Here is a 72,089-nt window from a genome sequence, read left to right as displayed (position 1 = left end):
TACTGAAGTTGACCGACAAAGTCTTTATGACTATTATTGGATTCTAAACTTTGAACATTGAGATATTAAAGACATGATAGATCAGACACAAAGTATATAAAGGAGTGAGATTTGTAGAAAGACAGAGTGGCTGTGGAATGTGCTGGGTGGACGGGAGGAGATCGAAGGATTGCTTTAGGGGAAATGGATGGACATCTGTGGATTAGGCGAAGAAGGCGTTGAGGTCAGGAGGTCAGGTCAGATCCCCTGAAGGGAGTAATAAGGGTTTAGTAGCCTGTTACCCTCTTCCTGTCGAACCAGAAGATGTAAGGATTGGAGAGGAGGATTGTTCAAAGTGGGGTATTTATACTTGTGATGGTGAGAACATGTTTTTGTCTGAATTACAGCTGTAACGGCCCTTTGGGAATTTTTAAACCTGGTTTAGCTTCTCTAGTGTCCGTGAGTTATTTACTCTGAAAAATTTGAACCTAACACTATAATTAGTGTTCCCTGAAGGAGGGAAACGAAGTACAACACCTGTTTGGCCCTACCCCTTCCTGGGTCGGTGAAGAGTCGTACTAATTTTAAGGAATAAATCCGAGCCTCACGCTCAGCACCTGTAGAAGGAGGGGCTTCCAGCGAGGTGTGAATTTAATAGTATGTTGTACATTGTTGTGTTGTACAATAACAGTAGTTATAGTCATAACGTTATGCTTGTCATGTGATGAACTTCAACTTAAATACGGGAGCTTGCTGTCGGACAGTTTTTTGTATTCTGAAATGCACTCGAACTGTGTATAATTTAGTGGCTCCTTATGTTACACTGGGAAAACATTTTTCGTGGGAACAGAAATGCTAAATAATTTTAGAGTTTGCTAAATCCAATGGTTTTTAACTGAGTGTCATCTTGTAATCCAAGATGGCGTAGCAGTAAGTCGTGTTTGTTGTAAATGTTATGTTTTTTTCATCTTTGTATAAATTGCAATATATTTCCATCTCTTTTTCCATTTTGAAATTAAATATACCGGCAACCCGCCTCACCCCTTATGATGCGGATCTGCTATTGTTTAGACCTTATATTTAGAACCTCCATCAGCAGCTAGCCATCAGAAGCTAACCAGCTAATTAGCTACTAGCTATATAGTCGTTGTTAGCCACTGCTAGCGGCCTTTACCTTTTTAGCTCAGACACCAGCCGCTTTTAGCCTGGATAATACCTGCCAGTCTACACAGCGCGATATCAACCCTGAGCATATCGGACTGTTTTTCTCCACTACATCACCGTATTCCTGCAGTAAGCTCTGGGCCATTACAGCAGATAATCACAGCTAGCTTGCTGCCACCGAGTGGCCCAGCCCCTAAGCCAGCCTTGACCCAGGCCCATCTCCCGGCCTGCTCAGTGGCTCCTATGATCACTCGGCTACACAGCTGATGCCTCCCAGATTCTTCACTAACATGACTAGAAGCCACTACATCACCGGATTCCTGCTGTAAGTTCTGGACCTTTGCACCGGACACACCCTTAGTGGCTATGATGGCTAATGCCCTTGTCCCGAAGCTAGTACCAGTTAGTCTCGAGGCAGGTGCATCTCCCGGCTAGTAAACAAAATTACTACAGCTACGATACATGTTTTGCCAATTGGCCTGGACCCTTTGTCAACACGGAGCCCCGCCGATCCATCACAACTGGTCTGCCGACGCAATTCCGATGTGCCCTCAACCGGCCTTTGCCAGATATCGGTGACGCCCTTGTCCCGAAGCTAGCACCAGTTAGCCTCGAGCCAGGCGCATCTCCCGGCTAGCGTAGTTAAGACTACCTTATCGGTTTCCCTGGTTCATATATTGTTGTTCACTGGACCGTATGATCACTTGGCTACATAGCTGATGCCTGCTGGACTGTTCATTAATAACGGTACTCCATTTTGTTTATCTGTCGGCCCCAGCCCCGAACTCAGGCCCTGTGTGTAGTTAACTGACCCTCTCTGCCCATTCATCGCCATTTTACCTGTTGTTTTCTTAGCTGATTAACTGTTGTCTTACCCGTTGTTGTCTTAGCTAGCTCTCCCAATCAACACCTGTGATTGCTTTATGCCTCGCTTTATGTCTCTCTAATGTCAATATGCCTTGTATACTGTTGTTTAGGGTAGTTATCATTGTTTTATTATACTGTAGAGCCCCTAGTCCCACTCAACATGCCTCAGAGAACTCTTTTGTCCCACCTCCCACACATGCAGTGACCTCACCTAGCATAACTGGTGCCTCCAGAGATGCAACCTCTCTTATCGTCACTCAATGCCTAGGTTTACCTCCACTGTAGCCACACCCTACCAAACCCTGTTTGTACATTTTGCCTTGAATCTATACTACCACGCCCAGAAATCTGCTCCTTTTATTCTCTGTTCACAACGCACTAGGCGACCAGTTCTGATAGCCTTTAGCCGTACCCTCACCCTACTCCTCTGTTCCTCGGGTGATGTAGAGGTTAATCCTGGCCCTGTGTGCTCTCAATTGTTGACTTCTATAACTGTAAAAGCCTTGGTTTCATGCATGTTAACATCAGAAGCCTCCTCCCTAAATTTGTTTTACTCACTGCTTTAGCACACTTCGCCAACCTTGATATCCTTGCCGTGTCTGAATCCTGGCTCTGAAAGGCCACCAAAAATTCTGAAATTTCCATCACCATTTACAACATTTTCCATCAAGATAGAACTGTCAAAGGGGGAGGAGTTGCAATCTACTGTAGAGATGGCCTGCAAAGTTCTACCATACTTTCCAGGTCCATGCCAAACAGTTCAACCTTCTAATTTAAAAAATGAATCTCTCCAGAAATAAGTCTCTCACTGTTGCCACCTGTTACAGAACCCCCTCAGCTCCCAGCTGTGCCCTCGACACCATATGTGAATTGATTGCCCCTCATCTATCTTCAGAGTTCATTTTGTTAGGGGACCTTAGCTGGGATATGCTTAACACCCCAGCAGTCCTACAATCCAAGCTAGATGCCCTCAATCTCACACAAATTATCAAGGAACCCACCAGGTATAAGCCTAAATCTGTGGGCACCCTCATAGATATTATCCTGTCAGCCCTCCAAATGTTTTATTTTTTTTTATTTTACCTTTATTTAACTCGTCAAGTCAGTTAAGAACAAATTCTTATTTTCAATGACGGCCTAGGAACAGTGGGTTAACAACTTTGTTCAAATACACCTCTGCTGTTTCAATTAGGATCTCAGCGATCACTGCCTCATTGCCTGCATCCGTTATGGGTCCGCGGTCAAACGACCACCCCTCATCACTGTCAAACGCTCCCTAAAACACTTCTGCAAGCAGGCCTTTCTAATCAACATGGCCCAGTTATCCTGGAAGGATATTGACCTCATCCCGTCTTTAGGGGATGCCTGGTTATTCTTTAATTGTAATTTCCTAACCACCTTAAATAAGCATGCCCCTTTCAAAAAAGGTGTAACTAAGAACAGATATAGCCCTTGGTTCACTCCAGACCTGACTGCCCTTGACCTGCACAGACACATCCTGTGGCGTACTGCACCAGCATCGAATAGTCTCCGTGATATGCAACTTTTCAGAGAAGTCAGGAACCAATACACACAGTCAGTTAGGAAAGCAAAGGCTAGCTTTTTCAAACAGAAATTTGAATCCTGTAGCTCTAACTCCAAAAAGTTTTGGGACATTGTAAAGTCCATGGAGAATAAGATCACCTCATCACAGCTGCCCACTGCACTGAGGCTAGGAAACACTGTCACCACTGATAACTCCACGATAATCGAGAATTTCAATAAGCATTTCTCTACGGCTGGCCGTGCTTTCCTCCTGGCTACCCCAACCCTGGCCAACGGCTCCCCACCCCCCTCAGCTACTTCCCCAAGCCTCCCCAGCTTCTCCTTCACCCAAATCCAGATAGCTGATGTTCTGAAAGACTTGCAAAAACCTGGACCCGTACAAATCAGCTGGGCTAGACCCTCTGGACCCTCTCTTTGTAAAATTATCCTATGCCATTGTGGCAACCCTTATTACTAGTCTGTTCAACCTCTCTTTAGTATCGTCCAAGATTGGAACGCTTCTGCGGTCTTCCCCCTCTCCAAATGGTTTGACACTGACCTATATCCATCCTGCCCTGCCTTTCTAAAGTCTTTGACAGCCAAGTTAACAAACAGATCACCGACTCGCCTGGTTCACCAACTACTTCTCAGACAGAGTTCAGTGTGTCAAATCGGAGGGCCTGTTGTCCGGACCTTTGGCAGTCTCTATGGGGGCACTAAAGGGTTCAATTCTCGGACTGACTAATTTCTCTGTATATACCAATGATGTTGCTCTTGCTGCGGGTGATTCCTTGATCCACATCTACGCAGACCACACCATTCTGTATACATCTGGCCCTTCTTTGGACACTGTGTTAACTTCAGGTATAGGGGGCAGCATTTTCACTTTTGGATAAATAGCGTGCCCAATTTCAACTTCCTGCTACTCATGCCAGGAATATAATATATGCATATCATTAGTAGATTTGGATAGAAAACCCTCTGAAGTTTCTAAAAGTGTTTGAATCATGTCTGTGAGTATAACAGAACTTATGTAGCAGGCAAAACCCCCGAGGACTAACAGTTCAGAAATGTTTTCTTTTTCGGTCTCTGTCTGTTCACTGAGTTGTCATTGGCATGTGATATTTCTTAGGAACCTGTTTTCAGTTCCTACCGCTTCCACTGGATGTCACCAGTCTTTGGAATGTGGTTAAGGTTATTCATTTGTGCAATGAAGAAGTAGGTCATCTAGGAACTACGTAACACTGTTGAGAGTTGCGCAAGACGTGAAAAGGAGCATGGTTTGTTTTCTTCCTATATTGAACACAGCCCTGTCTACAATTTGATCGATTGTTAGCGTTTAAAAATACCTAAAGTAGTTTGAAATATTTTGGCAAAGTTTATAGGCAAATTTTGAAATATTTTGTAGTGACGTTGCGTTTCCTGCATGAGTAGCAGGAAGTTGAAATTAGGAAAGCTATTTATCCAAAAGTGAAGAAATTAGGATTTTGAAAATTCCTTTTGATTTGTATTAACAGCTTAAAGAAAATAACATTTGCATGAATTACCCTCCGTGAACAAAAAGCACAACATTACAAATATTTTCAAAGATGTGAGATAATTAACTTGTTTTCTGTAATATCGTGTAGCTTTGCAATTGCCTATTTTCTTTGAAAGTACATATGTTTCTCAACTCATACCCTGACTTTAAAAAGGGGTTTCGTGAGAATTAGCCTAGGAACTGCGTGTCACAGCATGACAATGTGAACGCGGTTGGTCGACAGTCTCTTGGACGGGTTATATACGCTTTGACATTTTCTGGAATAGTTTTCATTTGAAAACGTTTTTGTTTGCTTGCCTGCCTATTGAATTTTGAATATACTGTACTGTTCATCTCTGAAACTCACCGAGATAATTCCTTTGATACAGCAGTAGCAATACAGGGATATCACATCTACAGAAAAGACAGGAATGCTTGTGGTGCTGTATACAGTGCATTTGGAAAGTATTCAGACCCCTTGACTTTTTCCACATAAAGCCTTATTTTAAAATTGATTGAATTCTTCCCTCCCCCCTTTCATTTAGCTAATTTATTTGGCACACCTGCATTTGGGGAGTTTCTCCCATCCTTCTCTCCAGATACTCTCTAGCTCTGTCAGGTTGGATGGGGAACATTACTGCACAGCTATTTTCAGGTCTCTCCAGAGATGTTAGATCGGGCTCAAGTCCGGGCTCTGGCTGGGTCACTCAAAGACATTCAGAGACTTCTACCGAAGCCATTCCTGCGTTGCCTCAAAATCATGTTCTTGTGTCCCCACCTAAAGTACATCTTGGTCAACCAAGAGTCGTCTGTTCTTTCTACCAAATTATTGGTTGAAATGTTATAACGTGTAATTTTCCATATATAGACACACCCCATGTGTTTTAATAAAATAAACTATATGTACTGAACTGGTCTGATGCTTTAAGCACGCTGTTTGATCAAATAATGAAGACACAAAAATGACTCTAGGGAGCCAGAGACCAAGATAACCTAACCAGAAGGAGAAAAATTCTGCCGTTAAGCTCCTGAAGTTTCCGGTAATAGGCTACACCAGCGGTCGGCAACCCTCTACATTTGGAGTGCCAAGTTATGTTACCATTTCTAGCAATCTGCCTGCCAGTTATGATTTTCATATGTACATTTTTGTGGAACAGTTTCATTTAATTTATAGTAGTATCTCAAAATCATTGTCTGTGGTTAATCTACATTTAATCTAAATAAAAATTATACAAATATAAAAGTAACTTTTATTGCCATTGCCAACTATGTAAAAATAGCCTACATAAAGCCAACAAATAAAAACAATGCAGCCTGCAGGTAGAAAATATCCTATAAATCACATTTGCTGCACATGGCCTGTCTACAACGAACTTGAAACAACCCAAAACGTGTGACAGCAAGCTTTGAACATTGTATAAAATATTCTGGGCCCTCAGTTTCCCGCGCCAGTGAGTTTGGGACAGACACAGCACTTGTAATCAGGTATTTTATGACATTTCCCCTGGATCAGAGCATTACATTTTTCCCTTTTATGCCGAGTGGTTTCGAAAGGGCGAGAGCTGGAAATCTTTTATAAAATACTTTGAGGAACTATTGTCATTCGCAATTGATTTTGATTAGACTTTGTTTACTTGCTGTTTGGGGTGAAGAAAAAATATATTTGAGAAGCTCCACAACTCATTAGTGGTGGTGCGTTAAGACAATCAGAAATACTATCAGACATCCCCAAATGGGCACATTTATAGGCCTATATGCGTAATCAGGTGTGCATCCTTACTCAACATTGACAGGGGTGTTTCAAACAAAAGACAATGAATAAATTGACAAAACTGACGCATCTTGTAGGTCTGGGTGGTCTACCAAGTGCGGTTTCATGTAGTATCCGTTTGGTCGGCTGGGGAATGATTGTATTTCCCCATAGTTTGTGGTACCGAAGTTGACCGACTGAAAGGGAGTGTAAATTTATGACTATATTTACTGTTCCCTGAAGGAGGGAAACGAGGTACAACACCTGTTTGTCCCCGCCCCTTCCTGGGTCGGTGAAGAGCGGTATTACATTGAATATGACCTAAGGCTCGTATTTCTGTGTTTATTATATTATAATTAAGTCTATGATTTGATATTTGATAGAGCAGTCTGACTGAGCGGTGGTATGGAGCAGCAGGCTCGTAAGCATTCATTCAAACAGCACTCTTCGCAATTCTTGAAGCACAGCTCTGTTTATGACTTCAAGCCTATCAAGTCCCAAGATTAGGCTGGCAATACTAATGTGCCTATAAGAACATTCTGGGCGGCAGGGTAGCCTGGTTAGAGCGTTGGACTAGTTACCGAAAGGTTGCAAGTTCAAATCCCCGAGCTGTCAAGGTACAAATCTGTCGTTCTACCTCTGAACAGGTAGTTAACCCACTGTTCCTAGGCTGTCATTGAAGATACGAATTTGTTCTTAACTGACTTCCCTAGGAAAATAAAGGTAAAAAAATATATTAGATAAATACAAATGTATATGAAATACAAATGGTATAGAGAGAAATAGTTGTTAAAAGCTTTTTTACATGGCTCATATTGCACTTTTACACTGCATTTTTTAAACCAAATGTTTCATTATTTATTTGAGACTAAATTGATTTTATTTATGTATTATATTAAGTTAAAATAAAAGTGTTCATTCAGTATTGTTGTAATTGTCATTATTACAAATATGTATGTATATATATATATATATATATATATATATATATATATATATATATAAAATCGGCAGATTTAATCGGTATCGCCTTTTTTTGGTCCTCCAATAATCGGTATCGGCGTTGAAAAATCATAATCGGTCGACCTCTACTATGTTATTGTTTGGTGAAGTTATGGGCCAATTTGTTACACTTAGTGTACAAACACTCATTGTCAGGCTGATGGCAAAGCTAGCCGAAGAGCATTTTACTGGTTTAAGTGTTTTTTAAAAGTATAAAGCAGTTGATTTGCGACAAAAACACCAACATATTAAGCAGGTGATTCAAAATGAGTCTTACAATTATAATCCAAAAGTAGTGTGAAATGCACTCATAAGCAACCTATAAATGTCTATTTTTGCTGTCAGCCTATGAGAACTCCCTTGCTTTTTCCCCCACGGTGGTGAATTCGTGAATAGACACAGAGCTTAATGTGAGTTTCCTTGAGTAGCACTCCTGATCTTGCGCTGTAATATTCAGAAAACATTGTGAAAAACTAACATCTTTGCTCACCATTTTTGCTCCAGGCAGATATACTACATCCTCATTAGCAGGGAGAAGTTTCTGCAATAAAATTGTGTGCATTGACCTTGGGACGCAATTTTATCAAACACCGAAAGGGGCCTATATTGGAAACCAAAAGTCATATGGCACAGTGCTTAGGATTTCAACAACTTGAATAATTTATTTCTAGTCACTACTAATGTGAAAACAAGACAAAAATATGGCTATTGTTGCTAACTTGACTATGGTCAAATTTAACAGACGTCAATTGTTGTACAACGTCATGGGTATGGGTATGCTCTGGGCATCACCTTTTACCTCAAATAAACAGTGGATTTCTGCTGTTGTGGACCTTTAACCATCTGTCTGACTTTGTCGTTCACACAGGTGAGAGACAGGACAATCGATGATCCTCTGTGGAGCCTCAACAACCTCATGATGCTGACGAGGCAGAGAAGAGTCTCTCCAGATCAAAACCCCTCACGGAACACCTGCAGAGACCCACAGGGAAGAAATCTCACTGATGCTCTGACTGTGGGAAAATATTCTTCAGTAAAACTTAAAATACACCAGAGAACACACAAAGGAGAGAAATCTTATAGCTGTAATCAATGTGGGAAGAGTTTTACTTCATCTGGCTCTCTGACTTTACACCAGAGAAGACACACAGGAGAGAATCCTAATAGTTGTGATCAATGTGGGAAGAGTTTTGTTACATCTAACCAGCTGACTTCACACCAGAGAATACACACAGAAGAGAAACCCTATAGCTGTGATGATGTGGGAAGAGTTTTACTACATCTGGCTCTCTGACTGTACACCAGAGAACACACACAGGAGAGAAACCTTTTAGCTTTGATCAATGTGGGAAGAGATACTCTAGTAAAATATCTCTGATCAAACATCAGAAAATACATACATGAAGGAGTTGTTTCATGATATCAATGAAATAATGTCACAATGTAGAATGTTTTAACATTGAAGAAGGGGTATTTTAATGAATGTCAATGTAGAACCCTAATGGTTCCCCATGTTCATTTGATATTATCCTCAGGGGAAAAAACTCCTGGCTCTGAATTGAAAGAGTTACTATTTATGTTATGTGACTGAACAAAAAAATGACTAACAAAAAAGAGTTACATGTTACATTTCAAAATGTAGCTAGCTGTTTACCACATTGGTGACCCACTGGAATCACAATGAAACACTCCCAAATGTTTAGGTTTTCAATATATCCCAAGCTGTTTCTGCATATTGGTTATTGATTTGGACAAGTTACAACGGTGTTTTGACATTTCACTATTCCCATACAGCAAAATAAAATTTAAAAGACGTTGAAAATAAGACTATAATCAACGTCCAATATATGTTTGGTTGTAGTTGAAAGTGAAAGTTGAAAATATTTATTTTCGGGTAGTTTTTTCAATGACTTGAAAATAGTTTAATTTCAACGTACTTGCAGCCTATACACCTATAATCAATTTTATTAACAATCTTACATCACCCCAGAATTTCTTGACAACATTCAAGTGCTAATTGTCTTTATTCCACTACTGAAGAAGCATGACTCAAATAACCTCATATTTCAAACATCCAGCCTGACAAAAGATACATGTTCAATTATTCCATTCCTCACCATTAAGTTAATTATTGCCAATATATATTAACAAAGGGGTGTGTACATTTGGTTTTGATATTTCATATTTACAATTATGTAACATTTAGTAATCATAGTTATTCATGCAACCAACTTAACATTTTTTGGTACAATTGTATTGACATTGTTACCCTGCTTTTATATCCAACAACATGCCTATCTAGTGAACCCTGAAAAGAGAGAGAAGCTCCGCAGTGAGGTGGAAAGTTACTACAGATATCGCAGGTGTTTCCTCTTGAAATCAGACGTGTGTGGTAAGGACAACTTGGTTGCTGATTATCTCAAGGATTGGCAGTCAAAAAGATTTGTTTTGCATTTAGCCAGTGTGTTACCATGGATCACAATTTATTTTGACACGTTTTTCCGTGTTGGAGATGAGTTTTATCTCTTATTCTTTTCTGTATTTTTAAAAAACTGCACTGTTGGTTAGGGGCTCGTAAGTAAGCAGTCCAGTGTTGTATCCGGCGCATGTGACTAATACAATTTGATTTGAGATTTGTTTGGGCTAGAAGCTAGTGAGTTTTAGGAAGACACGAGTTCTAGAAGCTAGTCAGTTTTAGGATTCTATGGAAAGAAAAAGCATAAAAAAATTATAGATTGTATATTATTATTCAGAAATACGTGTTTTTAATTGTTGACATGTATTGTAAAAATGTAACCAATTACAGAATTAAATGTATGTGAAGTGTCATTGGAATTTCATAATTCCTATAATTAAATTCACTCAGTCTATTTTATAAGAATTTGTAAGATTCCTATTTGCATAAAGTAGACAGAGACCAGTCTTATCAAAATGAGATAATAGTATTTATTCTCGGAGCTCGCTATCATGGAACCACAAACAACAGTTTATATACAAAATATGACGTCATAGGTTATAAAATATCCTTCCTCCTATCGACCAAGACAAAACAGGTTCAAAAGTTTATTCCAACCCCCTTGCGCACACATTATTATCAAGATTAACTTCTGAAGTCTCACCTTCATCCAATCACTATTTAGAAGACAGTTCCAGATAATGGAAAACCCAGGAAAACACTCGCTGCCTTATCTAAACATTCCAGAGCTAAGTTGAGTCGGTTCAACCATAGGTTAACGATCCTTTCTTTCTACTTAAAACCCACAATCCGTTCCTCCCCAACCTAGCTGAAATTGTATTTATTATGTTTAATTACCCCCTGTTTCATGCTACACAATCCCTTCCTTATGAATTAACATTATTAATCAGATATAATAAAACAGAGTAGAAGTTTTAATTAGTTATAGTTCTATTTAAAATGTAGATATTGTTTAGTCATTATTTATAAAATTCCTAACAGAAGACACCATGTTTATATTGTAGATGATTATGTGAAATGGAAGTTGTAGAGATACTCTGAATGATTGGCTATGAAAAGCCAACTGACATTTACTCCTGAGGTGCTGACCTGTCACACCCTTGACAACCACTGTGATTATTATTATTTGACCCTGCTGGTCATCTATGAACATCTTGGCCATGTTCTGTTATAATCTCCACCCAGCACAGCCAGAAGAGGACTGGCCACCCCTCATAGCCTGGTTCCTCTCTAGGTTTCTTCCTAGGTTTTGGCCTTTCTAGGGAGTTTTTCCCAGCCACTGTGCTTCTACACCTGCATTGCTTGCTGTTTGGGGTTTTAGGCTGGGTTTCTGTACAGCACTCTGTGGCATCAGCGGATGTAAGAAGGGCTTTATAAATACATTTGATTGATTGATTGATTGTACAACTAAAATGTGTCTTGGGTGCACATATTGGTGTCAGTATGCGTTACACCTGGGCTGGCTTGTCCATCTCGTTAGTTGAAAGGTGTTTCACCTGAGCTGGTCCAGGGACTATTTAAGAGTGTCTGGCCCAGTGCTCCAGTTGTCTTGATAGATGTGGAGAGTCAACACCTTTAGTTGCTCCACCTTTTTGGTTTAAGATGTTTTCATTTCAGGTTGAAGCTTCTTTCTGAAGAGAGCTTTTTTTTGAAGAAGAAAAATGAATAAAAACAAGCAAACCTGGTCGGTTCCGGGGATTGGTATAGCAAATACCGTAAGATTTTCATGGACTGAAAAGGAGATGGAACCTTGGGGCAGGGAAACTTTTGGAAGGACCATATTGATGGGATGCCTCAGGATAGAGGTGAAGGAAGTACTCTGCCTTCAAGGCAACCCAAATGAAAAGGGTTTTGATGTGACGTTTCACAAGCAAGAGAAACATGATGATGTATTGAAGATGGCAAAGGAAGCGGAAAGAAAAGGACCCCTGTGCCATTATGCGGTGACCAGCCTGGCAAAGAACAACTTCAGGGTGGTCACCGTAAACATGTACAATCCGCACGTGAAGGATGAAGAAGTGAGGGCCTTTCTGGGGAGATACATGGACAATGTCTCCTCAGCGAGGTATCTCAGGGACTCCCTGGGTTTCTGGAACGGGAGGAGAGGGTTCCAGGCGTTACTCAGGGAGTCCCCGAAGAGTGTGGATGGCTACCTCCATCCTCCGGCGATGTTCTCCCTGGGGGCTGACAGGGGAACACTCTACTATGCACATCAGCCCCCGTTCTGCAGGCGTTGTATGGCCTACGGCCATATCCTGGCCTCGTGCAGATTTTGTGGGTCGGAAGAGCACGAGGCCAAGGAATGTGACGAGCCCAAGGCTTGCCACGGGTGTGGCTCAAGAGCACACTTGTGGCGTGATTGCCCGGCTCGTCACAGGTCATACGCGTCTGCAGCTGGGGGGGGAGCGGGGGATAGGGGGAGGAAAGAGAGGACGCATGCGGATTGTACGAATGGCACAGGGGAAAGGACGGAGAAGGACGAAGAAGGGAAGAAGGAAGAGGCGAAAAGAAAGAGGAGAGAAGATGGAAAGAAGGAAAAAGAAGGAGAGATTAAAAAGAAGGTGGAAGAACGTGGAGGAGCAGAGAAGAGGGAGAAGGGGACAGTGGTACGAGAAGGAGTGGAAGAGGGAAGGGGGACAGTGACGGAGAAGGAGGGAGGAGTGGATGTGGGAGGGGAGGGGGTGGGAGGGGGGGGGAGATGGGGGGAAGGAGTGGGGGGACAGCCTGCCAGGCTTCCTCGAGGTCGAAATGAGGGATTTGGTGGAGGGGTTAGCGGGGATGGGACGTTGTGTCTCCCCGCTACCTCCTTCACCAAAGAAGAAAGGGATAAAGAGGGGGAGCTTGGCAGGAAGTGAGAGGGAGGGGGGTGTGGAGGGGGAGGGGGGGTTAAGAGAGTGGCAGGGGGGGGAGGGGAGGGTAATTTGTCCTCCCGGTTTGCCTCAGCCCCTTGCATTTTAGTGGATGATTCCAGTGAGGGGTCGGTGGGTTGTTTGCTAGAGGTGATCCCAGCTCCTGTTTGGGGAGATGGGGTCCCCTATATGCAGCCCCGAGGCAAACAGGGAGGGGGGATGGTGGGTGGGTGGGGAGGGAGGACCCAACACACTGCCTGGATCATGGGTTGGGATGGAGGACGGGGGGGCGTCAGGAGAGGAGAGGACGTCCCCGCCGGTGGAGATGGACCAGGGGAGCATCGGGTGAGTCTCCTGGTTTTTCTTTGGGTTTTGGGTTTTTTATTTGTTGTAAATAATTAAATGAATAGTTCTGTTTCTTTTTTTAGTCTAAATGTTAGGGGGTTAAGGGATAATGTTAAAAGGAGGGCGGTTTTTTGTTATTTAGAGGGTGTGGGGTTTGATTTCTGTTTTTTACAGGAGGCTCACCTGAGGGATGGTGAGGATGTGTGTAGATTTAAGAGGGAGTGGGATAAGGGGGAATCTTTTTGGGGCATAGGAGGGGTGCACTCAACAGGAGTAGGGATTTTGTGTGGGCATAGAGAGGTTAAAATAGAGAACACTTTTGTAATAATGCAGGGTAGAGTTTTGGGGATAGATGTTAAGTTTAGAGAAGCTAGATATAGGTTAATTGGGGTGTATGGGCCACAGGTGGCGGCAGACAGGAGGGAGATGGTGGACTGTCTGGCGCCCCTGTGTGTTACAAACAGGCACTTGGTGATAGGAGGAGACTTTAATATAGATTTAGGGTTAGGCGGTGATAGCAGTGCAGGTGCCATCTCTGGGCTAATGGCTTGCCATGGTCTGGTTGATGGTGGCCTGCACACTACTCCGGCAATGGTCGAGCCTTAGACCGTCGTGAGACAGGTTAGTTTTACCCTACTGATGATGTGTTGTTGCAATAGTAATCCTGCGGAGGCTCGACTACATTTTTGTATCCAGGTCTTTGGGTCAGTTGTCTGGGCGGCTGTTGCCTGTTTTCTTCACGGATCACGACGGGGTGTTCCTGCAGGTGGGGTCGCCAGTCTGCCTCTTCGGTAGGGGGTACTGGAAGTTAGATCGGGATATACTGGAGGAGCAGGCTTTCGTTGATGCATTTTTTTGTTTCTTTCGGAGGCTTGACGGCCTCCGGTCCATGTGCGAGGGGGTGTTAGAGTGGTGGGATTTAGTCAAGGGGAGGATAAGGGCTTTTATAATAGGATATTGTAGAAGGAAAAAAAGGGAGGAAAGGAGGGAGGTGGATCATATCCAAAGGTTAATTGAACTCGAGTACGAGGCAGGCAACCTCGGCGGGTCGATTGACTGGGAGAGATTCGCAGCCCTAAAGGCGCAGCTCAGGGAGCTGCAGGTGCAGAAGGCTCGAGCTTTCCTCTAGCGTGCGCATAGTGGCTTTCTAGAACATAATGAGACTTGTTCCGCTATGTTCTTTAAGTCGGTTAGGGCCAGACAGAGTAGGAAGGTAATGAAGGGAGTTAGGGAAGAAAATGGTAGTATAGTAAGTAAACCAGAGGAAATGGTCAGGGTGACAACTGATCATTTCCAAGGTTTATTTAAGGAAAGGGAAATAGATGTAGAGCAGGGAAACGTGTTTTTAGAACACTTGTCCCGGCGGTTGCCAGAGGACATTAGAGACGTGATGGAGGCACAGATCTCACTAGAAGAGGTTGAGAGCGCTCTTAGGAGGATGGGAAAAGGGAAGGTGCCTGGGATGGATGGGCTGCCGGCTGAGTTTTACCTCAAGTTTTGGGGTATACTTGGACCAGTGGTTCTCGAAGTCTTGAAGGCCATCCTTGAGACGGGGGTCCCGGGGGGATCAATGGCTGTTGGTGTGCTATCACTTCTTTATAAGAAGGGGGAAGCAACTGACCTTGGCAACTTGCGGCCATTGACCATGCTGTGCGTAGATTACAAGATTCTTGCAAAGGTTTTAGCAGACCGGTTGCGCACAGCCCTTCCCTACGTCGTCCACGAGGATCAGACGTGCGGGGTAGAGGGCCGCTCTATAAGATGGAACCTACAGTTGATCAGGGATTCCATCGCTTGGGTTGAAGATAGAGGGCTGCCTTTAATGGTAGCAGCGCTAGATCAGGCGAAAGCTTTTGATCGCGTGAATAGATATTTTCTATTCAGGGTGTTAGGTAGATTAGGATTTGGGGAGAAGTTTATAGGATGGATCCGTACTTTATATGTCGGAGCGGGGTGTCGAGTTAGTGTAAATAGTCACTTAGGTGACGTTTTTGACCTCTCGTCTGGGGTCAGGCAGGGATGCCCACTCTCGGCTCTCCTCTTCGTTCTGTACATGGAGCCTCTGGGGGCTGCCATTAGGGCAGACACAGGGGTGGAAGGCTTGTTGATCCCTGGAAGAGGTGGGCTGCGTGTTAAGATGACGCAGTACGCCGACGACACTTCCTTGCTGTTGTGCAAGGACTCGTGCCTGACAAGGTCCCTTGCCATCTTTGGGGATTTCACCCGAGCGTCGGGAGCAGTTCTGAACCATGCAAAGTCTTCCGTCAAGTTTTTCGGAAGATGGCGCGGTAGAACGGATGTGCCTGGGGGGTTATCTCTCTGTGAAGGGGCCCTGAGGATTCTCGGGGTTCATTTTGAGACCTCCGGCTCAGCGACGCTAAACTGGAACATGCGTATCGCAGTGGTACAGAGGAAGCTAGCAATGTGGAAGGCTAGGTATTTGTCTTTTATGGGCAAAGTCCTGGTCCTAAAGGTGGATGTGTTGCCGTCTCTTTTGTATGTGGCATACATCTTTCCATTGCCGGCTTGTCTGAGGAGGCCTCTAGTGAGGCTTGTGTTTCAGTTTATGTGGAGTGGCAGGTGCAAGTGGGTCGCCAGGGCACGCATGAACAGTCCCATCGGGGAGGGAGGTAGGGGGGTACCACATTTCCCCCTCAAGCTGGACGCCATTTTTGTTTCTTTCTTGTTGACGGAGCTTGCTCGTCCGGTTATACACCCGTCCGGTTACCTCCTGCGGGTGTTCTTCTCGTATAAGGCGAGAAGCGTAATGGTGTGGTCTAACGCGGGTCCTCGGGCGAACAGCTGCCGTGGCATTTTGGCCATGCGGCCAAGTGGCTGCGTGCGCACCCCGAGGTTGAAGTTGCCTGAGTAGGTTTAGACCACAGGCACCTGTACGAGGAGGTCAGGCAGGCAGGGAGTCCTGCGCCTGTAGCGGGCATCTCGTCAGTGGTCTGGGAGGGAGTGCAGGCGCGGGGCCTGGACAACAGGCTCAAGGACCTGAATTGGTTGGGCCTCCATAAGTGCTTGCCGGTACGTGCCATCTTGTACCGGTATAGTTTGGTGCAATCCCCCACCTGTCCAAGATCCTCTTGTGGCAGGGAGGAGACTGTGCGCCATGCCATAGTCTGGGCTAGGGCACGGGTAATGCTAGGTGTGGTTAGGAGTGATTTTGTTTTGACATAGGCTAGAGAGAGGCGTAGGGAGAGCAAAGGGAACGGATAGGGACAGGTTTCTGCTCTGGCTTCTCATGAGTCTCTTTAAAAAGGGACTGTGGGAAGCCAGGCAGAATTTAGTCAAGACAGGGAGAGATTGGGGGGTGGAAGGGATAGTGAGAAGGGTGGAAGGTGATTTGAGGGGGAAGATGAAGAGGGAGGAGAGGAAGTGGGGGAAGCATGCGGCACGGGAGAGGTGGAAAGGGGGTTTTAGGGCTGGGAGTGTTAGAGTGAGTTTGGTAAGGGGATAGATTAGGGAAGGGGAGATAGGGAAAGGGTTAGGTATTGGTTAGGTATGACTTGGAGGGACGATGCTCCCCTGAGGTTCGTTTTTGTTTGATGTTTTTGAAAATAGAATTAATTAAGAATGAATGAGAATTATGATTTTGTAATAGAATGAATGGTATTGATTGTAATAAATTATTTTAACCACCACCTTTTTGGTTTACTTCCTGTCTTTAAGTTTGTTGTTGGTTTTTCTTTTGTTTGCCTCTTCTTGGGCAGATTTAGTGGGTCTCATGGTGGGTGTCTTTTAGGTCCCAGTTGTTGTTACTAGTCAACTTCCAGTGGACACCCCCATAGTGTCTTTCAGAACCCCTCCTAAAACCCCACATGTTTAGTTTTGGTTGTTGTCAGTGATTCTTTTTTAGTTCCCTCTTCTGTTTAAGGGACATTTTTGGTTTTCTTGCTGGGGAATGTAACAACAAACAATGTAGTAAAACAAGCTTATATTTTGGGTTGTAGCATCCAGTTCTTGTTAATCAAAGGCATTTCCTTGAAATGTTCATTAGTCTTTCAGTTGTTATTCTTATTCTTATGTCCTGTGGCCTTGATGTTCCATTTCTTGACTGCCCCTGCAACACAGAAAGAAACACATTTAGTCATATTATAAACAACACTCAGGGCCGGTTTCCCAGCAAATCTTAAACTTACTCCCAGATTAAAATGCTTGTTTGAGCTGTCTTATCTCAAAGCGACTTGCACAGAATTATCTTAAAATTGTGGTAGATTTAGCCTGTTCTGGACTAAACAAAGCCGATTGCAAGAGGGCAGATAAGAGCTACTCCAGGACTAAATGGAAGCTTAAATTAATCTTTCAAAGAGGCAGGTTTAACTTCTGCTTCGTGCTGTTTGTGAGGGAGCCTGGACTATGTGGAATGTCTACATGAAGACCAACATGCACTACAGAGGCCAGAACAGTACTTGTCGATAGAAGTCATCCATTATATTACTTTGAGACCGCTTTCGTATGTACAAAGAAAATTGTTGCAGGAATTAAATAACTCTGTTTTAACACCCAATTAAAATTAAACACTCTGTCAATTCATAAGGATTTGTAAGACCCTTATTTTATAGTAATGGACAGAGCCCAGTCTTAAAGTCAAACAGCAGATTTTATTCTCGAGAGTACTGAACACGATACAGTTTACCACAGGTTATAAACTGAAAGTGACGTCATTAGTTTTCGAACTGTCCCGTCTCTTCTCCCACCCTAGTACAAATTCAGTATCTCAAGCCTTCCCACATCGTCTCCCTACCAATTTAATATAATTTATGACTGAGCCAAGGTCTTCCTGTGTAGATAAGCATTCTAGCCAGTCTGACGATAAGTTCATTCATTTCTACCAAGGAACAGACAGTCATTGTTCTGATTCTTGATTATATTTACACACATTATATTCAGTACTAGGATTAAAAAGAAAATTCATACATATACAGTAACATAATAGTAGTCTGATTAGTACATCCTGATTGAAATGTATACATAATTAGTCATTATTGATAAAAAAAAATCCCTTAACAAAAATGCATTGGAGATAATATCTCTGCTTGAGACTCGAGGATGGCCTTCACCCAATTCTCTCCAAGTTCTGATCACTTTGAGGTTTTTGGCATCTGGAATCTTTAATTATGAAACTGGTGATTTGTGTGGTGCCAATGAAGCAACTGTGTGTTTAATTGTTCAAAGTCTGCAAGGCCATTTGTGAACTGGGGAGTCTTTACATCAAGTTTCCTGATGTTGCTGGTCAAGCCAACTTTAAAGTGCAATTCTATGAATATGGGCACTTCCCAGAGTATATTAGGGTGAGAAACATGGTCTATTAATAGTTACTACATAGTAACATGGTCTACTAATAGTTACTACATAGTAACATGATCTACTAATAGTTTCTACATACTAACACAGTCTACTAATAGTTACAACATAGTAACATGGTCTACTAATAGTTACTACATAGTTACTACATAGTAACATGGTCTACTAATAGTTACTGCATAGTAACATGTCTACTAATAGTTACTACATAGTTACTACATAGTAACATGGTCTACTAATAGTTACTACATAGTAACATGGTCTACTAATAGTTACTGCATAGTAACATGGTCTACTAATAGTTACTACATAGTAACATGGTCTACTAATAGTTACTACATAGTAACATGGTCTACTAATAGTTACTACATAGTAACATGGTCTACTAATAGTTACTACATAGTAACATGGTCTACTAATAGTTACTACATAGTAACATTCCTTTCCTCTGGAAAAAGAACAAGCACAAATAAACTAATACGGTTCTTAGAATGAAGAAGAATAAAGATTTACACAGACAGAGGAATATATTTACCAAAGGAAGTAACCAATTTACTGTCTTTGGTTATAAGAGCCAGTACACAGTGAGTTGGTATATGTACCATTTGTGATCAGTTCTTCATCTGAACTGTCCAAATGGTCATCGTCCGGTATACCATCCAGAGGTTGGTCATCATCTGGTATACCATCCAGAGGTTGGTCATCGTCCGGTATACCATCCAGAGGTTGGTCATCATCCGGTATACCATCCAGAGGTTGCTGCTGCTCTATTATTCCAGACAGGAAGTAACTCAGTTCATCAGTGTTGTGTTGTTTTGGTGGTCCACCACTAGTAGTACATCTCTCTCTTCTGATCTCTGCTTTCTCTCTTTTTTTAAAGACAGTTTAAGGTTTTTCCACAGAGTCTATAAAAAGGCAGAGATAATTTAATAATAGAAGTGATGTCACAAAAATTTGAATATGAGAAATGTGAAATACTGATAATGCAGATATCTCACCTCTAGTTGTTGTTTCTTCTTGTAATCCTGATAATAATGCAGATATCTCACCTCTAGTTGTTGTTTCTTCTTGTGGTCACATTTCCATTGAATTCAAATTGCAGCCCAACCCGCTTGTTCTACTGCTCAGTAGCAGCAGTGTGGTTTTACATTGAATAACTGGATGGTTTGACAACTTTTGTTTTGGAGCGTTTTTGCATTCACACTATTGTTTTTTTTTAAACAAATTATTTTTGCCTCTGCCTTTGTTTCGTCTCAAGATTCACACCAGTATTGGTGTTTTCTATTCCGGGTTTTAATGAGCACCATTAGACCAACAGCATGTGTTCATACTGAACCTAATCAGGATTAACCCAGGTGTTCATACTGAACCTAATCAGGATTAACCCAGGTGTTCATACTGACCCTGATCAGTAGTAACCCAGGAGTTCATACTGAACCTAATCAGGATTAACCCAGGTGTTCATACTGACCCTAATTAGTAGTAACCCAGGTGTTCATACTGAACCTAATCAGGATTAACCAAGGTGTTCATACTGAACCTAATCAGGATTAACCCAGGTGTTCTCATTTAGGCTTATTTACCTGACTCCAGGACTCCAGTCTATGACTAACTTTGCCTAATTTAAACCACGTTCAGGAAAGCTTATTAAATGTCCTAGTTTAACTAGTCCTGGCTTAATCTAAGCCCTGCAGGGTCTGAATGAAACCTAATGTCAAGTGGGATTGATCTGTTTGATCCAATTGTTTGTTACAGTTTACAGTTGTTGAATCCTTTGACGTATTGTTGATTTCAAAACTTTTCAGTTTCAACAAATGCACTGGGTTGGTTGAAAAGTGATACTGTTTTGACATAGTGGAAGATATACTGAATTGATACTGTTTTTCATACTAAGATGGACTAAAATAGGTGCTCATTGGTTATTCAAGAGGGTGGCAGGTAGCCTTGTGGTTAGAGCTGACAAGGTAAACAATATGTTGTTCTGCCCCTGAACAAGGCAGTTAACCCACTGTTCCCTGGTAGGCAATCATGTTAAATAAAAATGTGTTCTTAACTGACTTGCCTAGTTAAAGGTTAAATCAATTATTAAGTCTGTTGATTGTCAATCATTGGGTTAATTTGTTTTGCAATATGTTCAAATTATATCAAGCTTTATTTATACAGCACATTTCAGACATTGATGCAACACAATGGCTTCACATGAATTTACAAAAATAAACAGAAATATTTAATACACAACACATATAAGAGGATAAAAAACAGAAGATTAACAACTGAAAGACTAAGGAAAATCCTATGATTAAAATATTAACAACATGAGGCAATATTCAACCATAACGAGATGGACAAGCCAGCACAGGTGTAACACAGTGACACCAATCAGTGCGTCCTACATGCTAAACGTAAACGGGAGCTATACGTGCTAAAATCCAACCTAAAAACCAAAGCGTGTAAAACCTTCCCCTTTAAGACAACACATATATTCAATATTTTTGATAGACAGGTTTGCTTACCACCAACAGAAAACAACTTCAATTTCACATTATAATCAACTACAATGCTTCACCTTCACCAATATAAACATGGTGTCTACTGGCTGGCAACAATTAAAAACAAGAAAAAACACGTATCTCTAAATAATAATATACAATCATATTATTTTTCTAAATTTTCTTTCTATAGAATCCTAAAACTCACTAGCTTCTAGAACTCTCGTCTTCCTAAAACTCACTAGCTTCAAGAACTCTCGTCTTCCTAAAACTCACTAACTTCTAGAACTCTCGTCTTCCTAAAACTCACTAGCTTCTAGAACTCTCGTCTTCCTAAAACTCACTAGCTTCTAGAACTAGCTCCTTAATATCCGTAGTAACTTTCCACCTCACTGCAGAGCTTCTCTCTCTTTTCAGGGTTCACTCAATAGGCATGCTGTTGGATCAGGTCCAAGTCCCCAATGTCATGCTCTAGTACATTTGGGTACATAACTCTGATATTTTAAAAGCAGAGCAACAATGTCAATATAATTGTAGCCAAAAAATGTCAGTTGATTGCATAAATAATTATGATTCATAAATGTTACATGAATTGTAAATATGAATAATCAAAACCAAACACACTCCTTTGTTAATATATATTGGCAATAATTAACTTTGTGGTGAGGCATGGAATAATTAAACATGTATATTTTGTCAGGCTGGATGTTTGAAATATGAGTAGGTGATTTGAATCATGCTTCTTCGGTAGTGGAATAAAGACAATTAGCCTTATTTACAACATATTTTCAATTACATTTTGCTAAGTGGGATAGTTCAATGATACATGAAGGAGTTGTTTCATATGTATTTTCTGATGTTTGATCAGATGTCTTTTATCAGAGTATCTCTTGTCACATTGATCACAGCTATGAGATTTCTCTCCTGTGTGTGTTCTCTGGTGTACAATAAGATGGTTAGATGTAGTAAAACTCTTTCCACATTCATCACAGCTATACGTTTTCTCTCCTGTGTGTGTTCTCTGGTGTAGAGTCAGATTGCTAGATGTAATAAAACTCTTACCACATTGATCACAGTTATAGGAGTTCTCTCCTGTGTGTATTCTCTGGTGCACTGTCAGATGGCCAGATTGACCAAAACTCTTCCCACATTGATCACACCTATAAGGTTTCTCTCCTGTGTGTGTTCTCTGGTGTATAGTCAGACCACCAGACTCAGTAAAACTCTTCCCACATTGTACACATCGATAAGGTTTATCTCCTGTGTGTATTCTCTGGTGTTGAGTCAAACTGCTAGATGAGGTAAAACTCTTCCCACATTGACCACAGATATAAGGTTTCTCTCCTGTGTGTATTCTCTGGTGTAGAGTCAGAGAACCAGATGTAGTAAATCTCTTCCCACATTGACCACAGCTATAAGGTTTCTCTCCAGTGTGGATCCTCTGATGAATTTTAATGCCTGATGAGGTGAATCTCTTCCCACAGTCAGAGCAGCAGTGAGTTCTCTTCCCTGTGGATCTCTGCAGGTGTTTCTTGAGGTGTTCTGATCTGGAGAGACTCTTCTCTGCCTCATCAGCATCATTAAGTTGTTGAGGCTCCCCAGAGGATCCACAATAGTCCCGTCTCTCTCCTGTGTGAACAACAAAGTCAGACAGATGACTAAAGGCCCACAACAGCGGTAATCCACTGTAAAAGGTGATGCCAACAGCGTAGCCATGATGTTGTACAACAATTGACGTCTGTAATGAATGTTACAATTATTTTACAATTGTCTTAAAATGAGCAAGAATAGTCATATTTTGTCTTGTTTTCACATTAGTAGTAACATCAATGATTGTAGGCTAGAAATAAGTTATTCATGTTGTTGAAACATGGTCTCCAATATACAGTGGGGGAAAAAAGTATTTAGTCAGCCACCAATTGTGCAAGTTCTCCCACTTAAAAATATGAGAGAACCCGGATTGCACAGCAGAGAAGGTACGGTGGGATTCAAAATAGTCAGTGATCTGTTTGTTAACTTGGCTTTCGAAGACTTTAGAAAGGCAGGGCAGGATGGAAATAAGTCTGTAATAGTTTGGGTCTAGAGTGTCACCCCCTTTGAAGAGGGGGATGACCGCGGAAGCGTTACAATCTTTATAAATCTCGGACAGTACGGAAGAGAGGCTGAACAGACCAATAATAGGGGTTGCCACAATGGCGGCGGATAATTTTATAAAGAGAGTGTCCAGATTGTCTAGCCCAGCTGATTTGTACAGATCCAGGTTTTCAACTCTTTCAAAACATCAGCTAACTGGATTTGGGTGAAGGAGAAGCTGGGGAAGCTTGGGGAAGTAGCTGCGGGGGGTGAGGAGCTGTGGCCGGGGTTTGGGTAGCTAGGAGTAAAGCATGGCCAGCCGTAGAGAAATGCTTATTGAAGTTCGCGATTATCGTGGAGTTATCGGTGGTGACAGTGTTTCCTAGCCTCAGTGCAGTGGGCAGCTGGGAAGAGGTGCTCTTATTCTCCATGGACTTTAGTGTCCCAAAACGTTTTGGAGATAGAGCTACAGGATGCACATTTCTGTTTGAAAAAGCTTGCCTTTGCTTTCCTAACTGACTGTGTGTATTAGTTCCTGACTTCTCTGAAAAGTTGCATATCGCGGAGACTATTTGATCCTAGTGCAGTACGCCACAGGATGTGCTGGTCTAGAGTGAAACAAGGGCTATATCTGTTCTTAGTTGTAAATTTTTTGAAAGGGGCATGCTTATTTAAGGTGGTGAGGAAATTACTTTTAAGAGAACAACCAGGCATCCTCTACTGACGGGATGAGGTCAGTATCCTTCCAGGATACCCGGGCCAGGTCGATTAGAAAGGCCTGCTTGCAGAAGTGTTTTAGGGAGCGTTTGACAGTGATGAGGAGTGGTCATTTAACCGCGGACCCATAACGAATGCAGGCAATGAGGCAGTGATCGCTGAGATCCTGATTGAAAACAGCAGAGGTGTATTTGGAGGGAAAGTTGGTCAGGATAATATCTATGAGGGTGCCCATGTGTACGGATTTAGGGTTCTACCTGGTAGATTCCTTGCTAATTTGTGTGAGATTGAGGGCATCTTTGGCAGTTATATCTTGACGGAAATTGTTGTCGATGGGGATGGAAATGTCCATTTTTGGTGGCCTTCCAAAGCCAGGATTCAGAGACGGAAAAGACATCAAGGTTGGTGTAGTGAGCTAAAGCAGTGAGTAAAACAAACTTAGGGAGGAGGCTTCTGATGTTAACATGCATGAAACCAAGGCTTTTATGGTTACAGAAGTCAACAAATGAGAGCGCCTGGGGACACACAGGGCCTGGGTTAACCTCTACATCACCTGAGGAACAGAGGAGTAGGATGAGGGTACTGCTAAAGGCTATCAGAACTGGTTGTCTAGTGCGTTGGGAACAGAGAATAAAAGGAGCAGATTTCTGGGCGTGGCGGGATAGATTCAAGGCATGATGGACCGACAGGGGTATGGTAGGGTGCGAGTACAGTGGAGGTAAACCTTGTCATTGAGTGACAATAAGAGAGGTTGCATCTCTAGAGGCACCAGTTATGCTAGATGAGGTCACTGCAAGTGTGGGAGGTGGGACAAAATAGTTATTTGAGGCATGTTGAGTATGACTAGGGGCTCCGCAGTAAAATAAAACAATGATAACTACCCTAAACAACAGTATACAAGGCATATTGACATTAGATTGACATAAAGCGTGGCATAAAGCAATCACAGGTGTTGATTGGGAGAGCTAGCTAAGAAAACAGCGGGTAAGACAACAGCAACAGGTAAAATGGCGATGAATGGGCAGAGAGGGTCAGTTAACTACACACAGGGCCTGAGTTCGAGGCTGGGGCCGACAGAAACAAAATGGAGTACCGCGATTAATGAACAGTCCAGCAGGCATCAGCTATGTAGCCAAGTGATTATGGGGTCCAGTGAACAGCAATATATGAACCAGGGAAGCCGCTAGGTAGTCATTACTACGCTAGCCGGGAGATGCGCCTGGCTCGAGGCTAACTGGTGCTAGCTTCGGGACAAGGGCGTCACAGACGTCTGGCAAAGGCCGGTTGAGGGCACATCAGACGAAATTGCGTCGGCAGACCAGTCGTGATGGATCGGCGGTGCTCCGTGTCGACAAAGGGTCCAGGCCAATTGGAAAAAGAGGTATTGTAGCCGGAATAATTTTGTTTGCTAACCGGGAGATGCACCTGGCTCGAGGCTAACTGGTGCTAGCTTCGGGACAAGGGTGTTAGCCACTATAGCCAATCCGGTGCAAAGGTCCAGAACTTACGGCAGGAATCCGGTGATGTGGTGGCTTCTAGTCGTCTTAGTGAAGAGTCTGGGAGGCATCAGCTGTGTAGCCGAGTGATCATAGGGTCCACTGAGCAGGCCGGGAGATGGGCCTGGCTCAAGGCTAGCTTCGGGGCTGGGCCACTCGGTGGCAGCTAGCTAGCTGCGATTATCCGGTGTAATGGTCCAGAGCTGACGGCAGGAATATGGTGATGTAGTGGGGAAAAACAGTCTGATATGCTCAGGATTGATATCGCGCTGTGCAGACTGGCAGGTATTATCCAGGCTAAAAGCGGCTGGTGTCTGAGCTAAAAAGGTAAAGGCCGCTGCTAGCAGTGGCTAACAATGACTAAATAGCTAGTAGCTAATTAGCTGGTTAGCTTCTGATGGCTAGCTGCTGATGGAGGTTCTAGCTATTAGGTCAATAAAAAAAAATAGCAGATCCGTATCATAATGGGTTGCCTGTTGCCGGAAGGTATATTTAATTTAAAAATGGAAAAAGATTGAAATATATTGCAATATATACAAAAAAATACAAAAAATACATACCATTTACAACAAACACATCTTAATGCTACACCATCTTGGATTACAAGACGACTCTGATAAAAACCATTGGGATTTAGCAAACTCTGAAATTATTTAGCATTTCTGTGCCCACGAAAACTGTTTTCCCAGCATAACATAAGGAGCCACTAAATGATACATAGTTTGAGTGCATTTCAGAATACAAAAAAACTGTCCGATAGTAAGATCCCGTATTTAAGTTGAAGTTCATCATATGACAAGCATAACGTTATGACTATAACTACTGTTCGCTGAAAGAGGGAAACTAGGTACAACATACTATTAAATCCAAGCCTCGCTGGAAGCACCACCGTCCACAGGTGAGGCTTGGATTTATTCCTTAAAATGTAATGCCGCTCTTCACCAACCCAGGAAAGGGCGGGGACAAAAAGGTGTTGAACCTCGATTCCCTCCTTAAGGGAAGAGTAATTATAATCAAAGTTACACTCCCTTTCAGTCGGTCAACTTCAATCAATACAATCATCCCCCAACCGACCCAAACGGATACTAAATGAAACGGCCCCTGGCAGACCACCCAGACTTACCCCGCAAGATGCGTCAGTTTTGTCAATTTATTCATTGTCTTTTGTTTGAAACACTCCTGTCAATGTTGAGTAAGGACGCACACCTGATTACGCATTTTGTAGTAGGACTAGTCTACCTGGGCTGAGCGCAAATGTAGGCCTATAAATGTGCCCATTTGGGGATGTCTGATATTATTTCTGATTGTCTTAATGCACCACCACTAATGAGTTGTGGAGCTTCTCAAAGTATTTTTTTCACCTCCAAACAGCAAGTAAACAAAGTCTAATCAAAATCAATTGCGAATGACAATAGATCCTCTAAGTATTTTTATAAAATATTTATTTCGATAACCACTCGGCAGAAAAGGGAAAATTGTAATGCTCTGATCCAGTGGAAATGTCATAAAATACCTGATAACTGTCCAGAACTCAATGGAGCAGGAAACTCAGGGCCTAGAATATTTTATACAATGTTGCAAGCTTGCTACCAGAGTTTCATGACCCAGTTGATAGTTGATTCAATGTTTCAAGTTTGTTGTAGACAGGCCATGTGCAGCCAATGTGATTTCTAGGATATTTTTTTTATCAGGATATTTTCTACCTGCAGAATGCCATGTTTTCATTTGTTGGCTTTATGTAGGCAATTTTTTTTTTTTACATAGTTGGCATTGGCAATAAAAGTTACTTTTAGATGTGTATAATTTTCATTTAGATTTAGATAGAATGTAGACTAATCACAGACAATGATTTTGAGATACTATTATAATTTAAATTAAACTGTTCCACGAAAATGTGCATATGAAAATCATAACTGGCACACAGATTGGTAGAAATGGTCAGATAAATTGGCACTCCAACTGGAAAAGGTTGCCGACTGCTGGTGTCGTCTATTACTGAAAATTTCAGGAGCAGAACGGCAGAATTTACGAAGTCCAGGAGCAGAGGGAGGCTACCCCTGGTCGGGTTATGTCGACGACCGGCTACCCCTGGTCGGGTTGTGTCGCCGACCGGCTACCCCTGGTCGGGTTATGTCGACGACCGGCTCCCTCTGGTCGGGTTATGTCGACGACCGGCTCCCTCTGGTCGGGTTATGTCGACGACCGGCTCCCTCTGGTCGGGTTATGTCGACGACCGGTTCCCTCTCGTCAGGTTATAGTGACGACCGGCTCCCTCTCGTCAGGTTATATTGATGACTGGCTTTCTCTAGTCATTTGTGTGTATAATTTATTTAATCAAACAGCGTGCTTAAAGCATCAGACAAGTTCAGTACATATAGATTTCATAAAAAAACACATGGGGCGATTGGTAGAAAGAACAGATGACTCTTGGTTGACCAAGATGTATTTTTGTTGGGGACATGGGCACTGGAACATGATTCTGGGGCTCCCGAGTGGCACAGCAAACACTGCATCTCAGTGCTTGAGGTGTTACTACAGACACACTGGTTCAAATCCAGGCTGTATCACAACCGGCTGTGATTGGGAGTCCCATAGGGAGGCGCACAATTGGCTCAGCGTTGTCCAGGGTAGGCAGTCATTGTAAACAAGAATTTGTTCTTAACTGACTTGCCTAGTTAAATACAGGTTACATTTAAATTAAATTAAAATAGTGTTTCATGACAAACCATTTTTTATAAATCCGTCAAGGCACCAACTTTGAGAAGTGTTTAAAACAAAGGTTTCAAACCAATTCATGAATGTAATTGAATCTAGGTATGTCTTGCCTTTAATGTAAGGGCATGAAAAAAATTTGGCTGAATATTATAAAATGACTTATCAACAGCTCTAAAAATTTGACCCCCACAGGAAATCTACACAGGCAATTCTAGAATAGCCTAGTGGTTAGAGCGTTGGACTAGTAACCGGAAGGTTGCGAGTTCAAACCCCCGAGCTGACAAGGTACAAATCTGTCGTTCTGCCCCTGAACAGGCAGTTAATCCACTGTTCCCAGGCCGTCATTGAAAATAAGAATTTGTTCTTAACTGACTTGCCTGGTTAAATAAAGGTTAAAAAAAAATATATATATAATATATAGCCTAGAAACCTGGTTAAACTATCATTATGACATCATGGATGAATTCTAGAATATACTATATAGCCTAATAACCTGGTTATACTATCATTATGACATCATGGATGGGTAGCCCTGAGCTGAACTCAAACCTGGGTCCAGCGACTGTCAAGTCAACACCTTATAACTGTTACGCCAAGATGTCTGAACTTCTTGACGAGGTCGATAGGTGTTGGGTTACAGCAGGGGTGTCAAAGTCAAATGGACGGAGGGCCAAATAAAAAAATCAGCTACAAGACGAGGGCCGGACTGTTCGAATGTTCATTGAAAATTTTTTAAATGACGCATATAGTCTAGTGAACCTAATTGAACCTACTGAAAACCTAACAAATATATTACAATATGATCAGATAAATAAAGCAATATTTTCTTATGGCTCTGTCAGTAATCTTTAATTTTCAACAGACACAAAAGACAAATTTCCTTTATATAAATATCCCCATAACATGAACATTAAATGAAAGAAACCGGTATTCAAGGCACCATCAGTAGACTATATTTTCTATTTTAGCAAAAGTGGGCTAAATTTACTTCAAAGAAAAAACAATAATAGCAATTTTCTATCATCCACTCAACTGAAATATTTTTAAAATATAATTGGATTGAAATACAAAAAAATAAAGTGCAAAAATCTATTAATCAAAAACAACACTTTGTTTAAGGAGAAGTAACATGCAGTGAAAACAAATATTAAATTTTAACTTTTAAACTTGAACTGAGTAAAAACTCTAAATATGTGATTGCACAGTAATGTTCACTTGTTTGAGGTTGAGGGTGATACTTGGTGGTGTCCCATCTTTTCCACAAGTTCATCAATGTTCGGGGTAAGGCTCTGAGCTGAAGAAATCCTCAGAATTGAGTGGAGGTGTTCAGCAGTAAGTCGACTTCTGTGTGATGTTTTGTTCAGGTTCATCAAAGAAAACAGTTGTTCACACAGGTATGTGCTGCCAAACATAGACAACGTTTGAGCAGCCTGGATGCGCAGCTGGGGCATTGTGCCGGGGAGGAAACGGGCGAACTCCGCAGCACCCACTGCCGCATATTTTGCCCTCAGTGCATCATTGCATTGGAGGTCAATCAACTCCATTTGGAGGTTTGGTGGTGAGCTTTCCACGTCAACAGCAAATGGGTTACCGAGCAGTTCCAACCTGCTTTTTTGTGCTTCAAAGTCAGCAAATCGGCGTCGAAAGTCAGCGGCAAGCATACCTATTTTATCAGCCAACTGTGTGCTCGGGAACGCACTGGTAGAGAGCTTCTCTTTCATGGTCTGGCAGCTGGGAAAGTGGCTCAAATTTTCTTTCCGCATCTGCGTCTCCCACAGAGTCAGTTTGGTTTTAAATGCCTTCACTGTACTGTACATATCAGAGATGACACGATCCCGACCCTGCAGCTGCAAGTTTATTGCATTCAGATGACTCGTAATGTCACACAGAAAAGCCATTTCACACAGAAACATTTCGTCTCGGAGTTGTGTTGTGTCTTTCCCTTTGCTGTCCAAGAACAGACAAATCTCCTCACGAAGCTCGAAACATCTTTGAAGCACCTTTCCCTGGCTTAGCCATCGCACCTCTGTGTGATAAGGCAAATCACCATGCTCCGTTTCTAACTCCGTCAGAAATGCCTTGAACTGGCGGTGATTCAAACCTTTGGCTCTGATAAAGTTAACTGTGCGCGTGATGATGCTCATTACATGCTCCATTTTCAAGGCTTTACCGCACAACGCTTCCTGGTGTATGATACAATGATAAGCTGTCAGCTCACCTGTCGCGTTTTCCTCTTGCATCTTTTCCCGTATCTTCGCCACCAGTCCGCTCCTGTGTCCACACATCGCAGGTGCTCCGTCGGTTGTCAAACCCACGAGTTTTTCCCAAGGCAGCTCCATCTCATTTACACATCTTGACACCTCTTCATACAAATCATGCCCCGTAGTTGTGCCATGCATAGGACGTAAAGCCAAAAACTCCTCTGTCACGCTTAGGTTGGAGTCCACTCCGCGGATGAAAATTGACAACTGGGCAATGTCAGAAATGTCGGTGCTCTCATCCACAGCCAAGGAATATGCAATAAAATCTTTTCCCTTTTTCACAAGCTGCTCTTTTAGATTGATGGACAACTGGTCTACTCTCTCGGCAATGGTGTTTCTGCTCAGACTCACATTTAAAAAGAGTTGCCTTTTTTCTGGGCAAACTTCGTCACAAACTTTAATCATGCAGTTTTTGATGAAATCCCCCTCCGTAAATGGCCGGGCTGATTTAGCGATCTCTTCTGCCAAAATAAAACTGGCCTTGACAGTTGCGTCCGCGTGTGTGTCCGCGTGTTTCGTTTCATAATGTCGTCTCAGATTATACTCTTTCAGTACCGCCACACTTTCTCCACACAGAAGACACACAGGTTTTCCAGCTACCTTCGTGAACATATACTCCGACTCCCACCTTGTTTGAAACCCCCGGTTCTCAGTATCCACCTTCCGTTTTGCCATTTTTGATGGGTATCTGAAAGTTAATTTTACTGTGATGCTGACGACTGCTGTGCCAATAAATATTGAAATGAAGCAGCCTACTGCTCGGTGCGTCACCTTTGCATTGTGGGAAATGTAGTATTGGTGCGTGTAAAAGATCTGCGGGCTGCCGGCTTGCTGCGGGCCGGTTCTAATAATAAATCAAGATCATCCCAGGGGCCGTAAAAAACCTTCTTGCGGGCCGGATGTGGCCCGCGGGCCTTGACTCTGACATATGTGGGTTACAGTGACTACAATATCTTTCTCTATGAATTTGAGAGTGGTTACACTTCTCCTTCCCCCATCCCTCAGCTGTTTAGCAAACCATATCTATGGGCAGCCATTTTGTTGTTGTTTAAAAATCCCACACAACCCAGCAATCTGCAGTTCAAACAATAACAAATCTGTCATTCCACCACTGTTTTGGTAATAAAATGATTATGGGGTTGGAGAAATGTAATTACAGACAGACAGACCTATGAATGCAAGGACTGACCATCCATGATATCAACATTATAGTTTTAACCATGTTGAGGCTATACAGTGTTGATTTACATTGTTTCTAAACATTATAGTAAAAGAAAGCTTATTTGGGGTTCTGATGGGGTACAACAGTTGAACTAAACTCATGAGGCATGTGTTATATTCTTCAAGAATCAATGGCTTTAAAACAAATAATTTAAAAGTCACAATATGGATGTAGCAATTACAGTTTTCCACCTTAAACCCAAACATCAGTTCAACTGCAGAGTTTGTGCCTCTTTTTTAAGACAGTACTTACTAGTGTTAATCAGGGAACGGTTTCTCAAAACCATCTTATGGGTAAATTCGTTGTTGGATGCCTTAAGATGTGTTTGGAAAACTGGGCCCAGATATCCAGTTTCCTCCTCATCTTCCGATGTAACAGTCATCTCCCCCTCCTCCTTCACTCCATAAACTGCTTCATCCTCTCCTTTTACTGTAACATCCTCCTCTTTCACTCTGAACGCGTCTCCCTCTTCTTTCACTGAAACGTCTTTCTCTTCTTCTTTCACTGTAACAGCCTCACCCTCTACTTGTTTTTGTATTGTAACATCCTTCTCTCCCTCCTCCTCTTTCACGACAATGTTCAGCCACAGACCCTCTTTCTCTTCCTCCTCTCCTTTTACTGTAACATCCTCCTCCTCTTTCACTCTGAACGCCTCTTCCTCTTCTTTCACAGTAACGGCCTCAACCTCTACTTCTTGTTTTACTGTGATATCTTCCTCCTCTTTAGAAGGAGGGTAGCTTAGTAACCTCATGGTTAGAGATGTTAGCCAGCTAGGCTAATGCTAACTTAACCAGCCCGCTAGGTTACTAATAACAACACAGTGAAATTAAATCGGATAACTAACTAGACGACAGAAGTGGGTTTAAAACACAGTGGCTAATATACACTAAAGCGTCTAAAGAGCTTCATTGGTTCGTCTATTTTGTCTAGCAAGCTACCGAGCTGGCTGACGAACTGTTGCTGCTGTTGAAAGAAGCGTTCCGTCCACTAGATTATACGTCACACCAGCAGCATTGCCTTAAATTCCAAGACCGCCATCTGCTGACTGGAGTGGGTAACGCAGTCGAGTAAAAAGTATATTTTATCTTCAGACAACAAGTTAAAGTGTAGGAAGCATGAGTTTTTACTCACCAGTGTAACAATACAGTGTGGTTAAATACTTAGTAAGCCAGTTGTAGATACGTTATGGTTACCTATAAGTACAAACGGTTATGTTTTTGCGTTATTACATATTTATTAACTTATTTTGTGAACTCTTCCAGACTACCCAACTCCGTACGGGCTCGGGAGAGACGAAGGTTGAAAGTCATGCGTCCTCCGATACACAACCCAACCTAGCCGCACTGCTTCTTAACACAGCGCGCCTCCAACCCGGAAGCCAGTCAGTTAAGAACAAATTCTTATTTACATTTACGGCCTACCCCGGCCAAACCCTAACCAAGATGATGCTGGGCCAATTGTGCGACTCCACATCACAGCTTGTTATGATACAGCCTGGTTTTGAACAAGGGGCTGTAGTGACACTCCTAGCACTGAGACTGCTGAGCTGCTGGTGTGTTTACATTACACTCCTTGTAATACACTCAGTGATAAAGGTATGGGTTTCACGGTAATCCACAGCAGATTTTTGGAGAATTTTAAAATTGAGTGGTCCTGGGATAGAAATGTATAATAAAGTTGACATTACATCATACATTAGCAATTTATGTTTTAGTAACTACTGTTGTTGGTTTGGCGTCAAATATTTGTACCTCTTGTTTCATGAAGTATGTCACTGAGTACTGCCCCTATATATACACAGCATTCGGGAAGTATTCAGACCCCTTCACTTTTTCTACATTTTGTTACGCCTTATTCTGACATGGATGAAATAATTTCCCCCCCTCATCAATCTGCACATAATACCCAATAATGACATGACAATATCCCACAATGACATCACAATACCCCATAATGACATCACAAAACCCCATAATGACATCACAATACCCCATATTAAAAAAGCAAAAACAGGTTTTTATAAATTCTAAATGAAAAAATATGATTTTCTTTCAAAAACAAGGACATTTCTAAGTGAACCCAAACTTTTGAAATGTATTTTATAACAAGGCTAACGTAATACAATGCGGAAACAGTGGGAAGGAATGTTGTTACACCATGTAGGAGCAGTATAGACCTAGTCTGTTCATTATATTCATCTACATGATGTATTGTTAGACCATGTAGGAGCAGTATAGACCTAGTCTGTTCATTATATACATCTACATGATGTATTGTTTTTTGTTGTTGTTTTTTTTTACCCCCTTTTCTCCCCAATTTCGTGGTATCCAATTGTTGTAGTAGCTACTATCTTGTCTCATCGCTACAACTCCGTACGGGCTCGGGAGAGACGAAGGTTGAAAGTCATGCGTCCTCCGATACACAACCCAACCTAGCCGCACTGCTTCTTAACACAGCGCGCCTCCAACCCGGAAGCCAGCCGCACCAATGTGCGGGAGGAAACACCCTGCACCTGGCAACCTTGGTTAGCGCGCACTGCGCCCGGCCAGCCACAGGAGTCGCTGGTGCACGATGAGACAAGGATTTCCCTACCGGCCAAACCCTCCCTAACCCGGACGACGCTAGGCCAATTGTGCGTCGCCCCACGGACCTCCCGGTCCTGGCCGGTTACAACAGAGTTTGGGCCCGAACCCAGAGGTGTGATCAATGTGGGAAGAGTTTTACTTAGCCAAGCAACTTGAAATCACACCAGCGAATACACACACACTGGAGAGAAACCTTATGGCTGTGATCAATGTGGGAAGAGTTTTGCTACATCTGGCTATCTGAAGATACACCAGAGAATACACACAGGAGATAAATCTTATAACTGTAATCAATGTGGGAAGAGTTTTACTCAAGTCAAACAGCCTGATATCACACCAGCGGACACACACATGAGAGAAACCTTATGGCTATGATCAATGTGACAAGAGATACTCTGATAAAATATATCTAATCAAACATCAGAAAATACATACATGAAGGAGTTGTTTCACGATATCAATGAAATATTGTCACAATGTAGAATGTTGTAACATTGTTGAAGGAGTATTTTAATGATGTCCCGATGTAGAACCCTAAATGTTTTCCCCCTGTTTAATTTGATAAATTGATTTCAGCATGATATGGATTTTAGCCTCAGGGGAAAAATCCAGGCTCTGAATCGAAAGAGTTTTATTTATATGTTTTAACAAAACTGTACTAACAAAAAAATAGTTGTGTTACACTTACCACATTGGTGACACTCTTTAATCAAAATACAACACTTCAAAATGTTGCGAGCTGTTTACATCTATGACTATTTATGTAAATTAACAAAAAGTGACAAACAAAAAAAGAGCAGATGTGATGTTGTTTGTATGATGTTGTCGTGTTTTGTTTATAAAATTAAATGTAAATATTTTCAGGTATTTTTTCAATTAATTTCAACGTACTTGTAGCCTAATCACATGGACGCAGTATAATACATTTTATTAACAATCCTACATCACTCCAGTATTTCTTTACAACATTCAAATGCTAATTGTCTTTATTCCACTACTGAAGAAGCATGACTCAAATCACCTCATATTTCAAATTTTCAGCCTGACAAAGATACGTTTTATTATTCCATGCCTCACCAATCACATTTGCTTTTGATATTTCATATTTACAATTCATGTAACATTTAGTTTGACTTTAGTTTTTTGGTTTTCTCGATGGAGAACGTAACAACAAACAATAGAATTAAACAAACTTATATTTTGTGTTGGATGTTGCATCTAATATTTCAATCAATGACATTTCCTTAAAATGCTCAGTCTTTCAGTTAAGTTTCTGTTTGTTGTGTACTAAATATTTCAGTTTATTTTTGTTTTTTTCCTGTGAAGCCATTGTGTTGCATCCATGTCTGAAATGTACTATATAAATAAAGCTTGATTTGATCATATTGCAAAACTAATGAACCAACCAATCAACAGACTTGCTAAACCAATGAACAAATATGTGCAAAGGCATATCTTGGTCCATCTTAGACTGAATTTATACTGTTTTTCATGCTATCTTCAACCTTGTCAATAAAGTGCATGGTCCATCTTAGTATGAAAAGCAGTAAATTCAGTATATCTTCCACTTTTCCAGCCTGCTGAAGGCGTGGGGGAGTGGTAAACACCACCCCCGGCTCTACCAGGGGCTTGAGGTGGTCTCCCACAGCTCTGCATATGTCATGTTCTGTGGCCTTGCTGTTCCATTTCTTGACTTCCCCTGCAACAAAGAAAGAAACACATTAAGTCATAGTATTTCAAACACGCAAAGTAATGAATATGAAGCATCTATGGCCTCAGTTACACCTGGTACCAAAATGTGACTTCTGTCATCCGATCACTCCAAGCTGCATTAGGTTCAGATCTACCAGGATGGGCCTATGACAGTCTGGATGCAGTCAGGCCACTGAATAGAAATATTCAATATAAAAGAGATTCAATTTAAAGAGAATAAATAAGCAACGTAAAGAGGTGGGGTGAATGAGTGGGGAAAAGTACATTTGACAAAAATTACCTTCATAATAGCAAAGAACAAATATGTGTGTCTGAGGGGAAATTAACTTTCATACAGCCAAAAGGGGTGAGAAATTACACCAATATCAGTGGGCAATTTGCACTAATGTAAATAAACATAGATGATGGAACATATTCCCTTTTGTTTACGTGATGAACCGCTAAGGGGAGATAAATATTTACCATCTAAACCATGTGTGACCTCTCACCTCTCTTGCTGTAGAAGTGTTCTTCCTAACCAGTCCCTCAACAGCTCTCTGACTGTTCTCCAGCCTCACTGGGTCCTCAGAGGAGAGGAAGGCTGAGGAGGGATGGAAGGATGAATGGATCAGTCAGTCAATAAAGTGTAGAGCTGCTGTCTGACAAAATCACTATTTTAGTAATTCATTAAAGTAAATGAGGCTTTATGACTGCTGAATACCAACTATTAATCACTTAGATCATATATTTTTAGGTAGAAATACATCCTTGGGACGCCCCTAGCCCGTTGAAGTTGACATTTCAAATGGTTAAGTTAGGGGTTAAGGTTAGGGTTTAAGGTAGGGATGTCCCAAGGATACCAGATAGCATTGACCATCATGCATTCTTCTGTTTATTTTACATTGCAGGTGTAAAAGAAACAGTGGTGTAAAAAGTACCCAATTGTCATACTTGAGTAAAGAAAACATTTAAAATGCGCAATGGATTATGGTCTTTGCAGTTTAAAAAATAGCATCTAATTATACCAATCTGTATGTGGGGTTGTTTGAGAAGAACGTGATTGTCAACCCTAACAACCCATTCTAGCAATCATCAGGTTCTGAAAAAGTCTTTATTGATGACGTGTTCCATCTATTCCAGGGGACAGCAGAGGAACTTCATCAATTCCACTCCTTCTTCAGTACAAGCAGTGAATATCTGAAATTCACCCTCGCCTATAAGTGCCTTGCGAAAGTATTCGGCCCCCTTGAACCTTGCGACCTTTTGCCACATTTCAGGCTTCAAACATAAATATATAAAACTGTATTTTTTTGTGAAGAATCAACAACAAGTGGGACACAATCATGAAGTGGAACGACATTTATTGGATATTTCAAACTTTTTTAACAAATCAAAAACTGAAAAATTGGGCGTGCAAAATTATTCAGCCCCTTTACTTTCAGTGCAGCAAACTCTCTCCAGAAGTTCAGTGAGGATCTCTGAATGATCCAATGTTGACCTAAATGACTAATGATGATAAATACAATCCACCTGTGTGTAATCAAGTCTCCGTATAAATGCAGCTGCACTGTGATAGTCTCAGAGGTCCGTTAAAAGCGCAGAGAGCATCATGAAGAACAAGGAACACACCAGGCAGGTCCGAGATACTGTTGTGAAGAAGTTTAAAGCCGGATTTGGATACAAAAAGATTTCCCAAGCTTTAAACATCCCAAGGATCACTGTGCAAGCGATAATATTGAAATGGAAGGAGTATCAGACCACTGCAAATCTACCAAGACCTGGCCGTCCCTCTAAACTTTCAGCTCATACAAGGAGAAGACTGATCAGAGATGCAGCCAAGAGGCCCATGATCACTCTGGATGAACTGCAGAGATCTACAGCTGAGGTGGGAGACTCTGTCCATAGGACAACAATCAGTCGTATATTGCACAAATCTGGCCTTTATGGAAGAGTGGCAAGAAGAAAGCCATTTCTTAAAGATATCCATAAAAAGTGTCGTTTAAAGTTTGCCACAAGCCACCTGGGAGACACACCAAACATGTGGAAGAAGGTGCTCTGGTCAGATGAAACCAAAATTGAACTTTTTGGCAACAATGCAAAACGTTATGTTTGGCGTAAAAGCAACACAGCTCATCACCCTGAACACACCATCCCCACTGTCAAACATGGTGGTGGCAGCATCATGGTTTGGGCCTGCTTTTCTTCAGCAGGGACAGGGAAGATGGTTAAAATTGATGGGAAGATGGATGGAGCCAAATACAGGACCATTCTGGAAGAAAACCTGATGGAGTCTGCAAAAGACCTGAGACTGGGACGGAGATTTGTCTTCCAACAAGACAATGATCCAAAACATAAAGCAAAATCTACAATGGAATGGTTCAAAAATAAACATATCCAGGTGTTAGAATGGCCAAGTCAAAGTCCAGACCTGAATCCAATCGAGAATCTGTGGAAAGAACTGAAAACTGCTGTTCACAAATGCTCTCCATCCAACCTCACTGAGCTCGAGCTGTTTTGCAAGGAGGAATGGGAAAAAATTCAGTCTCTCGATGTGCAAAACTGATAGAGACATACCCCAAGCGACTTACAGCTGTAATCGCAGCAAAAGGTGTCGCTACAAAGTATTAACTTAAGGGGGCTGAATAATTTTGCACGCCCAATTTTTCAGTTTTTGATTTGTTAAAAAAGTTTGAAATATCCAATAAATGTCGTTCCACTTCATGATTGTGTCCCACTTGTTGTTGATTCTTCACAAAAAATACAGTTTTATATCTTTATGTTTGAAGCCTGAAATGTGGCAAAAGGTCGCAAAGTTCAAGGGGGCCGAATACTTTCGCAAGGCACTGTAGATGAACAATAATGTAAGCTTTCTGCCAATATCATATATGTCTATGTCCTGGGAAATGTTCTTGTTAATCCTAATTGCACATTAGCTCACCCGTCCCGTGGATGTGACACCGATCCGTGGAGATCCTTAAGAGGTTTTAATTAATGGGATGGCCATTTGACACAATACCCAGTTTGGTTTAGGGATGGCCATTTGACACGTTACCAAGCTTGGCTTAGGGATGGCCATTTGACACGTTACCAGCTTGGCTTAGGGATGGCCATTTGACACGTTACCCAGCTTGGTTTAGGGATGGTCATTTGACATGTTAACCAGCTTGGTTTAGGGATGGCCATTTGACACGTTACCCATTTTGGTTTAGGGATGGCCATTTGACATGTTAAGTATTCAGACCCCTTGACTTACTACCCAATGGAACTAGTTACTGCAGCCAGTAAATCCCCTGGGAAGTCCTGGAGCCTGATGGAACTAGAGAATGCAGCCAGTAAATCCCCTGGGAAGTCCTAGAGCCCGATGGAACTAGTTACTGCCGCCAGTAAATCCCCTGGGACGTCCTATGGCCCGATGGAACCTCCCACACTGTACTGGGACTGACCCCATTTAGTGGGCTACACAGTACTAGGACTGACCCCATTTAGTGGACTACACTATACTAGGACTGACCCCATTTAGTAGACTGTACTGGGACTGACCCCATTTAGTGGACTACACTATACTAGAACTGACCCCATTTAGTGGACTGTACTAGGACTGACCCCATTTAGTAGACTGTACTAGGACTGACCCCATATAGTGGACTACACTATACTAGAACTGACCCCATTTAGTGGACTGTACTAGGACTGACCCCATTTAGTAGACTGTACTAGGACTGACCCCATTTAGTGGACTACAATATACTAGGACTGACCCCATTTAGTAGACTGTACTAGGACTGACCCCATTTAGTGGACTACACTGTACTAGGACTGACACCATTTAGTAGACTGTACTAGGACTGACCACATTTAGTGGACTACACTGTACTAGGACTGACCCCATTTAGTGGACTGTACTGTACTAGGACCGACCCCATTTAGCTGACTACACTGTACTAGGACTGACCCCATTTAGTGGACTAGACTGTACTAGGACTGACCCCATTTAGTGGACTGTACTAGGACTGACCCCATTTAGTGGACCACACTGTACTAGGACTGACCCCATTTAGTGGACTGTACTAGGACTGACCCCATTTAGTGGACCACACTGTACTAGGACTGACCCCATTTAGTGGACTGTACTAGGACTGACCCCATTTAGTGGACCACACTGTACTAGGACTGACCCCATTTAGTGGACTGTACTATGACTGACCCAATTTAGTGGACTGTACTAGGACTGACCCCATTTAGTAGACTACATTGTACTAGGACTGACCCCATTTAGTGGACTGTACTAGGACTGACCCCATTTAGTGGACTACACTGTACTAGGACTGACCCCATTTAGTGGACTACACTGTACTAGGACTGACCCCATTTAGTGGACTACACTGTACTAGGACCGACCCCATTTAGTGGACTGTACTGGGACTGACCCCATTTAGTGGACTACACTGTACTAGGACTGACCCCATGATGAAGGAATTTGTTTCCTATATGTTCATTAACCAATTTAATTATACAAAGCAAACACTCTGTCCATTTCTAAGAATTTGTAAGATCCTTATTTGCATAAAATAGACATCGACCCGACATCAATAGCGTTTATTCTCTGAGATCTCTGACGTGCATATACAAAACCGTTATTTTTACCCCGTCTATTACTAACGCACATACATACACACTAATCTGGATTATCTCCTGAAGCCTTTTACCACAGTTTATTACCATTTAGCTGACAGTTCCAGCCCCCCCCCCCCCCCCCCCCATATACCAGAAACCTGGAAAACCTCTCCCTGTCCTATCTTATCTTCACAGAGTTATAGCTGGGTCGGTTCAAGCATAGTTTAATGATCCACTTCGTTTTCTTTAGGCACACAGACCTTCCTTTCTACCCCCTACATGCTACCTAACAAATAATCCAAATGGTTAAGTGTCTGGGTAGAATGATTTAATCATTTATCTTAACCCTTGATAAATAATTCTAACAGGAAACCACTAGTTATGGATGTAGTGTATCTGGTAATGAGGAAACCACTAGTTATGGATGTAGTATATCTGGTAATGAGGAAACCACTAGTTATGGATGAAGTATATCTGGTAATGAGGAAACCACTAGTTATGGATGTAGTATATCTGGTAATGAGGAAACCACTAGTTGTGGATGTAGTATATCTTGTTGTAGAAACTCCTCCCTGCTAATGAGGAAACCGCTAGTTATGGATGTAGTATATCTGGTAATGAGGAAACCGCTAGTTATGGATGTAGTATATCTGGTAATGAGGAAACCACTAGTTATGGATGTAGTATATCTGGTAATGAGGAAACCACTAGTTATGGATGTAGTATATCTGGTTATGAGGAAACCACTAGTTATGGATGTAGTATATCTGGTGATGAGGAAACCACTAGTTATGGATGTAGTACATCTGGTTTTGAGGAAACCACTAGTTATGGATGTAGTATATCTGGTGATGAGGAAACCACTAGTTATGGATGTAGTATATCTTGTTGTAGAAACTCCTCCCTGCTAATTAGGAAACCAGACACTTCAGAACAAACTTCCTTTAGATGTTTTGGGGGAAACAATGTTACTATGGTTACTTTTGTTCCATGTTGTAAATGTTATCCAATGTGTTACTATGGTTACTGTTGTTCCATGTTGTGAATGTTATCCAATGTGTTACTATGGGTTATAGCAGTATGGCCTTATAATTTGACATAAATTAACTTATTCATTTTTTTGGTTGATAATTCAAGGAGTCTTACAATTTAAAATCAGAAAGCCAAATGATCATTGGTATAAAACAGTACTATACTGGGGAGGCCCTTCATAACCCCTGTGACCGTGACCCCAACCAACCACACTACTCACTGGACCCTTTTGATCACTCGACTAAGCATGCCTCTCCTTAATGTCAATATGCCTTGTCCATTGCTGTTCTGGTTAATGTTTATTGGCTTATTTCATTGTAGATCCTCTAGTCCTGCTCAATATACCTTATCCAACCTATTAGTTCCACCACCCACACATGCGATGACATCTCCTGGTTTCAATGATGTTTCTAGAGACAATATCTCTCTCATCATCACTCAATACATAGGTTTACTTCCAATGTATTTACATCCTACCATACCTTTGTCTGTAAATTATACCTTGAATCTATTTTATCGCCCCCAGAAACCTAATTTTACTCTCTGTTCCAGACGTTCGAGACAACCAATTCTCATTGCTTTTAGCCGTACCCTTATCCTACTCCTCCTCTTTTCCTCTGGTGATGTAGAGGTGAATCCAGGCACTGCAGTGCCTAGCCCCACTCCTATTCCCCAGGCACTCTCTTTTGATGACTTCTGTAACCGTAATAGCCTTGGTTTCATGCATGTTAACATTAGAAGCCTCCTCCCCAAGTTTGTTTTATTCACTGCTTTAGCACACTCTGCCAACCCGGATGTTCTAGTTGTATCTGAATCCAAAAATTCTGACATTTTCATCCCTAACTACAACATTTTCAGACAAGATAGAACTGCCAAAGGGGGTGCTGTTGCAATCTACTGCAAAGATAGCCTGCAGAGTTTTGTCCTACTATCCAGGTCTGTACCCAAACAATTTGAACTTCTACTTTTAAGAATCCACCTCTCTAAAAACAAGTCTCTCACCGTTGCCGCCTGCTATAGACCACCCTCTGCCCCCAGCTGTGCTCTGGATACCATATGTGAACTGATTGCCCCCCATATATCTTCAGAGCTCGTGCTGCTAGGCGACCTAAACTGGAACATGCTTAACACCCCAGCCATCCTACAATCTAAGCTTGATGCCCTCAATCTCACACGATCACTGCCTCATTGCCTGCATCTGTAATGGGTCAGTGGTCAAACGACCTCCACTCATCACTGTCAAACTCTCCCTGAAACACTTCAGCGAGCAGGCCTTTCTAATCGACCTGGCCGGGGTATCCTGGAAGGATATTGATCTCATCCCGTCAGTAGAGGATGCCTGGTTATTAAAAAAAAGCCTTCCTAACCATCTTAAAAAAGCATGCCCCATTCATGAAATTTAGAACCAGGAACAGATATAGCCCTTGGTTCTCCCCAGACCTGACTGCCCTTAACCAACACAAAAACATCCTATGGCGTTCTGCATTAGCATCGAACAGCCCCTGTGATATGCAGCTTTTCAGGGAAGCTAGAAACCATTATACACAGGCTGTTAGAAAAGCCAAGGCTAGCTTTTTCAAGCAGAAATTTGCTTCCTGCAACACTAACTCAAAAAAGTTCTGGGACACTGTAAAGTCCATGGAAAATAAGAACACCTCCTCCCAGCTGCCCACTGCACTGAAGATAGGAAACACTGTCACCACTGATAAATCCACTATAATTGAGCATTTCAATAAGCATTTTTCTATGGCTGGCCATGCTTTCCACCTGGCTACCCCTACCCCGGTCAACAGCACTGCACCCCCCACAGCAACTCGCCCAAACCTTCCCCATTTCTCCTTCTCCCAAATCCAGTCAGCTGATGTTCTAAAAGAGCTGCAAAATCTGGACCCCTACAAATCAGCCGGGCTAGACAATCTGGACTCTTTCTTTCTAAAATTATCTGCTGAAATTGTTGCCACCCCTATTACTAGCCTGTTCAACCTCTCTTTCGTGACATCTGAGATTCCCAAAGATTGGAAAGCAGCTGCGGTCACCCCCCTCTTCAAAGGGGGGGACACTCTTGACCCAAACTGCTACAGACCTATATCTATCCTACCCTGCCTTTCTAAGGTCTTCAAAAGCCAAGTCAACAAACAGATTACCGACCATTTCGAATCTCACCATACCCTCTCTGCTATGCAATCTAGTTTCAGAGCTGGTCATGGGTGCACCTCAGCCACACTCAAGGTCCTAAACGATATCTTAACCGCCATCGATAAGAAACATTACTGTCCAGCCGTATTTATTGATCTGGCCAAGGCTTTCGACTCTGTCAATCACTACATCCCCATCGGCAGACTCGACAGCCTTGGTTTCTCAAATGATTGCCTCGCCTGGTTCACCAACTACTTCTCTGATAGAATTCAGTGTGTCAAATCGGAGGGTCTGCTGTCCGGAGTTCTGTCAGTCTCTATGGGGCTGCCACAGGGTTCAATTCTTGGACCGACCCTCTTCTCTGTATACATCAATTATGTCGCTCTTGCTGCTGGTGAGTCTCTGATCCACCTCTACGCAGACGACAGCATTCTGTAAACTTGTTAGAGGAATTAAATTCCTATATGTTTATTACCATATTCAATTAATACACTCAGCCCATTTCTAAGGATTTGTAAGAAACTTATTTGCATAAAATGGTCTGAGAATCAAGCACTGACGTTTATTCTCGAGAGTACTGAACATGATACAATTTACAACAGGTTATAAACTGAAAATTACATCATCAGGTTTCAAACTGTCCCATCCCTCCTCCACTCCGGTACAATGGCAGTATAGTTCTCAAGCCTTCGTACATCCTCCTCCACCAGTTTAGATAATTTATGACTAGGCCAAGGTCCCCCTGTGTAGATAAGCATTCTAGCCAGTCTGACGATAAGTTCATTCGTTTCTACCAAGGAACAGAAAGTCTTTGTTCTAATTCTTGATTATAATTACACACATTATATTCAGTACTAGGATTAAAAGAAAATTCATACATCTATACAGTAACATAATAGTATTCTGATTAGTCCGTCCTGATTTCTACAGTACTATACTGGGGAAGCCCTTCATGATGGAGGGTGTTTCTACAGTACTATACTGGGGAAGCCCTTCATGTTGGAGGGTGTTTCTACAGTACTGTACTGGGGAAGCCATCTTATTTAAACCTTCTTAAAACAATTCCATATAGCTTAGAAGAACCTCCCCCTCAGACAGGGCTTAGACTGTAATGGGTTAAACTATCTGAAACTTACATTACTCTGAGACTAGTTATCCTAGGATCTAACATTACTCTGAGACTAGTTATCCTGGGATCTTACATCTTACATTACTCAGACTAGTTATCCTGGGGAAAATGTTCAATACCATTGCAAAAAATCTAAACCTGTTTTTGCATTGGCATCATGGGATATTGGATTGGCATTATGGGGTATTGTGATGGCATTATGGGGTATTGTGTGTAGATTGATGAGGATTTAAAAAAATAATAATCAATTTTAGAATAAAGGGATGCACCGATATTACATTTTTGGCCAATATTTTCCTTGCTCCAAAAAACAATACCGATAACCAATATTTTAAATTTTAGCGGCCTCTTAAGCGTTCTAGTACAGTTAAATAGTTAAACACACACGGACGCAGCGGTCTAAGTAACTGCATCTCAGTGCAAGAAGTCCCTGGTTCGAATACAGGCTGTATCACATCCGGCTGTGATTGGGAGTCCCACAGTAGCTGTCTGTTATTGGTGTAGAGAGGACGACAAAGGAGAGGGATCCCACAGTAGTTGTCTGTTATTGGTGTAGAGAGGACGACAAAGGAGAGGGATCCCACAGTAGCTGTCTGTTATTGGTGTAGAGAGGAAGACAAAGGAGAGGGATCCCACATTAGCTGTCTGTTATTGGTGTAGAGAGGAAGACAAAGGAGAGGGATCCCATAGTAGTTGTCTGTTATTGGTGTAGAGCGGACTACAAAGGAGAGGGATCCCACAGTAGTTGTCTGTTATTGGTATAGAAGGGACGACAAAGGAGAGGGATCCCACAGTAGTTGTCTGTTATTGGTGTAGAGAGGACGACAAAGGAGAAGGATCCCACATGTGGATAGGAAGATACAAATTATCATTATTACTAGAAAATATTCATTTAAAATCCAGGAAATGTACAACTTTAGCTCTCTGGGTCAAGCCAGTAGACTACAGTATGGTGTATCCAAGTGGTTTTATCTCTCTAGGTCATTCCAGTAGGTTACAGTAGGTTGTATCTCTCTAGCTCATGCCAGTAGGTTACAGTAGGTTGTATCTCTCTAGGTCATGCCAGTAGGTTACAGTAGGTTGCATCTCTCTCGGTCATGCCAGTAGGTTACAGTAGGTTGTATCCAAGTGGAAACAAGTATCAACCCAATGTGGAAAGTGTCGAATATGGTCAACAACAAAATGAATGGCTTATTTGCTATGTGAGGTTTACTTGATCCAACAGAAGTTTCGTAATGCTTAAGTTGTTATGTGGACACGTGATATACCGACAACTTTGATAAAAACACTACAGGTGTTGTCTCCAGATCGCTATGCATATTCATGCTAGTAGCTTAGCATCTCTCTCCATTGAATACAGGCGGTTGACGTCAACAACCCTCATAGAATATAAACGTATATAAACGTAAATATAGATTACAATAATAAGATGTATCCACCAATCCAAAGAAAGGATAGGCGGGAGCTAGACAACCCACTGTGCCACTTTGTGGACAACGACTCCCCTTGTTAGGGCGGAGAGACATCTTGTCAGTATATCCATAATCTTTGGTGTAGCCAACCCAACTCTCACATGGCACTATTAGGGGGCACGGTGTGTAGTAAAACATCACTACATGAAAATCACTACATGTAGTGCTCCCCAGTCTGCGGTCAGCAGATAGACCCTTCTCAAATATATATGTTTAGTCACTTTTTGGAAACAAGGGGTAGCTTTTTCTCTACGTCGTCTGATTCTAGACATATCAATCATCATCCTAGGGCCCTCCGTTGAAGAGGTATTGACGAGCCAACTCTGAATATCCAAAGTTAAAAACAAATTGAAGGGGGTACTTACTGGTGTTAATCAGATCTCCTATCTCCACCACTTCATCTTTCAATGTGACAGTCATCTCCCCCTCCATCTTCACTCCAAAAACTGCATCCTCCTCTTTATCTTCCCCCTTCCTCTTTCTCTCTGAACGCGTCTTCCTCTTCTTTCACTGAAACGTCTTTCTCTTCTTTTTTCACGGTAACAGCCTCACCCTCTACTTCTTGTTTTACTGTGACATCCTCCTCCTCCTTCTCGTCTTTCACGACAATGTTCAGCCCCTGAGCTTCCTCATATTGTAAATGGATTTAATTAAATAGTACCATTATATTGAGACATACAAAGACAGGAATGTGTTGATTGATTAGTGCGAATAAAAATGTTTACTACAGCACATTTAAGGCAGTTTCATTAAGTCATACTACATCTAAATAAGTAGCTAGCTACTGTAGGTCTATACTGCTCCTACATGGTGCAACAATAGATCATGTAGATGTATATAATGAACAGACTAGGTCTATACTGCTCCTACATGTTGTAACAATACATCATGTAGATGTATATAATGAACAGACTAGGTCTATACTGCTCCTACATGGTGTAACAATACATCATGTAGATGTATATAATGAGCAGACTAGGTCTATACTGCTCCTACATAGTGTAACAATACATCATGTAGATGTATAAAATGAACAGACTAGGTCTATACTGTTCCTACATGGTGTAACAATACATTATGTAGATGTATATAATGAACAGACTTCGTCCATACTGCTACTGCTAATAATATTTGCGTCATTCTCAAAACTTTTGGCCAGGACTGTACATTTTACTCAACTGCGTTACCCACTCCAGTCAGCAGATGGCGATGTGTGAATTTAAGGCAATGCTGTTAGTGTGACGTATAATCTAGTGGACGGAACGCTTCTTTCAACAGCAACAACAGTTCGTCAGCCACCTCGGTAGCTTGCTAGACAAAATAGACGAACCAATGAAGCTCTTTAGACGCTTTAGTGTATATTAGCCACTGTGTTTTAAAACCTACTTCTGTGGTCTAGTTAGTTATCGGATTGAATTCTATATTAATGGTGTTGTTGTTATTATTCAGCTAGCGGGCTGGTTAAGTTAGCATTAGCCTAGCTAGGTAACATCTCCAACCATGAGGTTACTAAGCTACTCTCCTTCTGCTAAAGAAGAGGTCTGCTGGACGGAGGAAGACGTTATCGTGAAAAAGGAGGAGGAAGAGGAGACTGTTTCAATACAAAAACAAGTAGAGGGTGAGGCTGTAACCGTGAAGGAAGAAGTGAACGACGTTACAGTGAAGGAAGAGAAAGAGGATGATGCTGTTTTTGGAGTGAAAGAGGGGGAGGGGGAGATGACTGTCACATCGAAAAAGGAGAAGGAAGAAGAGGAGGGAACTGGATATCTGCGCCTGGTTTCCCAAATGCATCTTAAGGCATCCAATGGTTCTAACGATGAACGGGCCCTGATTAACACTAGTAAGTACTGTCTTAAAAGCAGAGGCACAAACTCTGCAGTTGTTGAACTGATGTTTGGTGTTAAAGCGGAAATATGCATTTACTACGTCACTATTTTGGCTTTTAAATTATTTATTTATAGCCATTGATTCTTGAAGAATATAACGCATGCCTCATGAGCTTAGTTCAACTGTTGTACCCCATCAGAACCCCAAGTAAGCTTTTTTTACTCCGATGTTTAGAAACAATGTAAACCAACACTGTGTCACCTCAACATGGTTAAAACTATAATGTTGATATCATGGATGGTCAGTCCTTGCATCCATAGGTCTGTCTATGAATTTGAGAGGAGTTACATTTCCCATCATCTTATTACCAAAACAGTGGTGGAATTACAGCTTTGTTATTGTTTGAACTGCAGATTGGTTGATTGATTGTGGCCTTTTTTAAAGGGACAACCTAGGTTTTAAAAAGCAACTAAATGGCTGCCCAGAGACTTCGTTTGGTAACAGCTGAGGGATGAGGGCTGGAGAAAACTAAAATGCGGAATGGTGAAAGGGCGAGAGCTGGAAATATTTTACGAAAATACTTTGAGGAACTATTGTCTTTCGCAATTGATTTTGATCAGACTTTGTTTACTTGCTGTTTGAGGTGAAGAAAACATTATTTTGAGAAGCAGCTCCACAACTCATTAGTTGGGCACATTTATAGGCCTACATTTGCATGCAGGCCAGGTAGACTAATCCTACTTCCTAGTTCTATATGCGCAATCAGTTGTGTGTCCTTACTCAACATTGACAGGAGTGTTTCAAATGAAAGACAATTTAATAAATTGACAAAACTGACGTATCTTGCGGGGTAAGGTCTGGGTGGTCTGCCAGTTTAATTTAGTATCCGTTTGGGTCAGCTAGGTATAAAAACTCTGGGAGCAGTAGTTATAGTCAGAACGTTAAGCACAAGTCATATGATGAACTTCAACGTAAATACTGGATCTTGCTGTCGGACAATTTTGACAGTCAAATTACAAACATCACGACATGCAACAACAAGCAAAGTGCTTCTTCATTCATTACACCGGTAAAGACAGTTATGCCGTGCTCCACGTTGGTTCCAACATCCCTAACGTATTGATGTTTATAATGTGTTATTGTCTGCTTGATTTACAGTAGGGTCCCGTTAGTCTGTTTGGACACGGAGATACTTTGCTCATAATGTGTAGAGAACTGTTCCTTGATGGATAGGCTATTGTACAACACACAGAGCTATTTTCATTCATTCAGGACATTTAGAATGACAGCACATTATAGAGTAGCCTGGTGGGATTATTCACAAAATTATCAGGTTATGAAATGTCATGACAAAGACATTTTATTTTCCATGTTTCACCTGAAATATTAAATGATTTATAGTTCTAGGTCTATGTTATTGTTATGTGAAGTTATGGGTCTTACAGTAGGTCTATGGTGTTGTTAGGTAAAGTTATGGGTCCTACAGTAGGTCTATGTTGTTGTTAGGTGAAGTTATGGGTCCTACAGTAGGTCTATGTTGTTGTTAGGTGAAGTTATGGGTCCTACAGTAGGTCTATGTTGTTGTTAGGTGAAGTTATGGGTCCTACAGTAGGTCTAAGTTGTTGTTAGGTGAAGTTATGGGTACTACAGCAGGGCTAAGTTGTTGTTAGGTGAAGTTATGTGTACTACAGTAGGTCTATGTTGTTAGTTAGGGGTCCTACAGTAGGTCTATGTTGTTAGTTATGGGTCCTACAGTAAGTCTGTGTTGTTGTTAGGTGGAGTTATGGGTCCTACAGCAGGGCTATGTTGTTGTTAGGTGAAGTTATGGGCCAATTTGTTAATGTACAAACCCTCATTGTCAGGCTGATGGCAAACTAGCCAAAGAGCATTTTACTGGTTGAAGTGGTTCTTAAATAGTAGTACATTTTTGACAATAACACAAACAATAACACAAACATTATATTAATCAGGACATTCAAAAGAGCCTTACAGTAGTGTGAAATGCACTCTAACCTGAAATGGAGGCTATTTTTTGCTGACAGACTATGAGAACTCCCCTGAGTTTTCCCCCACGGTGGTGAATTAGTGAATAGACACAGAGCTTAATGTGAGTTTCCTTGAGTAGCACTCCTGATCTTGCGCTGTAATATTCAGAATACATTATGAAAAACTAAAATCTTCGCCCACCATTTTTGCTCCATGCAGTTATACTACATCCATAACTAGTGGTTTCCTCATTACTAGATATACTACATCCATAACTAGTGGTTTCCTGATTACCAGATATACTACATCCATAACTAGTGGTTTCCTCATTACCAGATATACTACATCCATAACTAGTGGTTTCCTGATTACCAGATATACTACATCCATAACTAGTGGTTTCCTGATTACCAGTTATACTACATCCATAACTAGTGGTTTCCTCATTACTAGATATACTACATCCATAACTAGTGGTTTCCTGATTACCAGATATACTACATCCATAACTAGTGGTTTCCTGATTACCAGATATACTACATCCATAACTAGTGGTTTCCTCATTACCAGATATACTACATCCATAACTATCGGTTTCCTCATTAGCAAGGAGGTGTTTCTGCAATCAAATTGTGTGCGCATCGCCCTTGCGCCGCAATTTTATTAAACACAGAAAGGGGCCTATATTGGAGACAAAAAGTTGTCTGGCACACTGCTTAGGATTTCAACAACTTTAATAACTTATTTCTAGCCTACAATCATCTATGTTACTACTGTGAAAACAAGACAATTGTCATATAATTTAACAGGCGTCAATTGCTGTTCAACTTCATGGGTATCACCTTTTACCTCAAATAAACAGTGGATTTCTGCTGTTGTGGGCCTTTAACCATCTGTCTGACGTTGTCATTCACACAGGAGAGAGATGTGACTATCGTGGATCCTCTGGGGATCCTCAACAATATCATGATGCTGATGAGGCAGAGAAGAGTCTCTCCACATCAGAACTCCTCAAGAAACATCAGCAGAGACCCACAGGGAAGAAATCTCATTGCTGCTCTGACTGTGGGAAACGTTGCAAATCTTCATCAGAACTTAAAATACACCAGCGAGTACATACAGGAGAGAAACCTTATAGCTGTGATCAATGTGGGAAGAGTTTTACTCAGTCAAGCTCCCTGAAATCACACCATAGAACACACACTGGTGAGAAACCTTTTGTCTGTTATCAATGTGGGAGGAGTTTTACTCAGCTAGGCAACCTGATAGGACACCAGCGGGGCCATACAGGAGAGAAACCTTATAGCTGTGATCAATGTGGGAAGAGTTTTACTACATCTAGCTATCTAACTATACACCAGAGAACACACACCGGAGAGAAACCTTATGGCTGTGATCAATGTGGGAAGAGTTTTACTCAGCTGAGCAGCCTGATCGTACACCGGCGAGGACACACAGGAGAGAAACCTTATAGCTGTGATCAATGTGTGAACAGTTTTACCTCATCTAGCTATCTAACTATACACCAGAGAACACACACTGGAGAAAAACCTTATTGCTGTGATAAATGTGGGAAGAGTTTTACTCAGCAAAACGGCTTGATATCACACCAGAGAACACACACAGGAGAGAAATATAGCTGTGATCACTGTGGGAAGAGTTTTACTACATCTAGCTATCTAACTATACACCAGAGAATACACACAGGAGATAAATCTTATGGCTGTGATCACTGTGGGAAGAGTTTTATTCGGCTACAATCCCTGAAATCACACGAGAGAATACACACTGGAGAGAAACCTTATAGCTGTAATCAATGTGGGAAGAGTTTTACTCAGCAAAACGGCTTGATATCACACCAGAGAACACACACAGGAGAGAAACCTTATAGCTGTGATCAATGTGGGAAGAGATACTCTGATAAAAGATCTCTGATTAAACATCAGAAAATACATGAAATTGTTTCATGATATCAATGAAATGATTTCACATTGTAGAATGTTTTAACATTGTAGGAGTATTTTAATGATGTCACAATGTAGAACCCTAAACGTTTGTCCCCCTGTTCAGTTAAATAGATTTTAGCCTCAGGGGAAAGAAATCCAGGCTATGAATTGAAATAGTATTATTTATGAGATTTATCAAAAAGCGACTAACAAAAATTGAGTTGTGTTACTCTTACCACGTTGATGACCCACTTGAATCAAAATGCAACACTTCAAAATGTTTAGGTTTTCAATATATCCCAAACTGTTTCTGCATATTGATTATTGATTTGGACACGTTAAACCTGTGTTTTGACATTGCACTATTCCCATTTGGCAAAATGTCATTGAAAATAAGACTATGCCCAATGTTCAATATATGTTTGGTTGTAGTTGAAAATATGTTGTTTTTTCAATGACTTGAAAACAGTTTAATTTCAATGTACTTGCTTGCAGCTTATACACCTATAATCAATTTTATTAAAAATCTTACATCACCCCAGAATTTCTTGACAACATTCAAGTGCTAATTGTCTTTATTCCACTACTGAAGAAGCATGACTCAAATCACCTCATATTTCAAACATCCAGCCTGACAAAGATACGTTTTATTATTCCATGCCTCACCATTAAGTTAATTAATGCCAATACATATTAACAAATGGGTGTACATTTGGTTTTGATATTTCATATTTACAATTATGTAACATTTAGTCATTTATGCAACCAACTGACAATTTTGGGTACAATTATATTGACATTGTTGCCCTGCTTTTATAATATCAGGGTTCATTCTCAGATGTGCCAACCCAAATGTACTAGAGCATGACATTGGGGACTGGGCCCCGATCCAACAACATGCCTATCGAGTGAACCCTGAAAAGAGAGAGAAGCTCCGCAGTGAGGTGTAAAGTTACTATGGATATCGCAGGAGTTTCCTTTTGAAATCAGACATGTCCGTGTCAAGGACAACTTGGTTGCTGATTGTCTCAAGAGTTGGCAGTCAAAAAGATTTGTGTTTTGCATTTAACCAGTGTGTTATCATGGATCACAATTTATTTTGACATGTTTTCCGTGTTGGAGATAAATTTTATCTCTTCTTTTCTGTATTTTTAAAAAACTGCACTGTTGGTTAGGGGCTCCTAAGTCAGCATTTCACTGTTCGGTCTACCTGTTGTATTCGGAGCATGTGACTAATACAATACAATTTGATTTGAGTTTTGTTCATTCCAAGGGGACGAGAGTTCTAGAAGCTAGTGAGTTTTAGGATTCTATAGAAAGAAAAAGGAGAAAATAATCATATGATTGTATATTATTATTTAGAAATATATGTTTTTTCTTGTTTTTAATTGTTGACATGAAAACTTGTCCAACTAAATTATAGGATATATTTGTTGTCTTAAGGGGGAAGGTGTTGCGGGCTTCTATTTATGTTTTGAGGTTGGACTTTAGCACGTATAGCTCGTTAGCACTGATTGGTGTCACCTCATTAGTCAGTATGTGTTACACCTGTGCTGGCTTGTCCATCTCGTTAGTGGGAAGGTGTTTCACCTGAGCTGGTCCTTTTTGTTTTGCTTCCTGTCTAAGTTTGGTGAGGGTTTTTCTTTTGTTTGCCTCTTCTTGGGCAGATTTAGTGGGTCTCATGGTGCATGTCTTTTAGGTCCCTGTTGTTGTTACTAGTCAACTTTCAGTGGACACCCCCATAGTGTCTTTCAGAACCCCTCCTAAAAAACAAGCTAATATTTTGGGTCGATGTTGCATCCAATTAATATTGTAATCAATGGCATTTCCTTACAATGTTCATTAGTCTTTTGTTTTTTATCCTCTTATGTTGTGTACTAAATATTTATGTTTATTTTCATTGTTTTTTTTCCTGTGAAGAAAATTGTTGCATAAATAAAGTTTGATTTGATTTCAACAAATGAACCCAATGACTGACCAATCATCAGACTCCTGGTCCCTCTTAGTATGACAATCAGCATCAATCCCATGTCAAAGAATTCAATTTCTGACAATTGAAACAAACAAATGGATCAAACAGCTCAATCCCACTTTTCCAGCCTGCTGAAGGAGTGGTAAAAACACCCCCGGCTAGACCAGGGGCTTGAGGTGGTCTCCCACAGCTCTGCTTATGTCATGTTCTGTGGCCTTGCTGTTCCATTTCTTGACTGCCCCTGAAACACAGAAAATAACACATTTAGTCATATTATATAAAACACTCAAATTAATTATATGGAGCATCTATGGCCTCAGTTACACCTGGCACCTAAATGTGACTTCTGTCATCTGATCACTCCAAGCTGTATTCAGTTCAGATATACCATCAGATATACCAGGATGGACCTTTGACATAGTCTGGATGCAGTCAGGCCACTGAATATAAATAAGCAATGTAAAGAGATGGGGTGAATGAGTAGGGAAAAGGACATTCAACACAAATTACCTTCATAATAATAACAAAGGCATATCTTGGTCCATCTCAGATTGAATTTATACTGTTTTTCATGCTATCTTCTACCATGTCAATATAGTGCATGGTCCATCTTAGTATGAAAAACAGTATCAATTTAGTATATCTTCCACTATGTCAATATAGTGCATGATATGTAAGTTTAGTATCACTTTTCAACCAACCCAGTGCATTTGTTGAAAATGAAAAATGTTGAAATGAACAAAACATCACAGGATTCAACTACTGAAAACTGAAACAAACAAATGGATCAAACAGATCAATTCCACTTTTCAAGCCTGCTGAAGGCGTGGTGGAGTAGTAAACACCACCCCCGGCTCTACCAGGGTCTTGAGGTGGTCTCCCACAGCTCTGCTTATGTCATGTTCTGTGGCCTTGCTGTTCCATTTCTTGACTGCCCCTGCAACACGCAAAGTAATGGATATGAAGCATCTATGGCCTCAGTTACACCTGGTACCTAAAGGTGACTTCTGTGATCCGATCACTCCAAGCTGCATTAGGTTCCAGGATGGGCCTTTGACATAGTCTGGATGCAGTCAGGCCACTCAATATAAAGAGGTGGGGTGAATGAGTGGGGAAAAGTACATTTGACACAAATTACCTTCATAATATGAAAGAACAAATGTGTGTCTGAGGGGAAATTAACTTTCATACAGCCAAAAGGGGTGAGAAATTACACCTATATCAGTGGATAAATTGCACTAATGTAAATAAACATAGATGATGGAACATATTCCCTTTTGTTTACGTGATGAACCGCTAAGGGGAGATAAATATTTACCATCCAAACCATGTGTGACCTCTCTGGCTGTAGAAGTGTTCTTCCTAACCAGTCCCTCAACAGCTCTCTGACTGAGCTCCACCCTCACTGGGTCCTCAGAGGAGAGGAAGGCTAAGGAGGGATGAAGGATGAATGGATAAGTCAATAAAGTGTAGAGCTGCTGTCTGACAAAATCTATATTTTAGTAGTTCATTAAAGTAAATTAGGCTTTATAACTGCTGAATACCAACTATCAATCACTTAGATCATATATTTTTAGGTAGAGATACATCCTTGGGACGTCCCTAGCCCGTTGAAGTTGACATTTCAAATGGTTAAATTAGGGGTTACGGTTAGGGTTTAGGGTAGAGATGTCCCAAGGATCCCAGATATCATTGACCATAATGTATTCTTCTGTTTCTTTTACATAGCAGGTGTAAAAGAAACAGTGGTGTAAAAAGTACCCAATTGTCATACTTGAGTAAAGAAAACATTTAAAATGCGCAATGGATTATGGTCATTGCAGTTTAAAAAATAACATCTAATTAGGCCAATCTGTATGTGGGGTTGTTTGAGAAGAACGTAATTGTCAACACTAACAATCCATTCTAGCACCTCATCAGGCTCTGTAAATGGCTTTCTTTGAGGACGTGTTCCTTCTATTCCAGAGGACAGCAGAGGAACTTCATCGATTCCACTCCTTCATCAATACAAGCAGTGAACATCTGAATTTCACCCTCACCTTTGATGCCCATGAAGCAAGTTACCCGATGGTTGGACGATACTTTTCTCGTCAATCATCTTAAATACTTAAACTGGAAATCAACCAATCCTCCATTGTTAACACAGTGGAAAGGTCAAATGCTTTATTATCTAAAAATGTAAAGTGAGTGGGCTACGGAGATAAATAAAATGGTTAAGTTTAAAAGAGCAAATAAAATATATAAATGTTTTAAGTCCCATTGCAAAGTTACACCTCACAGTTCTATTTTTGGAGTTGTTACATAAAACCAATCAGAATTCAGAAGAATGATAAAGTCAGATGTGAAGTAATATGGAGGACCAGCCTATTCCCTGTGATGTAAACTACAACAGAAATAACTTAAAATGTAGAACTTCATACTAAGCCAATCATTTGCGCTCATGACTTGAGTGATTAAAGTAAACCAACGTTTTGGAAATACATAACACCATCTAACCAAAAATCTAAGAATGTTAGCTATATGCAGTTATCTTAGCCAGCCAGCTAACATCAGCTATTTAGCCAACTAGCTATTAGCCTAACCAGTGTAGCCAACCAGCACGGTTATGGTCAGCGAGACCAACTACCGGTTAGAACCCAACTAACAGTAAGCCAAGGTGGAAAAAGTTACAAAACTCCTGTAGTCTAATTCACAGAAAACATGCTGAAAAGTAGTGATGGGGAAACAAAGCTTCCCGAAGCAATGGCTCTTTCCAGCCAATTGTGTAAAAAAAAAAGGTTAATTACTCAAGGCTTTGAGCAACACAGAATTTCGAACAGCCACATTGTTATAGATGACATCCCCCACACGTAGCAGCGAAGCCATTATGTCATAAATTAAACCACTGGCCGTGTTCGAGAGCATCAAATCCATGATGCGTTGTGGGTAAACGGTGACTGGCTGACTGATTTATAAATAATAATAAGTAGTTATTTATGATGCAAGGTGATTTGTAAATTAGTCAGTCAGCAGCCACCTGCAATGTCGGCTGCAATGTCGAACGAGCCCAATACCAAACCAATCAGGTGTTCGACGAAATTATTCTTCAGACGTCATTGATCACGTGCTGCTGATAAAGTGACACTGCTTTGAATTATACTTAGCGACTTCAGTACATGCATCATAGCTCATGTCTCAAACTTAACCCCATTCCTTCTGAAGAAGAGGAGGGCTGCTGGATGGAGAAAGAAGCTCTCGTGAAAGAGGAGGAGGAAGAGGAGGCTGTTACAATACAAAAACAAGTAGAGGTTGAGGCTGTTACCGTGAAAGAAGAAGAGAAAGACGTCTCCGTTAAATAAGAGGAAGACTCGTTCAGAGTTAAAGAGGACGACGACGTTTTAGTGAAAGAAGAGGAGGGGGAGGTGACTGTCACATCGAACAATGAAGAAGAGGAGGAAACTGGATATCTGGGCCCGGTTTCCCAAACGCATCTTAAGGCGTCCGATAGTTCTAACGAGGAACGGGCCCTGATTAACACTAGTAAGTACGGTCTTAAAAACAGAAGCACAAACTCTGCGGTTGTTGAACTGATGTGTGGTGTTAAAGGGGAAATTTGCAATTGCAACATCCATATTTGGACTTTTAAATTATTTATTTATAGGCATTGATTCTTGAAGAATATAGCGCATGCCTCATGAGCTTAGTTCAACTGGTTACCCCATCAGAACCCCAAATAAACTTTTTTTTACTCCAATGTTTAGAAACAATGTAAACCAACAGTGTATAGCCTCATAGCATGGTTAAAACTATAATGTTGATATCATGGATGGTCAGTCCTTGCATCCATAGGTCTGTCTATGAATTTGAGAGTAGTTACATTTCTCCAGCCCCATCATCTTATTACCAAAACAGTGGTGTAATTACAGCTTTGTTATTGGTTGAACTGCAGATTGGTTGATTGATTGTTGTGTGGCTTTTTTAAAGGGGCAACCTAGTTTTTAAACAAACAAAATGGCTGCCCAGAGTCCTGAGCTGTGTTAGAATACTCATACTAACCGCACTATTTGTGATGTTAATAGAGTATATGGCATGCTTATTGGTCATAGTATGATGTAGTTAGTATGCCAACAGTTCCCGGATGTCGTACTAAATTCGCCAAAATATGACGTATACACGCAGTACTTTAGGGCCCATAATGCAATTCTTCAGGAAATGGGCGTAGCTTCACATCGTTTTCAGATTTGAAGAAAATGGAGGAAAATATGCAGCCGAAGTCCAACGAGAGCGGATACAAATTCATTGCTTTAAATAATTATGACAAATGTTGAGCAATGTAATAAAGTAATGACTTTTCAATTAAGTTATGTTACACGTTATGTTAGCTACACTATCCTTACAAAATGCATAGCATATCTTTACAGCAGTATGTATCGTTATGTGAGCTAGCTACCTAACGTTAGTTGGCTACTTATACATCAAACTTGCCAGTATAGTAACTATATTTTAACTAACTACCCAACGTTTATTGACCTGATTATTCATGTTATCCAAGGGGTCGCGCTCAATGGACATTGTTAATTCGTGGGCATAAATTCTAATTCATAAACTTCTACTCCAATTTCAGAGCACTCTCGTCTGAGTGTACTAAATGTTTATTGACTTGATTAGAGCGCAGAATTGATTAATTTAATAACGCTCAACACCCGTTGAATATGTCCAGGTGTCAGTAAACGTAGGCAGAAAAAGCTCAAATTAAATTGTTGCCAGCAGCACAGTTAGTCACCAACGCTCTGGATAACATGAAAACAGCCTAACCAGCTCTGCTAGGGCAAGTAAAATGGTAAGAGTGAGGTTTTCTCTCATTTGTGTCTAGCAAGCTATCCAACGTTAGCCAGTTAGCTTGGGTGCTTTACTGTCATTGTGAGGTCAGAACGCTTGGATCGACCCTACTCCTCAGCCATATAGTATTAGTTTACAAACAGTGGCGTTATACAAGCTTATGTTTTGGTTTCTGGTGGGGTAATATGGTTGAAACATTTGAGGCATTTATAAGTTATATTCTTCAAGAATCAATGGTTATATAGTAAATGGCTCTTTCTATAACTGCCAGTGTTGACTTCCTGTTGGGTCAAATTGTTAGAGCTGTTGATAAGATTGTATAATATTCTGGCAATTCTTTTCATGCCATTACATTAAAGGCAAAAGATTGTCTTTTCTTAGCAAGGTGTTGCTCAAATAATGTTAGCTGCTAATCGCTAGTTAGCAGGCTAGCTAGCTTGCTAAATGTAATAATTATTAAGAGTCAGAGCAAACGTAGCTAGCAAATACTGCCTGGTACCAGTGCTTTTGTAGGCCTAGATAAGCATGTTTGTGCAGCGGTATCTTATCAGCGAGGAGTAAGCGAAGTATGAATATGTTAGCTAGCTAGCAGGCTACATGAAGTGAGAAAACAATATGTAATGTAACATCTAATTAGGGTCAACTGGAAACACTGACCAACACTTTGGTTCCCACCATGTCTTCTTCTGAGGTTTATAGTCAGACGACACTCATCAGGTGTATTGCTGCCACCTACTGTACGGGGTTTTTAAAAATAACCGAAACGCAAAAAAAATTGGGATTAACAAATCATGCTAATTACGTAAAATAAAAAATAAACACAAACAAAATTCACTCCACTACCCTGAATTTCAAACAAAAATGGTACTATTCATATCCCTACACAGGTTCAGGAACCTGGGAGGTATGAGGATTCTGTGTTATGCAATATAGCCCGTTACCATATATGTAATTGAATATTATCTGCTGTTGGCTTTTGTGGATGTATGTGTTATGCAACATAGCTGTCTTGAGACATTGTTAACAGTTTCAGTGCCATGGGCCTTTCTCATGATGGAAAAATACAGAATAACATGAAGACAGGAACTGTGCAATGAGTTGGGGGGGCACATTCAGAACGTAGTGTTGCGAGAACAAATGGTATTTTGTTAGATAACAGGAGCCAGGTGCCTGATAACTGTATATTCTACACAGCTACAGTGACTGACCGCTGAAGGGCTTAGGGGGCTGGGACCAGCCTCTGCGCCAACAATCAACGATAGGCTGGGTGAGTCTAAACCACGCCCGGTCTCTACTCTGACAGGCCGGCTCGGAAGCAGGAACTACTTCTGTCATCAGAGTATATTATAATATCTTTGTCAGGAACAAGTCAGTTCTCTGTTTTGCCCTGCGAGTTGGGACAGAGAGCCCGTATATACGAAAATTGCATTTACCACTTATTGCTTAGCTTATAAAAAATACATAGCATACAATCGGTGACTCATTGTCATATTTATCCTGATACCAGATTCGAATTGAAGCAACCCTGACAATTGGTGACCCTGAACGTATCTGGTGAAGGACTTTGCTGGACATTGGCGTGCCAGCCAATTGGCCGTTACTGTCGTCGGACGGTGTCTCACACAAAAAGGCCGGTCTACCAAAAAAAGGTAAGCAGACACCTATTGTGGAATTACTAAAGTTCTGCACATTGGCATTATCCAAATTCATTTTGTGAGAAACCCTGTCTGATGTAAGTTACCAAATTATAATTCCCAATACCTAGTATAAAAATATTATAACAATATAGACAAAACTGTGGTGAATGCAATTTTAATTGATCATCCCTATTTTGCAATGTGTAAATGAAATATACTGAATGAGTGGATAGTCAGGGAGTACATGTTATGAATGTGAATACATGGAAATAGTCAGGGACTATTGGGGGTAAATTACCATATGATAACGAATGCAATGTACTAGATAGGTCAGGGACCTGTTGGTTTGCCTGTGGTTGGGTAGGTGTACCTACTAGTGTGATTGTGGGGGAACGGGAATATAACAGATAAATACAGTTCAGGGACCTGGGTTATATTGGAAATAAGATAAGTTTGCCGAGTGACTGTGGTACATTGGGTATTAAGTCAGGGTACTAATACCATGTGTGAATGACCTAAGGGGTTAAAGAAGTGTCGGGGACACAGTTCATATGGAATAATTTACCTAGCGTACATTGAATATTGCAGTCAGGGACTGAATATTCCTAGGGGACCCACATTGTATGTTTGCAGGTTTGAGTGATTCAACCGTGTATGTTTGCAGGTTTGAGTGATTCAACCGTGTATGTTTGCAGGTTTGAGTGATTCAACCGTGTATGTTTGCAGGTTTGAGTGATTCAACCGTGTATGTTTGCAGGTTTGAGTGATTCAACTGTGTATGTTTGCAGGTTTGAGTGATTCAACTGTGTATGTTTGCAGGTTTGAGTGATTCAACCGTGTATGTTTGTAAGGCTTGAGAGAGTCGAACCGTATGATTATAGTACATTAGGTATTAAGTCGACATACTAATACCAAGTTTGTATGACCTTTGGGTAAATAACAGGTGTGAGACCTAGGTTATGTTTTGAAACGGTAAACGAGAAGTGCAAGGTGTTTACTAGACAGCGGCTAGATTGGAACACATTCTAAGGCAGCACACAATTGAACCTGATAATTTATATTGTATTCAAATTAAAACAAGTAATTGAAATACATTAGACAATGGCTAATCAGGAGGCAGAGAAGGTGTTGTTAACATTGAAATCAGCATTAGAGACCAATGGAGGAAAAGATTGGAGAAAGAAAGGAGAACAATTATACAGATGATGGATAGAAGAGGGCAGTATTGCTGCACCCAACGGGTTCCTAGTCGACGGGGAGCCTGGTAGAATGCTGGAAGCGCTGAAGCGTAAAGCATACAAAACCTGTTCCGAGTGGAAACAGGGAGGAGAGCCGAGTAAGGGTAAAATCAAGGAAGAAACGGAGAAGGCTAAATTGAAGGAACGCATAGGACTGGCTGTGCTGGAAAAACTCAAGAAAATGTGCACGGATGAAAACCCACCAAAAACACAGGGAGGTAGACTATACCTGGAACTCCCTAAAGCGCCACCACCCTATGATAGTCCACGAATAATAGCACCTGTACTGGATCTCTCAGCGACAGTAAACTACCACAAAAGACCAGATGATGGCAGCAGTGGACAAGAATGGTGCCTGGCGTCAGAGGGAAGAAAATAAGAAATACAGGCTCTGGTGGAAGCTGCCAGAGAGCTGAGCAGAGGAGTGGCTGAGCTAAGTAAAGTACAGATGGAAGGAGGAAATATGAGCATATACAGCAGGAGTGAAAGTGGATCCTCTGATAATGGAATCGGATGGACTGAGAGAAGCCTGACAAATACCCAAGAGGAAGAAGAGAAGCCGAGGAGAGTATGGAATGAACCCCAAGACAGAAAGGAGGGAGGAGCAGTGAAAATACTGGAACGGACTATGAAAGACATGGAATGGATTGAAATAAGGCGTAAAGAACAGACTAAGCTGAATCAATGCACACCGACATCAGGGCCAGGTGTACATTTCATCAGGCTTGGTACGCACAGCCAAGGAACCGAGGAATATGAAGATGGTGAAGACACCCCGGGTTGGGCCACCACAGTGTGAACTTGACCAAAGATTCATCTGTGGCATATTTGAGGGGGGCCTATGGGCTCAATAGTCTGCTCCCGCACACCACACCAGGCGTAAGACCAAACAGGGTGGTGCTAACATGATGCCACTAAGACAACTACCTGGTGGAGAAACAGTATACAAACCTTGGGCTCACAGGGACTTGCAGACTCTAGTAGAAGCTCTGCCGCTACCAGAAGAGTCTGGATGTAGGTGGGTGAAGGCCTTTGAGAGCCTGACTGCAGCGGATGAACTGACAGTAGGAGACTGTTAAGGGAATTTTTATCAATGATGACTAATTATGTATACATTTCAAACAGGACTGACTAATCAGAATACTATTATGTTGCGGTATATGTATGAGTTTTCTTTCTTGATCCCAGTGCTGAATATAATGTGTGTAAATGTGGTCAAGAGTTAGAACAATGACTGTCTGTTCCTTGGTAGAAATGAATGAACGAGATCTTCAGACTGGCTAGAATGCTTATCTACACAAGAAGACCTTGACTCATAAATTATATTAAATTGGTAGGAGGACGATGTGGGAAGGCTTGAGATACTGCCTTTGTACCAGGGAGGGAGAAGAGACGGGTTGGTACTGGAACTAATGATGTTATTTTCAGTTTATAACCTGTGGTAACCTGTATCGTGTTCAGTACTCTCGTGAATAAACTCTGCTGATTGACTTTAATTCCTTTAACACAGACATGGTGGCTGTCATGAATAGATGCATGGGGGACCAGGAATGTCATGAACTCATGAATGATGCAGGGATGAGAGCGATGTTTTCCATAAAGAGTCCATTTGATCAATACCGCAATGGGATGTGGACTGCCATCAGGAGGAAATACCCCACTCAACCCAGGCCTCAGTTGATGAAATCATTGACCCTAGAAGAGGATGAAACTGTGCCGGTTTATATGAAAAAAGTCAGGATCCTGTGGAGACAGGCCTGGAATGCTGAGCCAGATAAGAATGAGATGAAACATCTATTTCTGGAATAGTACATGAAAGGGCTGCCGGATCAGGTGCGCACAGAGTGTGGAAAAGTGGTGGGGATCACTGCGAAGAATGTGATGGAATTCACTGAGATGGAGAGAAGGAAAAAGGAAGGAAGAGGATGAAATAAAGCAACTACAGAAGAAAGTCTTTAAGCAACTGGCAGAGTGCCAGCAAAACAGATGCCTCTAGCCAGCACTCCTCAACCTGCACCACAACCTTCTGGAGCCAACACCAGTGACACTGTTACTGCTGTGGTGCAGACTATGGCGGGATTGATGACACCCCAAAGGAATGTGTATGGGGGGCAACCACCTTCTACAGGATGGCCAAGCTACAATCAAGATCCAGACAGAGGGGCTAACCTCACCTGTTATAGATGTGGAGGCTATGGTCACTGGGCATGGAGTTGTGGGCAGTCATCAGGAGTAGTCCGGAGAAGAGGTAGGGGACCTTTTGAACCCCAAAGGGGGAGTGGCCAATGGGGGACACGCAGGAACTCGGAGAGCTGGCAGGGTCAGAGAGGGGGTTCACAAGGTCAACAATACCAACAACCACAATGGATTGCAGGTTGAGTTTATTTGGAGAAAGATTTAATGAGTTACATGAAACATCGAGTAAATTTAAAACTAATGATTGGAGGGAGTACATTTCAATTTTCCCAGAGACTTGATATCTTAAAGGGGTACACTCACATATGAAATATTCGTTTTTATTTTCTGAGTCTTAATTAAATAGGTGGAATATTTTGCTAAAGGAATGTTGTTTAATATAGTAAGAAACACTTCTTTGGAGGGGTGGTATGACTTATGACCTCCATTGTAACTGCTTGAAACATATTGGTATTAGACTTCGACAGGGGATGAAAATGTCAGTGAAGACCCTTGCCAGTTGGTCAGCGCATGCTTGGAGTACACGTCCTGATAATCCGTTTGGCCCTGTGGCCTTGTGAATGTTAACCTGTTTAAAGGTCTTACTCACATCGGCTGCGGAGAGCGTGATCACAAAGTCGTCCGGAACAGCTGATGCTGTCATGCATGTGTCAGTGCTACTTGCCTCGAAGCGAGCATAGAAGTAATGTAGCTCGTCTGGTAGGCTCGTGTCACTGGGCAGCTATTGGCTGGGCTTCCCTTTGTAGTCTGTAATAGTTTGCAAACCCTGCCACATCCGACGAGGATTGGAGCCGATGTTCAAGGGGTATATCAATCTCCCCAGGGTAGCAGTAATGCGTTGAGAGATTTGTCCACAAAGGGTTACCCCTCCCATATGTGGCTCATTATTGGGATTCATTGCTGATTCCTACCTATAGCTTACTATGAAGTGTCTAGTGATACAGGTAAAGGGCCCTGTTGGAGATTGGTGGTTGGTAGTGGAGTCGAGGGAACAAGCAGGGTTGGACAGAGCCATGTTATTATCTCACACAGTCTCTGTGGTTCATATGAACCCCGTTCCTGGGAATTAGATTTGATTACAAATCGTCCCAGTCTGTTACCAAAGAAGGGGTCCGTTTGTCCCATTTCCAGCAAGGTTACGAGGCGATTTGTCATTTCCAGAGTCAGTTTTTTGGTACTGTCCATATGTAGCTTGTTTTTGGTCACAGAATGGCTGAATAAGTGCAACATTTTACCTGGAGCTAACTATGCAGAGCATAGGACATGCCGAATGACTTTAGCTTCCCTCCAGGCCTGAGGGCACACGCTCTCTAGTAGGCTTAAATTAAATATACAGAAAATAGGAGTGGCAATATAGTCCGCTATTATCCTCAGTAATTTTCCATCTAGATTGTCAGACCCCGGTGCCTTGTCATTGTTGATAGACAACAATACTTTTTTCACCTCTTCCACACTGACTTTACAGAATTCTAAATTACAATGCTTTTCTTTCATAATTTGGTCAGATATACTTGGAAGTGTAGTGTCAGCGTTTGCTGCTGGTGTGTCATGCCTAAGTTTTCTAATCTTGCCAATGGAAAAAATCATAAAAGTAGTGGGCATTGTGATGAATGAGCCATCTGATTCAGTTAATGATGAAGCAGAGTTTGCCTTTTTTCCCAAAATTGTATGTAAGGTTCTCAAAAGCGTTTTACTATCATTCTTTGTCATTTATCTTTGTTTCATTGTGTCGTTTTTCTTTTTATTCAGTTTGTCACATGATTTCCCAATTTGCAGTTTGCCAATCGGTTGTACAGCCAGACTTATTTGCCATTCCTTTTGCCTCATCCTTCTCAACCATACCATTTTTCAATTCCTCGTCAATCCACTGGGATTTAACAGCTTTTACAGTCATCTTCTTAATTGGTGCATGCTTATTAGTAACTGGAATAAGACATTTCATAAATGCGTCCAGCGTCTGGTTGCTCCTCATTACATACCACAGAGCAGCAAATATTCTTTACATCATCAACATAGGAATCACCCGTTTTTATTAAATAATTTAGACACACAAATGACTTGAGGGAACCAGAGATCAAGATAGCATAACCATAAGAAAACAAAACTTTTCCTCCTCCCGCTGCTGCTGGCCTTCGAAAATTCTGAACTTATGCTCCTGAAGTTTCCAGTAATGGGCTACAACAGCAGTCGGCAACCTTTTCCATTTGTAGTGCCAATTTATCTGACCATTTCTACTGATCTGGTGCCAGTTATGAGTTTCATAATCACATTTTACTGGAACAGTTTCATTTAATTTATAATAGTAATAATTATGTCTTTATCTCAATCATTATCTGTGATTAATCTATATTCTATATAAATCAAAACGAAAATGATACAAATCTAAATAACTTTTATTGCCATTGCCAACTATGTAAAAATAGCCTACATAAAGCCAACAAATAAAAACGTCTAGAAAATATCCAGATAAATTTAAATCACATTGGATGCGCCTGTCTACATTGTATCAACTATGTTTCAAGTTCTATCACCTGTCGGTCCGAAACTTGATTTAAAATATTCTGGGCCCTCAGTTTCCCGCGCCAGTGAGTTTGGAACAGACACAGCTGTAGGCTATTTATGTAAGGGATAAGAAGTAATCAGGTATTTTATGACATTTCCACTGGATCAGAGTATTACATTTTTCCTTTTCATGTCAAGTGGTAATCAAGATTGAGAGCTGGAAATATTTTACAGATACTTTGAGGAACTATTGTCATTCGCCAATTTATTTTAGTAAGACTTTGTTTACTTGCTGTTTGAGGTGAAGAAAAAATTACTTTGAGAAGCTCCACGAATCATTAGTGGTGGTGCGTAAATACTATCAGACATCCCCAAATAGGTGCATCGCTCTCTGCATCGCTCTCTGCCCTCTGTTTGCTAAAACGCAATTTGGTTGCAGAAACTCCTCCATGCTAATGCGGAAACCGTTAGTTATACCAATACCATAGACCTACTGTAGGACCCGTAACTTCACCTAACAACATAGACCTACTGTGGGACCTATAACTTCACCTAACAATAACATAGACCTACTGTAGGACCCATAACTTCACCTAACAATAACATAGACCTACTGTAGGACCCATAACTTTACCTAACAACAACATAGACCTACTGTAGTACCCATAACTTAACCTAACAACAACAGAGACCTACAGAAAGGTGCCTATATTGGAGACCAAAAGTTGTCTGGCACACTGCTTAGGATTTCAACAACTTTAAAAATGTATTTCTAGCATACAATCGTCAATGTTACTACTAATGTGAAAACAAGACAAAATATGACTTGTTCTTCACTTGACTGTCTTAAGACAAATGTCAAATAATTTACATTCATTACAGACGTCATTGTTTGTACAACATGATGGCTACGCTGTTGGCATCACCTTTTTACAGTGGATTTTTGATGTTGTGAGCCTTAAACCACCTGTCCGACTTTTTGTTCACACGGGAGAGAGACGTGACTATCGTGGATCCTCTGGGGAGCCTCAACAACCTCATGATGCTGATGAGGCAGAGAAGAGTCTCTCCACCTCAAAACACCTCAAGAAACACCAGCAGAGACCCACAGGGAAGAAATCTCATTGCTGCTCTGACTGTGGGAAAGGTTGCAAATCTTCATCAGAACTTAATACACCAGAGAACACACACAGGAGCCTTATAGCTGTGATCAATGTGGGAAGAGTTGTCCTACATCTAGCCAGCTGACTTCACACCAGAGAACACACACTGGAGAGAAACCTTATAGCTGTGATCAATGTGGGATAAGATGCTCTGATCAAACATCAGAAAATACATCCATGAAGGAGTTGTTTCATGATATCAATGAAATAATGTCACAATGTAGAATGTTTTAACATTGTAGAAGTATTTTAATGTCACAATGTAGAATGTTTTAACATTGTAGTAGGAGTATTTTAATGATGTTCTACGTTATCGTTTGCCCTGTTCAATTGATTGCAGCATGATATGGATATTAGCCTCGGGAAAATCCAGGCTCTGAATTGAAAGAGTATTATTTAACAAAAAGTGACGAACAAAAAAAGAGCTGTGTTACACACTGTGTTGGTGACCCACTTTAATCAAAATGCAGCACTTCAAAATGTAACTAGCTGTTTTCTACAAGTTGAAAAAAAATACATGGAATATGATAATTGTTGCAGATGTTTGTGTATATACACATGGACACAGTATAATAAATTGGTCTATAATCATTTGTATTAACAATCTAACATCACTCCAGTATTTCTTAACATTCAAATGCTAATTGTCTTTATTCCACTACTGAAGAAGCATGACTCAAATTACCTCATATTTCAAACATTCAGCCTGACAAGATACATGTTTTATTATTCCATGCCTCACCATTAAGTTAATTATTGCCAATAAATATTAACAATTTGGGGAACATTTGGTTTTGATTTTCATATTTACAATTTATGTAATATTTAGTAATCATAATTATTTATGCCACCAGCTGACCATTTTTGGGTACAATTATATTGACAATGTTGCCCTGCTTTTAGATATTATATTGGTGTTGTTACCCTTCTTTTAGAATATCAGGATTCATTCTCAGATGTGCCAACCTAAATGCATGACATTGGGGACTGGGCCCAGATTCAACAACATGCCTATCGAGTGAACCCTGAAAAGAGAGAGAAGCTCCACAGTGAGGTGGAAAATCCTACCGATATTGCATTGTCTCAAGGGTGGGCAGTCAGCAACTTTTGCGTTTAGCCAGTGTTTTTCACAATTGATTTTGTTCCTAGGGGACGAGAGTTCTAGAAAAATGTGGGGGGAAAATATAGCATATATTTGTTGTCTTAAGGGGAAAGGTGTTGCAGGCTGTGGTTTTTCCATTCATGTTTTGAGGTTGGACTTTATCACGTTTCGCTCGTTAGCACGTAGGACGCACTGATTGGTGTCACCTCGTTAGTCAGTATGTGTTACACCTGTGCTGGCTTGTCCATCTCGTTAGTGGGAAGGTGTTTCACCTGAGCTGGTCCAGGTTCTATTTAAGAGTGTCTGGCCCAGTGCTCCAGTTGTCTTGATAGATGTGGAGAGTCAACACCTTTAGTTGCTCCACCTTTTTGGTTAAAATATGTTTTCATTCCAAGTTGAAGCTTCTTTCTGAAGAGAGCTTATTTTTTAAAATGAATCAATACAAGCAAACAAGATCGGTTCCGGGGATTGGTATGGCAAATACCTTACGATTTGCCTGGACTGAAAATGAGATGGAGCCGTGGAGTAGAGAGACATTTGGAAGGACTATTTTGATGGGATGCCTCAGGATAGAGGTGAAGGAAGTGCTCTGCCTTCAAGGGAACCCGAATGAGAAGGCTTTCGATGTGACGTTTCACAAAGAAGAAAAACACGACGAAGTAATGAAGATGGCAAAGGAAGCGGAGAAAACGGGACCCCTGTGCCATTATGCGGTGACCAGCCTGGCGAAGAACAACTTCAGGGTGGTCACCGTAACCATGTACAATCCGCACGTGAAAGATGAAGAGGTGAGGGCCTTTCTGGGGAGGTACATGGACAATGTCTCCTCAGCGAGGTACCTCAGGGACTCCCTGGGTTTCTGGAACGGGAGAAGAGGGTTCCAGGCGTTACTCAGGGAGTCCCCGAAGAGTGTGGATGGCTACCTCCATCCTCCGGCGATGTTCTCCCTGGGGGCTGACAGGGGAACACTCTACTATGCCCGTCAGCCCCCGTTCTGCAGGCGTTGTATGGCCTACGGCCATATCCTGGCCTCGTGCAGTGCCAAGAGGTGTCGATTTTGTGGGTCGGAAGAGCACGAGGCCAAGGAATGTGACGAGCCCAAGGCTTGCCACGGGTGTGGCTCAAGAGCACACCTGTGGCGTGATTGCCCGGCTCGTCACAGGTCATACGCGTCTGCAGCTGGGGGGGGAGCGGGGGATGGGGGGAGGAAAGAAAGGACGCGTGCGGATTGCATGGATGGCACAGGGGAAAAGACGGCGCAGGAAGAAGATGGGAAGAAGGATGAGGTGGGAAGAAAGAGGCGAGGAGAAGAAAAGAATGGAACAGAAGGAGAGAAGAAAAAGGGGACGGAAGAAGGTGGAGGAGCTGAGAAGAGGGAGAAGGGGACAGTCGTACGAGAAGGAGTGGAAGAGGGAACGGGGACAGTGACGGAGAAGGAGGGAGGAGGGGAGGTGGGAGGGGAGGGGGTGGTAGGGGGGGGAGATGGGGGGAAGGAGTGGGGGGACAGCCTGCCGGGCTTCCTCGAGGTCGAAATGAGGGATTTGGTGGAGGGGTTAGTGGGGATGGGACGTTGTGTCTCCCCGCTACCTCCTTCACCAAAGAAGAAAGGGATAAAGAGGGGGAGCTTGGCAGGAAGTGAGAGGGAGGGGGGTGTGGAGGGGGAGGGGGGGGTTAAGAGAGTGGCGGGGGGGGGAGGGGAGGGTAATTTGTCCTCCCGGTTTGCCTCAGCCCCTTGCATTTTAGTGGATGACTCCAGTGAGGGGTCGGTGGGTTGTTTGCTAGAGGGATCCCAACTCCTGTTTGGGGAGATGGGGTCCCCTATATGCAGCCCTGAGGCAAACAGGGAGGGGGGGATGGTGGGTGGGGAGGGAGGACCCAACACACTGCCTGGATCATGGGTTGGGATGGAGGACGGGGGGGCGTCAGGAGAGGAGAGGACGTCCCCGCCGGTGGAGATGGACCAGGGGAGCATCGGGTGAGTCTCCTGGTTTTTCTTTGGGTTTTGGGGTTTTTATTTGTTGTAAATATTTAAATGAATAGTTCTGTTTCTTTTTTTAGTCTAAATGTTAGGGGGTTAAGGGATAATGTTAAAAGGAGGGCGGTTTTTTGTTATTTAGAGGGTGTGGGGTTTGATTTCTGTTTTTTACAGGAGGCTCACCTGAGGGATGGTGGGGATGTGTGTAGATTTAAGAGGGAGTGGGATAAGGGGGAATCTTTTTGGGGCATAGGAGGGGTGCACTCAACAGGAGTAGGGATTTTGTGTGGGCATAGAGAGGTTAAAATAGAGAACACTTTTGTAATAATGCAGGGTAGAGTTTTGGGGATAGATGTTAAGTTTAGAGAAGCTAGATATAGGTTAATTGGGGTGTATGGGCCACAGGTGGCGGCAGACAGGAGGGAGATGGTGGACTGTCTGGCGCCCCTGTGTGTTACAAACAGGCACTTGGTGATAGGAGGAGACTTTAATATAGATTTAGGGTTAGGCGGTGATAGCAGTGCAGGTGCCATCTCTGGGCTAATGGCTTGCCATGGTCTGGTTGATGGTGGCCTGCACACTACTCCGGCAATGGTCGGTCCTACATGGCGCAACTCCAGGGGGGTTGCGCGGAGGCTCGACTACATTTTTGTATCCAGGTCTTTGGGTCAGTTGTCTGGGCGGCTGTTGCCTGTTTTCTTCACGGATCACGACGGGGTGTTCCTGCAGGTGGGGTCGCCAGTCTGCCTCTTCGGTAGGGGGTACTGGAAGTTAGATCGGGATATACTGGAGGAGCAGGCTTTCGTTGACAAATTTTTTTGTTTCTTTCGGAGGCTTGACGGCCTCCGGTCCATGTGCGAGGGGGTGTTAGAGTGGTGGGATTTAGTCAAGGGGAGGATAAGGGCTTTTATAATAGGATATTGTAGAAGGAAAAAAAGGGAGGAAAGGAGGGAGGTGGATCGTATCCAAAGGTTAATTGAACTCGAGTACGAGGCAGGCAACCTCGGCGGGTCGATTGACTGGGAGAGATTCGCAGCCCTAAAGGCGCAGCTCAGGGAGCTGCAGGAGCAGAAGGCTCGAGCTTTCCTGGAGCGTGCGCATAGTGGCTTTCTAGAACATAATGAGACTTGTTCCGCTATGTTCTTTAAGTCGGTTAGGGCCAGACAGAGTAGGAAGGTAATGAAGGGAGTTAGGGAAGAAAATGGTAGTATAGTAAGTAAACCAGAGGAAATGGTCAGGGTGACAACTGATCATTTCCAAGGTTTATTTAAGGAAAGGGAAATAGATGTAGAGCAGGGAAACGTGTTTT

The 72,089-nt window shown here is 41.8% G+C and overlaps 2 protein-coding genes across 2 annotated transcripts; one reads left to right on the top strand and one right to left on the bottom strand.

The window, feature by feature from the left end:
* Positions 1-20,914: 20,914 nt before the first annotated feature.
* On the bottom strand, positions 20,915-32,743 carry LOC139413166 (zinc finger protein OZF-like). The gene is made up of 2 exons (XM_071160264.1): positions 32,011-32,743; positions 20,915-22,903 (listed from the first exon to the last, which is right to left on the bottom strand). The coding sequence occupies exons 1-2, from the start codon at positions 32,507-32,509 to the stop codon at positions 22,077-22,079; spliced, it is 1,326 nt and encodes a 441-aa protein (XP_071016365.1). The 5' UTR covers positions 32,510-32,743; the 3' UTR covers positions 20,915-22,076.
* A 14,966-nt stretch (positions 32,744-47,709) lies between these two features.
* LOC139413164 (zinc finger protein ZFP2-like) lies at positions 47,710-52,524 on the top strand. The gene is made up of 2 exons (XM_071160262.1): positions 47,710-48,258; positions 51,150-52,524. Exons 1-2 carry the CDS (start codon positions 47,919-47,921, stop codon positions 52,199-52,201), a joined length of 1,392 nt encoding a protein of 463 aa, XP_071016363.1. The 5' UTR covers positions 47,710-47,918; the 3' UTR covers positions 52,202-52,524.
* Positions 52,525-72,089: the final 19,565 nt, after the last annotated feature.

The sequence above is a fragment of the Oncorhynchus clarkii genome, chromosome 7 (genome assembly GCF_045791955.1).
Source record: "Oncorhynchus clarkii lewisi isolate Uvic-CL-2024 chromosome 7, UVic_Ocla_1.0, whole genome shotgun sequence".
Lineage (NCBI taxonomy): Eukaryota > Metazoa > Chordata > Actinopteri > Salmoniformes > Salmonidae > Oncorhynchus > Oncorhynchus clarkii.
Note: the sequence above shows the minus strand (reverse complement) of the source record. Positions and strands in the feature narration are given on the sequence as shown.

Bases quoted from the DNA above. Each gene is read 5' to 3' on its own strand.
- LOC139413166 (XM_071160264.1), bottom strand. From the start codon at position 32,509: ATGAGGTTACTAAGCTACCCTCCTTCTAAAGAGGAGGAAGATATCACA. The intron at 22,904-32,010 runs GTAAGTACTGTC...TTGTTCACACAG, and splicing joins CCGTTCCCTGATTAACACTA to GAGAGAGACGGGACTATTGT.
- LOC139413164 (XM_071160262.1), top strand. From the start codon at position 47,919: ATGAGGTTACTAAGCTACTCTCCTTCTGCTAAAGAAGAGGTCTGCTGG. The intron at 48,259-51,149 runs GTAAGTACTGTC...TCATTCACACAG, and splicing joins ACGGGCCCTGATTAACACTA to GAGAGAGATGTGACTATCGT.